At 41.0% G+C, this 71742-nt stretch overlaps 5 protein-coding genes and 1 long non-coding RNA gene across 6 annotated transcripts; 5 read left to right on the top strand and 1 right to left on the bottom strand.

Annotated features, from left to right (window-relative positions):
• Nucleotides 1–3385: 3385 nt before the first annotated feature.
• On the top strand, nucleotides 3386–6507 carry LOC148868414 (aquaporin PIP2-4-like). Its single transcript, XM_088973394.1, has 3 exons — nucleotides 3386–3981; nucleotides 4220–4515; nucleotides 5796–6507. The coding sequence occupies exons 1-3, from the start codon at nucleotides 3675–3677 to the stop codon at nucleotides 6054–6056; spliced, it is 864 nt and encodes a 287-aa protein (XP_088829520.1). The 5' UTR covers nucleotides 3386–3674; the 3' UTR covers nucleotides 6057–6507.
• Nucleotides 6508–16519: 10012 nt separating this feature from the next.
• LOC148868413 (uncharacterized) lies at nucleotides 16520–17180 on the top strand. Its single transcript, XM_088972010.1, has one exon. It carries the CDS (start codon nucleotides 16576–16578, stop codon nucleotides 17008–17010), a length of 435 nt encoding a protein of 144 aa, XP_088828136.1. The 5' UTR covers nucleotides 16520–16575; the 3' UTR covers nucleotides 17011–17180.
• A 5091-nt stretch (nucleotides 17181–22271) lies between these two features.
• Nucleotides 22272–27607, top strand: LOC148868412 (uncharacterized). The gene is made up of 2 exons (XM_088973393.1): nucleotides 22272–22859; nucleotides 27291–27607. Exons 1-2 carry the CDS (start codon nucleotides 22616–22618, stop codon nucleotides 27320–27322), a joined length of 276 nt encoding a protein of 91 aa, XP_088829519.1. The 5' UTR covers nucleotides 22272–22615; the 3' UTR covers nucleotides 27323–27607.
• A 9814-nt stretch (nucleotides 27608–37421) lies between these two features.
• Nucleotides 37422–39086, top strand: LOC148868411 (caffeoylshikimate esterase-like). The gene has a single exon (XM_088973391.1). The coding sequence runs from the start codon at nucleotides 37850–37852 to the stop codon at nucleotides 38867–38869; it is 1020 nt and encodes a 339-aa protein (XP_088829517.1). The 5' UTR covers nucleotides 37422–37849; the 3' UTR covers nucleotides 38870–39086.
• Nucleotides 39087–39151: 65 nt separating this feature from the next.
• On the bottom strand, nucleotides 39152–68344 carry LOC148868410 (zinc finger, C3HC4 type family protein). Its single transcript, XM_088973392.1, has 4 exons — nucleotides 68020–68344; nucleotides 47531–49717; nucleotides 47142–47261; nucleotides 39152–39408 (listed from the first exon to the last, which is right to left on the bottom strand). The coding sequence occupies exons 2-4, from the start codon at nucleotides 47549–47551 to the stop codon at nucleotides 39292–39294; spliced, it is 258 nt and encodes an 85-aa protein (XP_088829518.1). The 5' UTR covers nucleotides 47552–49717; nucleotides 68020–68344; the 3' UTR covers nucleotides 39152–39291.
• LOC148868409 (uncharacterized) lies at nucleotides 47985–68851 on the top strand. The gene is made up of 3 exons (XR_016108049.1): nucleotides 47985–48117; nucleotides 68145–68226; nucleotides 68544–68851. It is a non-coding gene; the product is annotated as an uncharacterized LOC148868409 (long non-coding RNA).
• The last annotated feature ends 2891 nt before the right edge of the window (nucleotides 68852–71742 follow it).

Below are 71742 nucleotides of genomic sequence, written 5' to 3'. Positions count from 1 at the left end.
TGGTAATGGGTTGTGGGCTTTAGTAACAATTTATCAGAAAATGCCATGTGTCTAGCTTTCTAAAAAAATGAGAAGAAATCTATGTATCTGAATGGTGGGGAAGTGTAATTTGATAGTGGATTGTGGGTTTTACCAGGAATTTTTCAAAAATTGTTACATGTTTAACTTTATAGAAAATGAGAAGGCCATTTGTCTGAATGATGGTAGTTGACTGTTTGCTGTAACAATAACTTCTCAGAAAATATCATGTGTCTAAATTTGAAAAAATCACATTTCTGAAGGGTGGGAACTATAACCTAAAAACCTTCATTTAATAAATATATATATTAGATTTGATTAACTAATTGAGTTTGTTTATACATGTAACTATCAAGAAAAGCAATTAAGTCAATACATGTGCAAGGGCGTAATAGAGTAACCGGTGGTGGAGTTCATTAAGAAAGATAAAGCAAAGAAAAGGGGGGAAAAGGAACAATTTAGAGAGAGATGCTTGGCTATATGGAACAGGAGGTCCATGGATTAGTATAGGATTTAATGGGAGGACATACTTGATTTTATTTTTAGCTTGACTTTTATGCCCCTGTTATTATAACATAGTTGTTATTTTTATTTTAGAGTGCGTAAACAGCTAACAACCATCGCGGCCTCATGTGCAGAGATTTTATTGGACAATTGATTGAATGATCCATCATCAAAGGATTCTCTTTGACCTCCCTTTATTAAGCGTACAACTTGTTCAAATCCACAAATCCTGATTACTAAATGATGTTCACGTGTTTCTTTTGGAGGTAACCATTGAATGCTGTTGCTTTTGGAGGTTACCTAGCCCTAAATTCAAGCTGATTAACCAATCGAGAGGTGATTCATTGGTGTATCAGCTGGTTTATTCCAGCAGTAATGACCGAACACACACACAAAAAAAAAAAAAATCTAACTGATTGGATGATTGTAATTGAGTAAATTCATGTATGTATTCCTTTTGAATGGTGGGTCCCGATTGTTTGTTAGACGTATTAGTCGATAGTTTGGGTGGGGCTTCAACTTCAATGATCAGCATGGAGTTTCCTCGATTGGTATTTGTCGATGAAGAAATCCAGTTTCGGTTGATAGGATAGGATTCCTTGAAGCCAGCGAAAGAGAGGAATCTCATTATAGCATTATAACTTGGCAAAGAAGAATAAGTAAAGGGCAGTGCAGTAAATTTACCTTCTGTTAATGTACAACAACAGTGGTCACACTATATTAAAAACATATAAAAAAAAAAAAGAACCTGCGATGTGTAGGTGGGACCCTCGGCCTCCGGTGTTTATGCCTGATACTGTTGTCAGTTGTGAGTTAAGTTATGAGTTATGACATTACATACACAGACATGTAGACGCCATCCAATCCCAAGGCCAAAGACAATCCCTAATCCCTATTTCGTTGTCTTGATGCCAATATTATTGGCGATTGACAGCATTTCTGATTTCGGTTCGGATTCTATACTGCTGCTGATCAAAAGAAATAAAAGAGATTCTATACAAAATTCTTCGGATTCTGGTGCAGAAAATTTTGATACATACAGATTCTGTGCTGCTGCTGCTGCCGCTGCTACCCGATGATGATGAACAAGCGCAGAGGGCGACCCTCAATTCAACTCCTTTTATTCAATGATGTTAGAAAAGAATTCTAATCTAATTGTTTTAAGTAGAAACAATTTAATTCCATCTTTTATAATATTTAATAAATATATTGAACAGCGGAAAAAGTAAATGGAAATCACGTTGAATGTCCAGGCGCATCCTGAAGGTGAACGACATGGATGAGTGGTCCCCACCGACGGTGGCATCATTGCGCCTTGTTCTGACAAAGAATACATGTAGGACCACCTCCCTTTCGATTCCAGACCCTTCCAATTTTTTTCCATACCAAACCGTCAGGAGATCTGCAGCCGTCCGTTTCGGCTACATGTCACGATCTTTTTGTGAGACGTATGATTTCCTAAAGTCGTCAAACATGAGGCCGAGCTTCTTCCACGTGTCCCCCCAGATTCCCCAAAAGTTGTCCTGTCACAGTTTCCTTTCGTTGCTATTTTGTAATAAGCTAAAGCTACTTCAACTCCTTACCCTAAAAAGTGAAAACCGAAAACCCTCACGGTCACAGCTCTTGTTTTAACTTCCTACGGTCGGAACCATCGTTTTCCGGACTGTGGGGCGCGCTCCGTGGGAAGCCCATGCCCATCCGATGAATTTACTACCGACTACCGTGTCTTCTAAGCAAAGTGAAATTCGGACTTTAACTGTCCTTCCGACCCGATGATTCTGTATGCATGTCTCACGATGAAAAATTGAGGTCCTAGTAATCACCAGCTGACTCCTCTGGCCCTACTTGATAGGCTGATTGCTAGATAAGGAGCTAAGCCAGATAGGGACGAAGACGATATCTAAGATTAGAAAGTTTTGGTTGAGTACTGTCTTGTGTAGATAAGCGCACCAGATTTATTATATTAATTAGGAAATGGAATAATAATAATAATAATCATAATAATAATGCAGGGTACCGTAAATCTATGATAAATAGTAAATAAAATAATTCGGTACATTGCATTTTGCATGGAGTCACCGAGTCAAAGCTTTCATTTTTGAGGATCTATTTGGCTTTGACATTTTAGTAGAGATGGTATTGGTTGCCGATTGGACCGTTGCAGATTTATTTTAGCCGTTAATTTTAATGAAAGCGCCTGGCTATGTCATGTCTTATGCAAACATCAGTAGTAAATACTAAATGGTAAAAATACAGGGTTTTCTTAATTCCGAAACTGCCCTCATTGTCTATTCAGTATTCACAAGAATTCAGATTTTAAGGCAAAAGGCACTTCGGTACGACTATGAAGAAAGTTCCATACGACTGAGATTAACGGTTTACAGTAAATTAATTTGAATCAGAATAGAAAAAAGATGGAGGCAAAACAAGGTGGATAGATTTTGATAATTGCGTAAAAAAGACACGTGAAAATTAGATGAACGAGACCTTGTTAGAGAGTTAACCACAGTCCACTTTCAACCCAACGCATTAAGGAGTAAGGACAGCACTACGTCCTTAATTATTAAGTAAATAAACCAATTAGAAGGTGCCAGATGCTTCAATTCTCAGGAGAAAAAAAAAACAGTATATACAGCTGAGCTGAGAGCCTGAGACCTGAGGGGCATGCACGAACTTGCTCAAACAATATAATTATATATAGAAGGTGAGATTAGTCATTATGTCATATATTCATTCACTTTTTAGTTTTTACCAAAGAAAATATATTGATCATTCACATTGTAAAAATGGCAAAAAAAAAAAAAAAAAAAAGAAAGGGGATTTCCGGAATAACTTATTAACACCTCTCTAATCTTATGTATGTGTGTGTGTCTAAAAAAGAGAAGAGAGAAGCGAACAAACAAAAAAGCTGGAGCGAAGAAAAGGGGGCCAATGAAAGCGAAATAAAATCGTAATTAGTGGGACTAGGGCGGCAATATTATAAGTTAATAAACATATTTCTTTTTTGTCAATCTCCCAATATAAATACCCCTCTATCTCTCTCATTTTCCTCCCACTCACAATAAAACACAAAACCACTCAAACAAGGGTCCAAGGCCATCCTCCTCCACATCTCTGTTTTCTTTCCTGTGAAGTCTTGTGTTTCGTGCGGCATGGCCAAGGACGTTGAATCTTCTGAACACAGCCACTTCTCCGCCAAGGACTACCACGACCCCCCTCCGGCGTCGTTGATCGACCCCGATGAATTAAGCAAGTGGTCCTTCTACAGGGCTCTCATCGCGGAGTTCATTGCGACACTTTTGTTTCTTTACATTACTGTGTTGACGGTCATCGGTTACAAACGCCAGACCGATTCGTCTCATAACGGTACTGATTGTGGTGGCGTTGGCCTCCTCGGTATCGCTTGGGCTTTTGGTGGTATGATCTTCATTCTTGTTTACTGCACGGCTGGTATCTCTGGTGAGTTTTTCTATTCTCTCTCTCTCTCTCTCTACACAGATAGGTTTCTCAAAAATAAAAACATAAGTTTTATTTAAAATACTTATATTTCTTATAGTTATTGGTATTTTCTTCTGATTAAAAATTAATTGTTTAACAAAAAAATAAAATGAAAAGGAAGCTGAAAGCTCCTCTGGATCTGCTTGGGCGCACTTGTAGTATTATTCCTCATGCAACTTTATATGATGGTGGTGAACAGGAGGACACATAAACCCAGCTGTGACGTTCGGGCTGTTCTTGGCACGTAAGGTGTCGCTAATCCGAGCCGTGATGTACATAATAGCTCAATGCCTGGGCGCAATCTGCGGGGTCGGGTTGGTCAAGGGTTTTCAGAAGAGTTACTACGTCCGCTACGGTGGTGGGGCGAACGAGCTGGCAGATGGATACAGCAAGGGCGTAGGATTGGCAGCCGAGATCATCGGTACCTTCGTCCTCGTCTACACCGTTTTCTCCGCCACTGACCCCAAGAGAAACGCCAGAGACTCACATGTCCCGGTAAAATCACCTTTGCCGATATATACTCCAATACTGTTTATTTCAAAATTTTCTGGTTGGGTGAAGAGTGAGTGATACACGTAACTAGTCCCTATTCCCTAATATGGACTTTTCAAAGGAGTCAGCCCTTTTGGGCAGGAGACACGACTTGCGGTGGAGCATCGGCGACGGCCGGTGAATTTGGAATTTGCAAAGGAGGAGAAGTGAGGAGTCCCCTCCCCCTCCCCAAAGGCTCAGGTTAGGGTTAGACAGAAACCCGACTCCAGAAACCCAATCCCCATGCCCATGCCCATGCCCATGCCCATGCCACGCTGGAGCCTGGAGTGCCAGCATGTGACACGTGAGATGACAAACCAACCCCGCCAAAGTCAGCAGGAAAATAGTAACCGTTGGTCAATGAAAAATGAAAATAGATAAAAGAGCTACCCCCTCCCCCATTCATAGATAGACCTACTATTACATAACATAGACAGACATGAGGCAGACAGCTTCCAGTACAGTCATTAACCACCACAAGATAATTCCCATCAACATTCAACCCCACCTAAAAATAAAAAGGAAATATACACCACGAGGAAGACGAATACCTGTCAATTGTGACTTGTCACCGCACCCCCGCACCCGCACCGCTTCACTTTTGTTTTTCTGGAAGCATTTATCATTATGCACTCCGTGCGCATGCTAAAGGAACTATGGCCCCAAATCAATATCACATCCATCAACCGGAGGAAAACACAGCCACGTTACCCATGTTATCTTTTCAACTATCTCTATTGATATAAAAATCATTCGTCTCATCTTCTTCCACGGTTTCACCCTTCCACTTCCAAGGCAAATATTCCCCTTGGTCTTGGTTAAGAATTAATCATTCTCCGTTGGGGAAATAAGAACCTTTTATTTATCCATATCAAGCAAATTATCCACTGTTGTATATATTAATTTTTTAATTTTTTATTTACGGCAAATGCTAGTTATTATATATAACCCTTTCTCTGAACTAGCACGCAACGCATCCAAGTTCTATTCAGGCAATTGCGATGCATCACATCAGCCTCGTGAACGTTCATTCAACTGTGAGGCTGACGTGGCATATCGTGATTGGCCCAATATCCTCCCGTTCCAGCAGAGTATTCTATCTTAATAGTCAGTCGCAAATAATAGAATAATTAAAGGTTAGAAACATGTATTGACGTAGGCACATGCATGCAATGCATTAATTACCCACCATAGTAGTTTTGTTATTGAAATCTGAAAGTCTTGATGTGGTTATGTGCGATAAGGTTTTGGCGCCACTCCCCATCGGATTCGCAGTATTCATGGTTCACCTGGCCACCATCCCAATCACCGGAACCGGCATCAACCCGGCTAGGAGTCTTGGAGCCGCTGTCATCTTCAACAAGGACAAGGCTTGGGATGACCACTGGATCTTCTGGGTCGGACCCTTCATTGGAGCTGCCATCGCAGCGTTCTACCATCAATACATCCTCAGAGCAGCAGCTATTAAAGCTTTGGGATCCTTCAGGAGCAACCCCCACGTCTAAATTTCCAAGATTAGTTCTGGTTTTTGTCCTTCGTCAAAGTTCGGGAGACAGATGAAGATGTACTAAGGACAATTGGTGGTTTTTACTTTCCAAGAGCAAGTAGTAATAATGGAGGAGTTGCGAGTCTGTGTGAAGCTCCCCTTGGCTCTTTTTGTCCTTCTTCCCAACTTTCCTTTTCTTTTTCTTTCAAGCACAAAAGAAAGAAAAGAAAAAAAAGATGGGGAGGAGAATGAGAGAGGGTTGAGGACCCAAAGAACTGTAGATAAGATGTCTTTGGGAGGAAGGGGATCTTTAGTGTATCCCTTTTGGTCTTTCTCAGCACTTGCTTCGAATGTATCTAAGTGCTTAGTGTTGGTGTAATTTTTCTTCATCTTTCCTTTCGTGTAGCCATGATGTTTCCAGAATCCAGATGAATGTAGCTAGAAGTAAGTGGTTTGATTGTCTTGGTTTCTGCCTTTCTGGTCCATATATACTTTCTCCTTAATTTTGTGCTTCAACTTTAACTAGCAGTCGTAATTAATTAAGCCATCCTTAATCCTTATGAGGGAAACATACATTAATTGACGACTCGATAAGTCTTCACATCGCTTTCTACAGTACTGGATCTGAGTCATTCATGTTGTTTTTACCCACAAATGATATTAATAATTATCTCATATTGTATGCATCTGGGTCGAACAGAATATTGAATTGAATAGTTGGTTACTTGGTATTTTAATCCTAATTTTTCGACTTGTCATTTTTGCTCGCTTCGAAGTCCAAACTGCAACATACGATTCTTTTTTCCCTCTCTTGGCATTTTCCTTGTGCAAGAAGAAACCTCTCATTTCCCTCTTACAAAAACATCGATCTCTGCTGGAGATGTGAAATGATGGAAGAAGAAAGCAAGAACATAGTGGGAGGGGGGATCAGGGCAACATCAGGATTTCATATCAACGCATTAGTAGAGACTAGAGAGGAAGACCAAGTTGCGGACTGGATCACAAACGAGGGGAATTGAATGCTAGCTACAAGTCTTTCTCTATCTGTTTCATATACCTGGAGCCTAGATTATATTCTGTTATCTGAATTTCTAGGTTGGTTTGAATTTTCTTCCATTGTATTTAAAAAAAGCGAAAAACAAAACCAAGTGCTGAATAATAGCCTACTCTATGTCATAAATTTCCTCGCTTGTTGGCTTATATCAATGCTTTCCTATCGATCATCTCATCCTCATCACACTACTAATAAGGCTTCAAATTTAATATTTTCATGGAAAAAAGTTTTCTTTTTAATTTTAATTTTTTTTTTGCTTCAAAAAGTTCAATTTTATTTTTATGGAAAAGGTTTAATTCTATTACGCAACGGTTAATACTTAATGTTTGCTGATTAAAGAGGATGGGCGGTTTTGTTTGGGTGGGGGGCCTGGGGCCTGGGGCGTGGTGGAATGGTTCCTTGGATTGAAGAAGCAAATTTCAAAAACCAAGCTGAATTTTGGGGTTAATATAATTCTTCCAATCCTATCCAAGATGGGGAAAACCTTAAGATGGTGGCAAAAAGGAAATAAAAAAAGAAAAAGAGGTTAGGTGAGAGGTAGTTCATCATAGATTCGTGTTAATTTATAAATAAATAAATAAATATCTTTTCCTTGTTTTTGATGACTATTGGCTATTTTAAGAACAGAGTGGGTAATACTAAACTGCTCAAAGATTCCTTTTTGCCTTAAATCCAAGGGAACAGTTTGCTGTTGATTGTGTAATTGTGACACTTGACCAGGAGGCCGGGCAAGGGCCAAGGGCCAAGGGGTGGCAATTATTTGTGTGTGTGGTGTGTACTGATCATGCATGCTGTTAAAGGCTCCGTTGGCGAAGAGTGCAAATACAAATATGATTGGTTGTAATGATAAATTTGCATTCTTTCTCAAATAATTTCTAGTTGTGGGTATACATTAAACTTGAATTTTAAGACAACAATCTATCTTCTTTTTTTTACATGGGACCAATTTGGATACAAGAGTTTACATCCAAACGCCTGCATATAGAAATGCATTATTGCTGTCATTTTCAGTTCATAAATAAATTCTTACGTCAAATGGAGCCTAAATGGATATCACCTAGAGGAATGCTGTTACACTTGAATCGAAGCAATTGATTATAAATACCAAGTAAATAATTTGAACTATCCTAAATTAATTCATGAATCAATCGCTATTGTCATGTCAGTACAGTTATAATAGATGTTCGATTCGTGCAATGGCTGTAGGAAAATTCATTTAGGCTAAAGATTGAAGGGATTTTTACTCGAGTCCACTTCAGAATATTCGTCACTTTTTTTTTTTTTTTCTTTTTCTTTTTCCAATGTATTAATGCCTAGCTAGTTGCTCCCATATATACACCGTTCCCTGTGAATTTTACATCTTACCCTCTATAATATTGACCCGAACTTTACGATTGTATTATGAATTCTCAAGTGGAGTGAACAATAAAAAGCCTTAAGATAACAAAGTCATGTTAAAATTGTGGTGATATTAGAGAAGCAATCCTTCCTCCATGTAGAACAATTTACATAACAAAGTCATGTTGAAATTGTAAACGATCCATGTGCGGTATTTTTGTCTACAACACACACACAACACATGTTTCACATAATAAAGCTACTGTTGTTATATGTAAATTTAACAACAATCAAAATGGATGTAACCACATGGCACACTGAAATAGATGTTCACCTTGTTATATATACTGGGGCTTGCTATTAAAGAAATGACTCTGCCTCCATCTAAATCAATTGTCAATTCTTACAGATACATGCACCAAAAATCAAAGACTCCAACAACTCCCTTACAAACTTATGCTTAACTTTGAATGATGTTAAATATTTGTTTATAAATACGATTAAATCAAATTATTTCAAAATAATTCACAAATTTAATCACTATTGTTATGACTTATGTCCAAGTAAAATCAAAATATCTGTGCCATCACAAATTGAGCGAAATGCCTAATAATATGAAAATTTTTAGTTAGTAGCTTCCCCATAGCAGCTTTTGGCTCTGCAGGGTGTACCCCACCCACCCACACAGAAAATAAATCTGGGTGCCGTTTGGCAAGTTTTCTTATGTAAATCCAACAATAGCTTAGATGGCCAAAAGATGTAGGGCTTGTTTGGCGTGTTTTTTTAGTAGTCTTTCGGCTGTTTACAAGTTGGGCAGACCAATTTTTGATCTATTCCCATTTAGTTCACGGAAGGCCTAACTGCGAAAAGTCAGAGCACCGAAAAGATGCGAGAAGCCAATTTTGGACTGATTTCGAGAAGCTCCAAATGAAGTTTTTTGTGCGGAAAGACGTGTATCTGCCAAACTAGTTTTAGGCTGCTTAGATCTTCATGCAAATGCTCAATGTGTCTTTTGACTGTCAGAACTATTAGAAGATCTTCCCAAAAAGACTTGCCCAATGGGCCCGTAATTAATGAGCTTTTTGGGGTCTTATCTTTAATGATTTAGACCATTTGGTAAGTATCATAGTCTACAGTTATCTATATAGTTGTAAAATAAAAGATTTTAGGTGTGAAAAGATAGGAAACTTCATTTAGGCCCAGTTTGGCACATCTTTTTTGTGTGATCTGTCAGCTATTTAAAAGCATGTCAGACTACATTGTGTTCTTTTTCCATTTGGTTCACAAGAGATTTGTTACCAAAAGACATTGTGCCGAAAAGATGCATAAAGCCTGTTATTTTTGGGAAGCTCCAAGTAAAGCTTTTCGCTTTTTTTTTCAACTCATCTTCGCACGAAAGGACACACCTTAACCAAACAGTTTTCGTGCTGTCAATATCTTGATGCAAAAACTCATTATGTCTTTTGATTGTCAGAGATTCCATAAGATCTTTCAAAAAAGACTTACAAACAACCCCTTAAAGTTCGCAGATTTTTTTTGCAATTTTGAGCTTTCATGAGCTTTTTAGAAATAAGTATTTCTAGCTTTTTGTATTTCATTGCCAAACATAGAAAAACTAAATTTCGTCTTCCAAACTTTGAAAAGCCCAAAAGATGACACACACAAAAAGGCAGGCCAAACACCTCCCTAAAAGCCCAAGTTTGTTGTCCTTTCAAAATAGAAAAAGAAAAAAAAAAAAAACACTTTTTTGTAAAGCTTCTTTTAGTGGCTTGACCAAAGCAATTGAGAAAAGCATCTCAACTAGAACTTCAGCCCTCCCAAACAGGCTCATCATAATTCCAACGGCAGATGTTACAATTTGTATAGAACTTGGTTTCTCAATGGCAATTGGACATTGAATTTAGGGGAAAACCTATCGTACCGAAAATAAATAATACCAGAAAAGCTTTGACTATTATATAGTAAGATTTTGCCTCAAAACTGTTATAAAGCCATAAAAATCGTGCCTTAACTAGTTGGGAGGACTGACCTCCATATTGTCTTCATTCTTGCTTTAATTGCCATCGAATAATGGCCGATTACAATATATTATCTATTAATACTCTGTATATTATAGTAATCAAAACCATTGCAACTGATCAGTGGTCAGTGCCTGCAGTGTCCATTTGCCTTCTGTAGTAGCGTGTGTAAATTGAGCTATAAGTTGGTTCAACCTGTGAAGCTGACCCAACTTAATCCGAAAAAATAGGGTTAAGGTCTCATATTTAGTTATCCAAATGTAAAAAATGAATGGATTCGACTAAAAAAAAATTGGGTTGGGTTGGGTCATGGGATTATTTATGCATTATTAAAAGTTTTCACTCTTTAATATTTTTTATTTAGTCTTTATTTTTTATTGTTTATTCTTTAAATTGTTAAATTTCAAGTTTTTTTTTTTATTTTATTTTGAAATTTTAAGGTTAATTCTTTTAATTTTAACATTTTTCATATAAATTTTCTTTCTTTTTTAAATTTCAATTATATTTTGGAATGACCCTAATTGACTCATAGGTCAATCCTAACACAAATATTTAAGGTTTGGGTCTAGCATTTGACAACCCAACCTGAAATTCAATCCGACCTGAAATTAATCCAAAGTACCTTAACCCAATTCATACCCGACCCACCCAACCCAATTGTCAGGTCGTACTTTTCGTCAAACAATTTTCCGTTCAAATTCAAATGCATTCACCAGGCCAAATGGTTTGACCGCATTACAAACTCATGCTTATATTTTAAATGACGTAATAAGTTTGTTTGTTTCAGATATTTCTAATGCTTACCAACTGAGTGGTGGCCAGTTGGTACGTTGGCTGGATACTTCCAACAGATATGAGGATTCGAATCTCTATTACCAGTTAGTTTTTGAGTTGTTAATGTGTTGTGTTGAATAAAAAAAGGGTAAATTTTCTTGTTTGTGAAATTGAGTAATTGTATTTTACTGTTTAATTATTGTCTTGCACCATTTGTTTTACCCTTACTCTTAATACCCTTAATGTTTCGTCAAAATTTATATATTTGGCATCACATGACCTATAAATTCTCTTTAAAACCTAATTTTGCTCATCCCTCTCATTTTCTTTTCCATACAGCGTCTGAGGTCTACGTTATGTGTCTCAGTACAGTTACAATTGGGTTGGGATAAGTTTTGGTTGTTTTGGAATTAGGGGTGTCAAGTGGACTGGATTTGGTCCAATCCGATTTAATCCAATGTGAATCCATTATAAATGGGACAGGTTAAATTCAATCTAATGAATGTTTTGGACTAATTTGGATTGGTCCGATTTAATGTTTGGACCGTCTAATCTGCTCAAATTCATTTTGAAATAGGTTGATTTCAACCCAAATCTGGTCCATTGATACATATATTCGTATCTTATATCAATAGATCAGATATTGGCTTAATCCAACCTAATCCAGTATAAATTTATTACGGATAGACTAAGTTCAATCTAATCTAATAAATATTTTGGACCAAATCGATTCACATCTAATCTGTCTAAATTAATTTTGGACTGGACAAGATCCAATCCAAAACCAGTCCATTGACACCCTTAATTGCAATGGAGCAACCTAACCATGACGCCAAAAGTCCCACCCTTGAGACGAAAAAGGTAAATGCTTTTTAATTGGAACATTATTACCTTTAGAGGTTGTTCTTACTAATAATAGTTTGTCAGAGTAATTGTTGAATGTGCTCTTTCTGTAATTTCCTTATTTCTAAACGGTATAATATAATTTGGTAATCTTCTTTTCGTTTCATAAGATATGATTTGATAATCTTCTTCCATAAGTCATCACATCTTTTGAAATCACATCAATTTGTTTGTGATATTTTAAGTAGGGATTTTTATCGTTAAATCCCCCTAAAAATTTTTTACACGTTCATACACAGTTCGGGTCAGTGTGAAGAGAGCGAAAGATTCATAATTCACGGGGATGGTGTGCATAGGGATTTATTATGGGTAAATACAAGAACACATTTGCTGCGACCCCCGATTCATGACAAACCCAAGAGACACTCAGCGAGTTTTTATCATGCCGGTGCTTTAATCCGACACCGGCTTAATGTGATACTTTGTCTTTTTTTCACCCAACACTGCTATTCAAAAATCACTGGGGGTGGGGTCTTGGGAAATTAAGAGAGGATGATTGTTACTCCATTCACTTATCCTCATTGGGTCTAGCATCTCCTTCGGATACTCTGAGTTGGAAAATTCCGATAAAGAAAATTCCGATATTCTGGTTGAGTGATAAATCAAGGGACTGTGATTTCGATAGTTTGAAAAGAATTTCCCAACCAACCCACAAGAATTGATCAGACGTAGTGCAACTTAGCAAGTGCTGTGTCATCGTTACATCTCCATCTCATCAATTCGGTCCAACAACCGAAGAATGAGAAGCTAACAGTATAATGTTTGAGGATCCGTGGCGGAACAAGGGAAGTGAGAAAGAGAGAGAGAACGAGAGTTAAGGAAACGAGAGGGAAAGAGAGATGGCCATGAGCTCCAATCGCAGAGAGCGGCGTGCTTTCAGGAATGAACTCTGATGGAGGAAATTAAATCAAGACTGTGATTGAAGGGAGAGGGTTCGAGGAATGAACTCTGGCTTTTCAATGTCAGTCTGATAACTGGAACGATAGGTGGCATCGGCCACTGTTCCGAAGTCATGGCATGGCCGAACAAAAGTGAAGTCCTGGAACCCGATCTGTGCATAAAACTTCTGCCTTCTTGCTTGAAGATCTTCTAAAAGAAGAGCCGCTGATCTGGAGTAATGACATGGCCAAACAAAAGTGAAGTCATGGGACCCGTCTGTGCATAAATCTTCGGCCTTAATGCTTGAAGATCTGCTAACAGAGAGCCGCTATTCTGGAGTAACGACATGGCCGAACAAAACTGATGCTTTAAGAAAAATCGAATCAAATCGAAAAACCAACCGAAACCCAACTAAAATTTTGATTAACCAAATCGGTTGGTTTGGTATTTAAAAAAAAAAAAAAACAAAGGTACCGGCTCAGTTTTGGTTAACTAAAATAGAAAACTGGTAGTTAATTGAACTGATCGGTATACATATATTTATATATATTATACGTATATTATATATTTATATATTTTATATTTTCTATACATTATAAATTAATAAATATGTATTATATATAAATATATATTTATAATATATAATATGTTATTTATTATTTAAAATATAATATTTTATATATATTTCTAGTATTATATTATACATTTATATATTTTTCTATAATATATATTGTAAATAATAAAAATTTGAAAAACCGATGAACCAAACTGATATTTAACCGATGGGATTCAGTTTGATTTCGGTAACTGGTTTTCCAAAAACCGATAACCCCGATTCGATTTCAAAAAATAGCCTATAATTTGGTTAACCGAACAATGAGTACCCCTAGTCTAAGGACCCCATATGTGCATAAATCTTTATTCTACAGCACTGAATCCTTGTAGGGCGATTCGATGGAGGAAAAACTACCACTGCTGTGAGTTGCAGCGGGAGATGAAGCAGAGGAGGGCAGACTGACGGAGAAAAAATTCTGAGATGAGATTGCAGCGGTGGGTGGACTGAGGGAGGAAGAATTCTGGGAAGAACAAAGCCGACTGTGTTTAATTACATATTCTAAAAAAAGGCTTTCATATTGGGTATCTGAATTCTAAGAAGATGATAAAGATGAGATTGGAGCTCGTCATCCTCTCAAGGGAACTGTTATGGAAGAGAGAGAGAGAGAGAAGAGTGATCCTATCAATTGGCTTTGGCTGGGCTGGCCGGTTCCACTAACGACACAGGCAGCACTGCCTGCAGGGGGTTTGGGCACATGATGTGGGTTTTCGGTACAGCGGAGATCATTACTTGTAGTGCCGAGTTTGAGGAAATATGGATGGAATTTAATGAAATGGTAAAACCGGTGTTTCATCCTTTCCGTTAAAATTTAATGGCGATAGCAATTGTCAGAAAAAGTAGGAATGGTGCAAGACAATAATTTAGAGAATAGTCAATTAACTAAAACACAGGAGTGGTTTAAGAAATTTGCCTATCTGAGGGAGATTGATGTATTATCTTTGTTTTCTTGGAGATGTGACAAGTTTGTAGAAAACAACAAATTTGTTTCGTGGAAAATCAAAATTCTAAATTTATTAATCCGACAAAGTCTACACACCCTAGTAGTAAAAATTGCCAATTATGGAAAATAAAATTGGCAACAAATTTTGTTAATGTAATGCACACTTGCCTTTTAATCTTTTAAACTTACCCGGTAATCACTAGACCTTGAACTTGAAAACATTTCACTAATACAAGTTCTTGGGAATTTGTCGTCTTTGCGATCATAAACGTTAGTTAGAGAGGGAAATTAGTAGAGGGGGGAGAAACGCAAGGTGTAAATGAGACCACTGGCTACCATAGATCCCAATAAGGTCGGCACAAAAATGTTGCATGGTCACCATCACCAACATATATAGGAATTACCCTATTTTGTTGGCTTAGGAATCAAAATCTGACGGGTGTTTGAGAGTGTCTGACGTGACGTGACGTAGGAGATGAAAAAATAATGACTGTAATCGTTTAAAGAAAAACACTTGGGCACTTTGTCCACAGTCATTATTTTGTTCATCTTGTAATCGTTAAAACTTTAAAGGGTTTTACTTGCCAATTGCCATGATCGAGGTATCCAAAACAGATCGAGTGTCCACATGAGATGGCAAACGGAATTTACAACTCAACTTTTTAGATAGGCGATTCCAACCATTAACTCCATGCGTATTAATAACTTGTTCAGCTGTGAGCTCGGGAGTGGCCGCTAGTCACATGCCGCACGTGTTTACGATCACTGATGACTGATCAGTGATCACCTTCTTTTATTACTCAGAGACTAGTCTTGTGATGTATTGTTGAGGATTGTGATTTCATTTAAAGAAAATTTGATAAATAAATCAACAACATCGATCCATTTGGTTGGTGAGATATGTCGTTGTCATGGTGCATGCGATGCGACTAGGGTGAGAAGTGGGAACGAATCGAACCATAACCATAACGAAGAAAGCGTGACATTTGACATGCCTTAAAATTAATTCTGATGGTGGTGGTGTGGTGTTGGGGGACTGACGAGTGACGACTGAAAGGGCCGGCCGGCGATTTATTCATTTCAGCTTAGCATGCGCTGCTGCTCACTCTCCTTTCTGCAATGATGCCTTGCGCCACAAAAATGGCCGGCCACTATCATTACACCCCCCAAAACTAATATATTGAATGAACAAAAAAGTGCTGTTTTCATATATAAATAATATGGCCTTTGCTGCACCTCCAAGCTACGAAACCATTCCCCCTTTTTTCTAATGGTGTTTGCATTTGTATGTGAGCTCCTAATACTCCCCACAAAGATGACATTGGTATATATATATATATATATCCTATGTACATGCAACAATGACTTAAACAGAGTAGAGTAACAGGGCCCGCAACTTCAATTGTGTGATGGGCGTAGAATGGCAGTCAAAACGGGCCCGTGAAACTTACATTAGTCATAATGGCTAATGCAAGATATGGACAGACACCATGAGTGAGTGGGTGAAGCGCTTCTACATGTATGGGTTCATGGGTCCATGCAATTGACAATGCACTCAAAATGCAGGGTTTAATGGCCCTAAGACTATGTTTGATTTGATAGAGATGAAGAGAAAGTAGTTGAAAAACTAAAAACTTTGTGAAAGAGAAAATTAAATTGTATTTAATGCATTACCTGAGGGGACCATTTTAATTGGCTGGGAAAGGGAAACCAAAAAACACATCTTCAACATCATTCATCAATACTAATACATATTCTTCTCTGATCTCTAATCTCTAATCTCTAGTATCTGATCTCTAGGGGTATATATATATATAAATACATAGGTAATGAAGAACCAAATCAATAATCATATTGTTCCCTCCCTCACAAAAATTCCAAATATGATGACAAATTCAAGTACAAGCAACCCACCACTTCCTCAAACTCTTATAAAAGCCCATTCCCAGTGTGCAGGTGCTCCCATCTTCACTCTAACTCCTAGCTACTTAACTCAAACTCCACGCTGGTATCAGTATGGTCTCAAAGTTGACAACTTTGTTCTTCTTCATCATCTTCTTCTTTCTTACCTTTCCCTTTGTAGCTCGAGCTCAGGGCCGAGCGCCACATGGCCTTGCTTATGAGAGCCCAATGGCCTTCTCTCCGTCAGCTTTCGAGTTCTTCCACCCAACTGCTCACCGCCCCGTTTCATCATGCGCCCAATCCCGCGACTGTGCACCTCTGCCTCTCTCCTTCTCTAGTGTTTCTTCGGCTGTGGCACAATCAACTCAAGCTTATCAAAGCAAGCTATCGAAACCACCAACGAGTTCAAGTGGAATACGTGTGGGTGGCATTGCTGGCATCGTCTTTGGCTTCGTGTTTGCCGTGCTGCTAGCAATGGGTCTCTACCACGTAGTCACCATGCGCCGAGCCAATATCAATCGATCTATTTCTGTCCGCCCAGATGTCTGATACATTCAATTGATTGGCTTGCCCTTTGATCCATTTTGGTGCTCTTCGATCTGTTCCTTTTTCTCTTATCCTAGTTAGTTACAAGATTTGTATCTATAATTTTATTTCTAGTTTTAAATCATATGCCATCTCTGGCTATCTTATCCTATAAACAAGGACTGATTTCTTCACAGACTTGGCTGGTAAGGTAAGATAACAAACCAAGGATAGTAATAAAAGAGAAAATAATAATAATAATAATAATAATAATAATAATAATAATAATAATAGGAAGAGGAAAGAGGTTACATCGATCCCACTTGTAATCCTCTACTTACGCAAGGCTATATACCCGCAGGTGTGAAAAATAGAATTAGAGGATTGAACTTGTAGTAGAGGCTGCTACAAGTTAGGAGAGAAATATTGTGAAAATTATTGTTTCCTTCTTTTTCTTGCAAGCCCCATTTAGAACTATGACATGAGAACCAACTCATGATCCAAGAGGCAGAGAGAGGACACTGGACAGGCTGACTGAGCCTCTATGTTTGCTGGGCTGGGCCTGGCCATACCCCATGTGTTTGCAAACGAGTCTTTGCAGAGACTAGCAGTTAGGAGCACAACTAATGCAAGTGACATTGATCTCAGTTGGGCTTATTTAATTACAATGGAATTAAAGTTTAAAAAGCTGCATTAATTCCATTCCTTGGTCGCTTTTCCAAGTTCCAAACATTAGTAATTCCTTTGGTGGAAACTTAAACAGTCAAAGGAAGTCCCATTTTGTCTAACTCTTCAAAGTCTCTCAGGAGTCGGGACCCTTCATATGGCCCATCCATGGATTATCTCTGTATTGATATGGGGCTTTTACAACTTATGAAACAATAATAATAATGGTGGATAAAATAGGCTCTTTTAAAAAGGGAAAGTCACACTTCAGTCATTTTAAAATTGTATATATAAAAAAAAGCTTAATGTGTTACTCAAAAAGTTGCTTTGTATAATGTCAGAATTCAGGGTATTGTAAACATTTTCTGAATTTCCATTTGAGCTGGAATCCACACATGCACTTTTGAAATTTCAACTTGAGAAAAGAAATTATCATGGGATTAGGAAAGGATCTCTGATCTCCTTAAAAGCTGAGTCCCGTTTTCTATAATTATCAATAATTTCGTTTTTTCGCTCCAGACAGAGTTAGGGGTGATCATGGGCCGGGTTTGGCTGGGCCCGAGCTGGGTTTTTCACTTATGATAAGGGTTATAGTTTAGGCCCGGGCCCAGTCTAGTCCGGTCTAGTGTTCTGGGTCTGAAATATAAGCCCTAGTCCAGGTCTACATAGGCCCCGGCCTTGGCTGGGTTGGTCTGATTTTGGGTCAATGTCTTTCATATATAAAACATTACACAGATTTATAATATTTTATATTAAATGGCATAATATGCATATAAAATTTTATTTTATATATTTTATAATACAAATTGTACATGTCATGTTATAATATTTATATATAAAATATATAATATAATGTAAATAACATGTATATATATGTATACATTATACACAAAATGTGTAAGTTTAAATATATGCCGGTCAAGCTAGGCACGGGCCAGGCTTGAAGTATAAAGCCCAAACCCAACCCTAAAATTTACAGGCCTGATATGAGGCTGGGCCTAAACACAAAACCTAGACCCATGCCCGGAACCAATTATGGTCATTCTAAAAACTGAATTATTTAACAGGTTAAGTATTTAACAGGAAAATTGATACCTTCTCTCTCTCTCTCTCTCATTCGACACACAATATAGGGATGAGGGAAATTGGGGTTGGGCATCATATACAGTAAATTTTATATCCTATCTGACTACTAAAAACCTACATCTGAGTTCGATTGGATTTAAAGACTCAGGATTTGAATTTAAATCCTATTGGACTCGGATCATATTCACATTTAATCTGATTCTTCTATAAATTTTCTAAAATATCAAAAAAATTAGAAATTTATTTATTTTTTAACTTTTATATATAATAAATTAATATAAATATAACATACTAAATTTATATATAGTATTTAGAATATATTTTTATAATTTTAAATATCATTTTATAAAATTTATATATTAAAATTAATAAATATTATAATATAATTCGATTCAGATTTTAATCAGATCGGATGGGGTCAAATCTGAATCTGAATCCAATCATATTATTAATGGAATGTAGATTGTGACATCTGAATTCAATCAAATTACATAAATGCATCTTCCAAATCCAAAATAATTGGATCAGATGTCAGATCGGGCCTTGGATTTTTAGGTATCATTGACATGCCTAGCCTTACCATGAAGAACCTATAGTTCTATAGGTTTGATCCCGTGCCTCCTAACAGGAGGGGATGCCAAGTGGCCAACCCAACTACGAGGTACCTTCTATTGGCTCATATTGACTTCTCCAACCTTGAGAATTTGAAATGGGTGTGCCCTAGTTCTAGATTTAAAAACTAGAAAATAGCTACAATTTTCTCTAAAAAAATATAAAGTAGCTTTTTAATGAACATTAGCTCTTCAAATTATTTTAAAATGCATGCACTTAAGGCTACAATCATATCGAACTCTAATCAAATACTTCATACGGGTGCTAATAGTATTCAAAAATCCGATTTCAAATTTGAGGTTCAACATAATCGAATTAAATTCTGATAATTTAGATATCTAATCAATTAAAATCAGATTTTTTATTCATACCAAATAGTTAATTGGATTCGAATTCGGATATGATCTAATCCGATTCAATAAATATCCAAATTCAACCGATTATTTAATTCTTGTATATAATATATGAAATATTTAAATGTTTTATATAATTTATATATAATAATTAAATTATATAAATAGTTTATCTATTTTATAAACTTTATATCAGTAAAATATTTATTTTATATATTTATTTATTACTTAAAATAATTAATTGGTCGAATTAGAATCAAATCGAATGTTTAATCAAATTAGGATTCTAATATTAATTTTCAATATCCATCAAATATCGTGTCGAATTTGAATATTGTCTGATTAGATTCAAATTCAATCCGTTTACATCCCTAATAGTTCGGGCTCAAGTTCGAACCTTGGGGTAAATTTGATTAGTTATTTGAGCTTGATTTCGACAAACAAAAAGTTTCACTTGAAAGCTTGTGGGCTTGCCTCAATTAACACACACACATACATACATACATACATACATACATTATATATTATAAAATATAATAATATATTTTATAGTATATATTATAAAAGTATATTTCGTGTTCTATATATAATATAAGAATATACTATATATTATAAAAAATGTATCATATACAATATAAAAATATATTCATTTCCGAGCTTTTGAGCTGAACTTGAGCTTATTGAATACTTAATCAAATAGAGTTCAAATCGGAAAATATAGTTCAAGTTGAGCTCAAGTTCGAACTCGATTGGACTTGGTAGCATTTTAGTGAAGCCGAGCCAAGACCGAGTTTGCATCTCCGCCCCACCGCCTATCGCCCCATAAAGGCTCCACACAACATGCGATTGCCACATGTCTAGTCACATGTAGTGGGGCTAATGGGACGGTTGTTAACTCGTCCCATTAGCCCCAAAATGAGCGCAGACTTCTTTTCTCCCATACAGCGTTTTAAAAAATGACCCAGAAACTGAACCATTTTGGCCACCAGTTTTTGGTCCAACAGTCCAATCGTCCAATTCGAACAAATGGCCCATTTTGACAAATAAATTAAAAAAATAAAAAATGACTATGAATCATTGAATGGGTCGACGGTTTGACCGTCTAAGTCAACAGGTTGTTGACTTTTTCAATGATTTTTGGCCAAATACCAGGTTTGGCCAGTAACGGTGAACTAGTTGAAGCGATCGCCGTTGCTAGAAATGGAGTTGGATTCGAGTTCGGGCATAGGGGAGTAGAACGGGGGTCATACACAATTTGAGTGAAGGTTTTCAAATTACTATTGACCCAAACGGTCGGACCATTCGACCCAAGAACTGTCCAGGCAACCGGTTTTCGTTGACCTAGGCCATCAACCCGTCGACTCGCTCGATGGTTTTTGACCATTTTTTATTTTTAATTATTATTTTTATATTTTTAATTTATTTGTCAGAATGGCCCATCCATTCGAACCAGATGATCGGATCGTCAACCCAGAAATTGGTGGCCAAAATGGTTCCGTTTCTAGGTCATTTTTTAAAACATTGATTTGAGGTTGAGGGGCAGGAATATGGGAGAAAGGAGGTTTGGGCTCATTTTGGGGCTAACGAGATGAATGGATGGGCCGTTCTAACAAATAAATTAAAAAAAATACAAAATAGTTAAAAATAAAAAAAAAATGACAAAAAAACCGTTGAACGGGTCGATTTTTCAACTGCCCGGTTCAATGGAACTTATTGCTCAAACAATTCCCGGGCCGAATGGTCCGACCATCGGGTCAACAGAGGTTCAAAAACCTTACCTCAAATTGTGTCTGACCCTGTTGTGCTCCCCTCCCCCTGAGCTCGGATCCAACTCCATTTCCAGCAATGGCGATCGCTTTGACCAGTTTACCGTTACCAAGTAGGCATGGGTCAAATGGGTTCCATTTTACCCCAAACCTGGTATTTTTCCAAAAACTGATGAAAAAGTCAACAATCTATTGACCCAGATGATTGAATTGTCAATTTATTCAATAAAATTTTATTATTTTTTTAATTTATTTGTCAAAACAGGCCATCCGTTCAAATTGAACAATCGGACCATCGAGCCCAAAATCAGTGATCAAAATAGTTCCACTTCCGGATCGTTTTTAAAATGTTGTATGGGAGAAAAAAAGTTTTGAGCTCATTTTGAGGCTAACGGCCGTCCTATTCGCGCTACACATGGGAACACTCCATTGCGTGCGATTGGACACGTGACATTTCCACGTTGTGTGGGGTGTTTGTGGAGCGGAGATGTGAACTCTTATGGACGAAAGCGTCTTGATGCATTATCGTTTTTGGGTATAGTTTCACATCTCCGCCCTACAATACATCTTCGCCGTGTATTCGAAACATCTTCCATGATAATACCAATTTTGATGATGTTAATATCGGGAGGTGTACCCAATACACGTCGGGATGTGCTGTGGGGCGTTTTTGGGTGGAGATATGATCTCTTTTGGGTGTGTTGACCGTGAAAGCCATTGGGTTTAGTTACCATAAATAGCCCTTGTGTGGAGCTAAAATAGGTACCATCACGAATTCTATTACTTCTACTTTCCGTGCATAATATTGTGCAGGACGATGAGATACACATGCGATATTTCGTGTAGAGGTAGGTAGGTAGAATTTGTATGGGCATTCGGGAGCTTCTGATGTGCATGTGAAATCGGTGTGAGATTCTGATGTGCATGTGTGAGATGTGCTCAGTAAGGAGCAAATCTCAATTCCTATTTCGTATAGGCTAGCAACGCAGTGATGATTCCGATTTCAACGTCAGCGGAGCGTATTTAGCGAATAGGCCGTGTCCGTGTTGTCTAACCTTCGTTCGCTTTTACTTTCTCGTCTTCTCACCAAAAAAAAAAAAAGTCCTCGTCTGAATTCCGGAAAAGTAAGAAGGAAGAGAAAAGAAGATGCATCTATGGCCTTCTCTGAGGATTAGGGATTCATTCAAGCTCGCTTACTTGAGGAAACTTGAATGGAATCTCCACAGAATGAATAGTGACGAGGAATCTCAAGAGAACCAGAAATTGCTCGAGAATGAAAAAGATGTTGATGACAAAGGATGTTCTGCTTCTAAGATCCCTGTAGTCGTTGCGCTATGCAAAGAGATGTTGATGATTCTCTCATGTTGCTACTGTTGTTTCTGCTGTGGAGGTAGGTAATATAACATTTTTAAGTTTTATCACTTGGCCCCTCGACCGTCTTTTCATTCTGCCGTTTTCTGGGTACACGTTATTTCTCTTTTTATCCTGCACTTGTTTGATTCGCGATGGTCAGCCGCTTGAAGCTTGATTGCCTCTCTCTCCAGGCTGGCCAAAGCAGCTGTTAATCGCCTCCAGGAGTTCAATCTTCTTCGAGCCAAAATTTTTGCCATCCTTCTATCCTTAGCTTGAATCACAGATTGACAATTTCCTCTTGCAAAACATAGCCTTTTCTTGTTGACTCAGTGAAGCATTCAAGTTAATTCCCACCGTAGCCTGTACTTTCAGAATTCAGATTCCAAGACTCTGCCCCAGTCGGCGGAGCATTCCGTCAGTTCTGAATTTTTACGGTCCATTTTCTCCTCTTTTCTATTTTCTTTTTTCTTTTTTTTTTCTCTTTTATTTAGGAGAGAAAAAGGAGGGTTGGAAGTTAATTCCCACCATTTTGCCCTTACATTTCAACATAAGCTCTGTTTTCGAGCCGCCTTTTAATATGGAACCAGGCACAGGGAGGGCAGAGTCAAGACATGGATGGCCCAGCTGATGGACCGCTTGGACCAGCCTCATCATTCCTCCTTGTGGCAGAATTAGCTCTGTCATGCATGGAAACGCCACACTTGAACTTATTGGAAAACCTTTATATGTTGTCATATTTAAAAACAAGTTTCATAGGAAATCAGAATGATCAGTTTATTCTTAATCATCTGGTTATCAATCAATTCAAAACGTCTATGAATATTTTCTATCTATTGGTTATTATGTATAAAGCTGTTTTTTCCCCTCATTTTGCCACATGACTTTCTATGACTTTCTATGGTAGGACCCATTTAATAGTGCAACCTGATCTCCTGAATATTGACATGTGATATATTATTAGAGCCCATGACCACTTTACATATCATGTTTCCTGTTGCCTCAATTTGACATTACAAGCCAATTAATTATTCATTTATTGAGAAAATAAATTTGTATTAGCTTAATCACATATATTATTTTATAGGTAAATAAATTAAATGAAGTAACTCATTAATTTATACAAAATTTGGAAATATTAGTTTATATAAGGATGTGAGACATCCTCTTCTCCTTTAATGCACACTTGGGCTGGGTTCCGAGGGAACTAAACTCTGAAGCCGCCAGTCTAGCTAAATCTGGTGCTCACAGGGATTACTTATTCAGTGATAGTTTTCTGTCTGTATAACTCTATGAGTGTTTGATCTCTGTGTACATCTCCTCATGTCCCTCTCTTTTTTATGAATAAAGCTACTTTTTTTTTTCAAAAAAAAAAGTTATATATAAAGTTTTTTTCTACTATTTTCTTGAACGCTTTTTGATACTATTGCATCTCTAGGCCCAACTGCTTTACCTTTGCCTCTAGCCTTCTAAAATCTTGATTCCACTCTCGCATACCCTTGTGGATATGGCATTAAACAGAACAGAATGGTGAAATAGGATTCATGTAGCTGACACCATATAGTTGGGATAAGGCTTAGATGATGATGATGATGATCTCACACACCCTTATCAGGGTTAATGAATTCTGCTATTTTGTCTTTAGCATTTATGACTATAGTGTTTCACCAATTGGGATTGGAGAGGGACTTGGAGAATGAGTGAGTTTTTCATGGACCCAATTATCAATCCGAAAATAATTTTTTCTCCATTCTCAATAATCCTTCCTAAACTTTTGGATTAGCTTCTTAGAGTTGAGAATTTCTCTCCAAGTGCATGAAGCTTTCTGGTTGGGAATAGCTTCAAAAACTGAAAGAAGTTGGTATTGCTTAAAGATTTGGTCCATATTGTCTCTACCCACGAGTTATCTTATTGGTGCAAGATGTGCCACCTAATTCCTAGTCCTCTTTCCTCTCTAGGTTCAGCTTGTAGAAAGTTTAGGTCCTCTGTTTCGGCCTTTATTTTCTCATTGCCTTGGCATTTAGGTTTCTGTAATTCTAGAATGGCTTTTTGATAAAATTCAGATGTAGTGTCCATACGATTTCAAATAATGATAAGAAGAAAACTGTTCTAGTCAAACTAGAGAGAAAAGCCCATCTTCTCTAGTCGGCTAGACTTTATTTATACCTTTCTAAACAAACCAGAATTACTCTTATACCCTTACTTAAGTGAGAACCACATCAGCTAACTTAAGATATACTCGTAAGTACAATTAACATATAACTTAACGTAAAAAGCCTATACTACTCTTCTACAGTTGACTCTAACACTCCCCCTCAAGCTGGTGAGTATATGTCATATAGTCCCAGCTTGTTACATATGTAGTCCACTCTTCCTCGACTCAACCCTTTGGGAAACGATCTGCCCATTGATTTCTTGTTTTCACATATGTTGTACTTATCACTCCATTAAGCACCTTCTCACGTACAAAGTGGCAATCAACTTCTATATGCTTTGTTCTTTCATGAAACACTGGATTAGAGGAGATATGAATTGCAGCTTGATTGTCACAATATAGCTTCATAGGAGTGTCAATCGAGTACCCCATTTCCTCTAGGAGATGTTTCAACCACACTAGTTCACATGTTGTGTTAATCGAGTGGCAATCAACTTCTATATGCTTCTCACGTACAAACTGACACGACTCACAATTCAAAGTAGAAAGATGACTCAATGATGAAACAAGTAACTGAAGAGCTTTAAGAGATGGATGACCAAGTCTGCAGTGCCATTGATGGGGAGACTTAGTCAATTTACTAACAGACTTAATCAAGGTAATACAGTCCACCAGCTTCATGCCCTCCACCAATCTTCATCCTCGTCTTAAGATCCTGAAACACACAAGAAGGGTAAAATGTGATAGAGCAATTAAGAGACTTAGTCAATTTACTAACAAACATCAGGTTAAAGGGAAACTTGGGAACATATAAAACTGAGGATAGGGATAATGAGTCTGTGTCAACATTATTAACACGGGCATATTCTGATCTGTTTCAAGTCCATAACATGCTGCTTCACCTAAGTGGCCGTCACATCAATCATAGCCTGGAATATCTTCATCTTTTGAACCCAATGGGTAATACAAACCATGGCTCTAGTTGGACATATACGTGCATATTCTTTTTCTGGCTTCTTTGTAGGTAAAGGCACACTTATGTTTAACTGGACATGTATATCTTCCCCCATTTTCTGATTGGTTTCTACTTTTCTTTCTTTTTTGGCTCAACCTAGGACTTCCAGTAATTGAATCCACTGTGATTCTAGTTTCTTCCTCTAGTGGTACCTTTGGTTTTGCTTCTGAAATTCTGTTACCTTGAGCAGAATTTTGTTCATTACAAAAAAAAAAACCGAAAAAAAAGAGCAGGATTTTGTTTTGCTTTTCATATATAAGATTTTGCAGTTTACTTGTACATCAGTCTGGATTCTCTTGGAAAGGATTTCATATTACTTGGTCACATATTACCCTAGTATTTGTAATATTGAGTTTAATTGCATTGCATTATATTGGGTTCCCCAAATGGATCATATTTTATGTATCAGATTTTCTGAAGAGGGTTCTGTTTTGTACCCCATAGTCATGTTTTGGTTTTCTAAGCTGAGTTGACATACAATTGCACGCTGCACCAGCTAGCCTATGGAAGCAGAGAATCCTCTGTTGAAGGGCCTATTAAGGCTGTGAGGCCATGCTGCATTGAGCCTCCTGTTAGCATTTGGCTAGGATTTTAATGGAAAATTAATTCTAAAGAATTATTAAAAAATGTTTCAAGGCAGATTATAAAGTTTAAGATGGTTTTGGGCTGTTGGGATAATAGCATTGCGGTTGAGAGAATATCAAGTGCATTTTTTGTTGGTACCCACATGCTTCCTACCCATAAAATTCATAATTTCTAATCCCTTCTAGGTCCACTTACCAAAAGAAATCCCTTTTAGTTTTCCTCTGTAGCTCTAGCTAGATCATATCAGAAGAAACACATAGCCAAGTTATGAACTTACATTAAAAACTACCTTAGCTTATTTGCATTGTCCTTCTATTCTCGTTGTACAAAGGACAAGTTATTAATATAATCATACTTTACCTTCTTTAAAAAAAAATTACATTAAAAACTACCTTAGCTTATTTGCATTAAACCAAACTTTATTAGGCATCTAAATATAAACAGGAAAGAGAAACAAAGGTTGTTGTATTGACCTGTGGAACTTCACTTCTCATGTGTTGAGGTGTTTATCTCTTGTCAAATACTCTTTATGCCCATTTTTATATTTAGATTATTTTCTCCACCTAACCATGGGTGTCTCCAAGTTTAAGGTTGCATGAGTCTCCCCTGATAAGAATGACTGATAATCTGGATATAATAATTTGAGTTTGGATACTGTTGAAAATTACTTGAATGAGAAGACTTTGTACGTCCTGATCCTCTTTTCTGTCTTTCAGCATGCCTTGATCAAGAAGAGAACCGATGCTGAGATTAGGGAGGAAACTTATCGTATAAGTGTAAAGAATCTTCAGTAAAGTTGTGTATTCATTTTCCTTTTGTTTACACTTTTTCTCCTATACATTATAGAGTTCACTATCAAAAATGGATCTAGCCTCTTGATGAAATGTTTGGAATGCAATCATCTCAGGTTTTCTAGAAATAAACTCATGTACAGTTGTTCTTAACAACCTGAACCAAATACATTTCAGGTTTTAACCTGTGGGTTCAAAAGCTATGGAAAACTAATATTGGTGGACTCGATTTTTACTTTGTATATTGGCTTTTACCTCCTCCCCCCCACCCCACCCCAAATAAATAAATAAATAAATAAAAATAAAAACCTTTGTATCTGAATTGTGAACAGAGAAAATTATGCTTTGTGGTTATTATATATTTTTACTTTTAAATTTCCTTTTCTTTCTTTTGTTGACTTAATTGTATTCATTGTGTTCAAATGCAATTAGAACCGGGATAAAATAAGTTAATGTATATTGTATTCAATTGTTCATATCTCATTAACCTAGATCACTATTTAGGTCAGCTCAAACCGAATTTGACTAACCCAGTCCAATTGCCAGCCAGTTCGATTGGGTTGTCCACGCTATTGGTCTGGGTTAAGATTGTCAAAAATCAACCTGGTTGCAAAATGGCTTCAAAAAGGGAAAAAGAAATCTGGTTGAAAATGAAGTTGGGTTAGGTTGGACTCAGCAAACTTGATCGGGACAGAATTTGTTGGTGGTATGGCTAAAAAGAGATCTCATAGGGCTCTGCAGTGTCAAGAACTAATAATATACAGCCCTAGGTAGGTTGTGGATATATACAGATTACAGTTAGCAACTAAACTTGGTTACTTGGTCTCCCTCCGAGGCAAGATGATAGACTTATACATAAAACTGGTTTTGTTCGAGATTGTCCCGCTCTAAATCCTTGACAGGTGTTCGGTTGTTTGAAGAAATTCACTCCGTCACCCGCATTGAGTTTCTGTACTCCATAGAATCAAACTTTGGTTACTGACAGACTCGTAATTTGTCATCCATGATCATCCAAGTATTGTCATGTTACTTCATTAAATGCAAAACATGAAATTAAATCCCTTTACCCATTTACCAACTGATGTAGGGTATCTGGCCTATCTGCAGATCTCAACACGTGGTGTCAGCTGGATGCATTCTGGTCATTCTACGGACTTTTGATACATTGTCTGATGCATCCTGACCACCTATAACCAATCACTGCCAACCACCACCATCTACTCCCAACTATTCTGAGAAACCTTCAACTATAAAAAGGGCTCCTACATTCAGGTAAAGGACACATTAGAACTTAAACTTTAAGTCTCCTCTCTTGTTTGGTCCGATCCCTCACAACTCTTATCTAACTTGACCGTCAGGGGCCCCGGGAGGAATCCTAGGGGCAGAGACTCTGGGATACCTCCCGGGGCCTCTGACATCTTCTTTCTCTCAACATGTTGGACCCATAAGCTTCGGATGTTGGAAATTATGTTGTTGCCCTTGGCTCCACATTTGGCAACAACAATTGGCATCATTTATGGGAACGTCTTCAAAGCTTTCCCTTAAGAAAAAACAAACCTAATTTAATTGACTAGTGTCCCTGAAATGGCTGACAAGAAAAACCCCTTCCCTGGCGTTCGAAACTTAGTCACAATCGACCAGTTCGAGTTGGCCTTTAACAGATTGGACAACCTGGCCTAGCAATTGGACAATATAGGGCATCTGGCAGGAAGCCACCTATCGGGTGGCTACTCTGCTGGAAGTCATGGACGACTTAGTGGGCGATCCACCCATACCCCGCTAAGCCAACACTTGGGGAATTCAAAAGGAGCTAACCCCTCGAATTTTGACAACAAGAGTTGACGGGCTAACAAGCCCCACTCCAAGACCCCTCGGCTGGGAAGACGAGGGGGCAAACCTGTAGGGCCCCATGCCAATTGCAAGAATCACAATCATTGACACCATTGCACTACGACCTATCGGGACGACGGTAGGCACCTAGGCTACCATTGTCCTCCTCCAAGGGTAGGAGGCCGATGCCACTCCTCCTCCCTGCCAATTTTTTACCTTTGCGACCTCCTCAATGATCGCCATACTTGCAAGGCTCAAGATGTACCGACATCCGAGCACTCTAGGAATAGGGCCAACCCGTTCTACGTGATAGAGAATCAAGATCATTCCGAAGCAACGATGCCCTACATCGACCAATACTTGGAATATGTTCAAGTGCAAATTGGCGCCCTTCAAGACTAGCTTCGACAGGTAAAGGAAGGCCAAGGTGATGCCTCTACCAGTTGCCCTACCACATCCAACCGAATGGAGGTGTTGAAGGATTCCATTCTCTCTAAGCCCCTTCCGCCAAATTTCAAAGCCCCAACATTGGAGACCTACAATGGGAGTACAAACCCCGAGGACCACCTATAAAGCTTTCGGGCCTTCACACTCCTACACAGGTACACCGGTGGTTTTCCACATTCAAAGAAGCGGCATGCCAATGGTTTTCCGCATTGCCTCCACACTCCATTGGCTCTTGGGAACAGTTTGCAGACCTCTTCCTAGGCCACTTTATGAGAAGTCAACGATGTCAGAAAATCATTATCTATCTGATGTCCGTCAAGCGGAAGCACGGGGAGAGCCTACGGGCATACATGAAGAGGTTCAACTAAGAAGAACTTGAGGTCAAGGACCTCAACCCCTTGGTCTCCATGCACACAATCATTAGTGGCCTCCGACTTAAACCCCTCAGCTGGTCCATTTCCAAGATTCTGTCCAAGACTAAAGTCGAGTTCTTGAAGAAGGTTAAGAAATATATCACCGTCAAAGAGGCTGAAGCCAACAAACGCCTCCAAGAACCGGAAGATGAGGCCAATTAAGGGCCCAATGGCAAGAAGGTGAAGGAAAAAGACGGCCTCGACGGCGGTCCCACCAACAAAGGCGGAGAGAAGAAGCCGCTGACCCCTTCCTTCACTAATTACACGCCACTAAACTCCTCCTGAATGCACATACTGATGCAAGTAAGGAATGGAGAATTCATGAATTGGCCGACTAAGTTGAAGAAGAACCCGAGAAGGGGGAATCTCAAGAAGTATTGCAAGTACCACCACAACACTAGCCATAACACTAAAGACTGCTACGATTTCAAGAACAAGATCAAGTCCCTCATCCATCATGGGCACTTGAAGGGTTTTGTCGAAGGCGATGCCCCAGTTTCATCCTCACAGCAGCCACATGCTGAGCCCCGTAATCATCGCCCCGGAGTCATTGAAGTCATAGTTGGAGGCTCGGCCTCAGGGGGAGCATCCACCTCATCTCGAAAAGCATATGCCCAGCAATACGACATCTAGGGCCAAGCACTAAAGAGGTCAATGTTACAAAACCTCATTTCCTTCTCAAATGATGACCTACGGGGGGTATCTGTGCCCTATGGTGACGCATTGGTGGTGTCAATGACCATTGCCAACTACATTGTGGAAAGGATTTTCATAAACAATGGCTTCTGGAGGGATAAGAGATCCATCATATGGATGGTTGAACCCTGCAGGTAGGTTATGCGAAATTTCAAAAATTTCCTCTCCCCTCATCTGGGAATCACATTCCCTGTTTTAGAAAATCTGTATTTTCAATGATCAATCTTGAAACATAAACCAAACCAGATCTAAAACCAGAAGCATGAGAAGGATATACCTAATACAGAGAAACAATATCTCCCAATGGAGATGTTCACGCCCAAGGTAGGAACCAAAGACTACTTCCACTGAAGATGGCGCAGTGTAGGATGGAGCAGAATCAACAATGTTCTTCCAAAAGAACCGAACCCTTCACAAGAATTTGCTGGTGGAAGTGAGTACACCTTCAAATCAACATTTCTCCAAAGACTGATATCAAGATCCATTCTTGATCACTCCTCTAGAAACAGGAAATCGAACTGGCAGTAATGGCGGCGGCAGGAAAGAGGCAGCAAGGAGAAAATAACTCGGTCTCACTAGGTGTTGTATTCTCTCTTTGAATTTCGAATGTGATTGATCTTATATAGCTGTCGCCCCCTTCTCCTTTTATAACCTTAAAGGGATCAGCTCCTAATCCCATTAAGAGTTGTTGATCCTAATCATATTTGGATCTGAATTCCCCTTAAGAGATAAGGATAGATTCTTATCTTATCTGCAGATTAGATCAGCCATCTCCTAATCCGATTAGGAGGTTTCTAGATCTGAATCTGTATTCAGATTTGGACCCTCTACTAATCTAATCTCAGATTTGCCCCTTCTTTAACTGATCAAATCAGCCCAGTTTGAAATGGGCTTTAGGCCCATTAATAGTATGTGCTCACTTAGCATTCCAAATTGCTACCTAGTTGAGCTTTCTTGTATGACATGATACCCAAGCATTGATCTACACATCAGCCACAAGGGTTCAGTTCAGCCTTTGTTACAAGGCCTATTCGAATTCACTAGAAAGCCTAGTGAACCCCCTAAGCCCATCGCATGGACTCTATGGGCCCAACACTTACATTAAGTGGTCCCTGGGCCAAGCCACCTTGTAACACCCAAGGACTGTGGGCAGATGCAAGATTAGCCCATCAGGTATTACCCTCAATGGCCTTACACTTAACCTCTCAGTATATAATGATCATACACTGTCCGACAAGAGATAACCTCTCCATCGGCTGCAAGGAATAGTGTTGCACTCTCTGCTCACATGGATCCCAGGAATTAAAACCTTTTGAAAATAATTTGAAACAGTAACATATATATATATATATATACTTTTATATCTCATATAAAATATATTTTGCAAAACAAATCTCAACGATTGAAATCGGTTGTCGACAGTCTTGGTTTCCATAAGAGAGAGTGCATCCCTGATCATTACTGATGAGGGTAGATTTGGCCCTCCAGTGAAATTGTGACACGTGGCACCTCGTGACAACTAGGAAAACACCCGACCAACAAACTTACGAAGTTGGTGACCCACCCGGGCACCAGTCTAGCCGGCTTAGCACGCCTGCGCGCGGCACACGCGACCTGTGCGGCGTGCGCGCGTGGCCTGCCCGAACTACGCGCGACCTGCGCGCGCGGCCTGCCCGAACTGCGTGCGACCTGCGCGAACTGCGCACGGCCTGCGCGACCTGTGTGCGGCATGCGGCCTACGCGACCTGGCCGACCTGGACCAGCCTAGCGCATGATCCGGCCAAGCCGCCCATAAGGCGCCCACCGACAAACCTGGCTAGGCACTGACCCGTCGACTGACACAAGCGCCAACTTGACGACCTGGTCTAGACACTAACCCGCCGACTGACACAGGCGCCGACCTGACGACCTGGCCTAGACACTGACCCACCGATTGACGCAAGCGCCCCTCTGACAACCCGGCCCAGGCGCCGACCTGGCTGCCTGACACAAGCGCCAGCCTGACGACCTCGAGGAGTTCACCACCGTACCCCGGTTCTGATAGGATGCGACGAGTCTTACCGTTTGGAGGCTTTTCACCCACCTAACCCGCGAGGACTCCGGTATATAAAGACCTCACCCCCTAAAGGGGAGGGGAATGAAAAAAGGGAAGTAACCCCTGCTCTCTTGCTCTCATATTATCTTCAAAGCTCGCAGGTCCTTCAGCTCCCGCCGCCTACAAAGAGAAGGAAAAAATGGAGTTCTCGCAGGTCTCTCAGCTCCCGCCACCTACAAAGAGGAGGAAAAGATGAAGTTCTCGCAGGTCCCTCAGCTCTTGCAGCCTACAAAGGAAAGAAGACCACCTCATGCTGAGGGCAGTCGGATTGCGCCGCACCAGGGAGCTCCATCATTCTCTAAGTCATCGGCCGCCTAGTAGGCAGTTCGCCACCAGGCAGTTCGCCACCAAGCAGTTCGCCACCAGACAGTTCACCACCGGGCAGTTCGCCACCAGGCAGTTTGCCCCCAGGCAGTTCTCCACCGAGCAGTTCGCCAGTAGGCAGTTCACTACCAAGTAGCTCATCACTAAGGCACGCCACCACCGGGTCAAATAACAAGGTACTTAGCCAAAAAAATTTTACATCAGAAAACATTGGTACGTGACCGAAAACGGTTACATCAATTACCTTTGTCCAACAAAGGGGCTGATCCTGACACTATGATCACCCACTCAGATGAATTCTCGGACTGTCCCAACATACCCAGGTTTTGACCCCCTCTAAGGATCTCACTGATTGGCATATAAAAGACAGTCCAATCCGACACCTAGTGCAGTATCATAATCGAGTCTAGGGGTCAGGTGTAACTTTCCAGTATTACCCACTAATCTCCAAGGTCCAGGGCAATACTAGAAATCCGATCTGGTTCAAGGTTTCAAGTAATCCTACACTATATGTGCTTCGGGTCTCACCTTAGCAGCTGAGACAGGCCACCCCAACCGACTTGGTGGCACCACAGTGTCAGCTTTATCAGGATAGATCACCCTAGACCGACCCACTGGAGGTGAACATTCTAAACTAAAACGAGTCTCATTAAGTGTCCAGTTTAAGGGTATTACATAGAAACATACCAAGGGAACATGAATCAAATATGCAATTTTATTCATTTACAATAAACTCATAAAGTACATCATTCTGATTGAAGCTAAGGGCATACAAAATTATTTAACAACTCTCACTTGCACTTAGGTCCAATCAGGTACAAGCCGGAGTCTCATGCTTTCCACGTGTTTCTCAAACACTTTCTGTGATAGTGGCTTTGTCAATGGGTTTGCTACATTTTCCGCTGACGCTACCTTCTGAATCATGACGTCCCCTCTACCAACAATCTTCCGCAATACGTGGTACTTCCTCTCAATGTGCTTCGACTTCAAGTGGGCTCGTAGCTCTTTAGCCTGAGCAATGGCTCAATTGTTGTCACACAACAATGGGATGGGTGATGTGTTGGACGGAACTACTCCCAACTCGTGAACGAACTTCTTCATCCACATGACTTCTTTGGCAGCCTCACTTGCGGTAATGTACTCAGCCTCGATCGTGGAGTCTACAGTAGACCCCTGTTTGCTACTTTTTCAAGAAACAACACACGGTCCTATCGTGAAAACATATCCAGATGTAGACTTTCTATCATCTGGATCCGACTGAAAATCAACATCTGTATACCCTTGGATCTGTAGTGAGCTACCGTCGAATACTAGACAAAACTCTTTTGTCCTTCGAAGGTACTTAAGTATGTTTTTCACAGCAGTCCAGTGCTCCTACTCTGGGTTGGCCTGAAATCTGCTTACTACACTCACTGTCTGAGCAATGTCAAGACGAGTGCACAACATGGCATACATGATGCTCCCTACGGCAGAGGCATAGGGAACGTCTTTCATGCCATCAATCTCCTCAGAAGTCTTGGGAGACATCTTCTTGGAGAGAGTGATTCCATGCCTGAAAGGAACATTTCCTTTCTTGGAGTTTTTCATGCTGTATCTTTTGACTATTTTGTCAATGTAAGCAGATTGGGATAATCCTATTATCCACATCGATCTATCTCTATAGAGTCGAAGACCCAGTATATAGGAGGCTTCTCCAAGATCTTTCATGGAGATTTGTTGTGAAAGCCATAATTTCACCGTAGTCAACATTTCTACATCATTCCCAATGAGTAGAATGTCATCTACATACAGAACCAGAAACGTAACCTTATCCCCACTGGCGGGTGGTTGAAATGTCCAATCACCATCTTTTTTGTTAGCGAGAGCAAAAGAAGGTAGAACGGGTGCTCATGAGTCAAAGTTTTTTTACGAGCTATCAGAGTTTGGCTTAAATCAAGTTATAATTAGTTTTTATAATTCTTAATTTACATATATTAAATAAAAAATATTTTTTATATGTGATATTTTTATTTTTATAAAATATTTGGTTCATAGTAAAGTTTGAGCTTACGAGCTTTTGACTTGAGCCGAATTTAAGCTCGAGTCTCTATTTTAAATCAAACTCAAACCTCATATTTTATTGGTAAGCCAAGATCAAATAGTTAGATATTTGGCTTGGCTTCACTCGAATCCACCCCTAAGTAGAAGCAATTCCCTTCGTAGAAAAAGTTTAACTGTCAATGTTCGTCCAAATGTGTTGTCATCAAGGTTTTTGAACCGCCATTGATCCGGACGGTCGGACCGTTCTACCCGGGAACCGTCTAGGCAACCGGTTCCGTTTTACCCCAAACCCAATTTTTGGCCAAAAACCATTGAAAAAGTCAATAACCTATTGAGTCGGATGATCAAACCATTAACCCATTCAACGGTTTTGACCATTTTTTATTTATTTTTATTTTTTTAATTTATTTATCAAAACGGGCCATCCATTCAATCCCGACGGTCAGACCATCGGCCCAAGAATCAATGGCAAAAACAGTTATGTTTCCAGGTCGTTTTTTAAAACGTTGGTTGTCATTAGCGCTCTCTCTCCGCCTTCAGCACCCTTTTTTAATGAAGTTAAATATGGGCTAATGTTTCACAACACAAGAGAGAGCCCTACCGGCAATGCAGGACAGCCAAAGTTTTTTATCCCTTAGTGGTAAAGGGCAAGGGGCAACCACTGTCTGTTGTTTTTGTTTCATGGGGCTACACAATGGGGTAGTCCATACCCATAACCTGCCATTCCTGCTGCTTGTTTTTATCAAGTTTTAACTACTACTTTATTGCCCATGACCCAGTAATTGAGATAGTCATTTCGCATCCCTTAGAAAAATGGTCTGACCCTAAGGCTGTGTTTGATTGCAGTAGAAAAATCTCTATGTAAAAGTCAGTCGATAGAAAAATAACTCCATAAACCTGCATAACCATAGGCTATGGTAAGATTAATAGAACTTAAGGTTGTGTGTGATTGCAATGGAAAGATCTCCATGTAAAAGTCGGTTGTTGGAAAAATAAATCCATTGGTTTACAATGAAAAAATCAACTGAAAAAAGTGGCTTGTATTGACTTTTCGATATAAATTTTACATCTCAAACAAACGCTTAAAAAAGTGGACTGGGTGTGAAGTTTTACACTAGAAACAAAGGCGTATAAATGTGAATCAGCGATGGAGTTTTATGATGATTCACATTTACACTGCAATCAAATACTGCCTAATTACATTTGCCACCAGATGTAACAGAGTTTCCAAAAATCAAAACAATGGTAAAAAGTGACTATGAAAATGTTAGAACCAAAAAAGAAAGTGTTTTATTGTATGTATTGAGTATATCGATAATTTAAATCTCAAGTTAATCGGGGCTGCGATAAGGAAAACTAAAAAGACCTCGTTTTTCTTTCCTGTTGGACCTGTTGGTCTTAGGATCTTGTTTTTTTTTCTAAGAAAAGCTGAATTTTTTTGGTGTGTTCTGGATGAATGATACACATTGTATTCTGGAATTAATTTCTTGAGATTTGAGAATAAAAGACGATGTCATGTGATACAAGTAGGTGATAGTATGGCAGTTGAAAAAAACCATAATGGGCATGGCTGAAGGCTTGAATGCTTACACATGCTGATATGATATGAACCACATTTGATACGACACTGTGGTAGCAATGTACTGAAACAACAAAATCAAAAACCTTTGTGATGTGACCCCATTTTAAATTAAATGAACTGACACAACAATAAAATCAAAAGCCTTTATTTTTTGTTTTAACCCTGCGCTACAACTACAATGGTGCCGTAACAAAAGTAAACTCCATATTGGAGGAGTTAAAAGAGTGTGGGTCAACCGGATACAGAAGTCGGCTTAGTGATACGCCCGGGCTAAACAAGTAGGCAAGTAGCAACCAATTAGGCAGTTGACCCAATAAATAACTGGGCTTTACTTTTACGTTCCTGTGTCTGTGTGTCCTCATTCCACTCCAAAAAACACTGACTCACGGTGGGCTTTGCCGCTTTGTTACGTTCATACGTCAGGCGTGCCATAACTTATCCAAGCCCACCCATCAACTACCAAAGCCAATGTCTGTCTTTCCTGTTTATTAGTATTTGTGCAGGAGCAGATGACCCACACCTCTGACCCACCTTTATCTATCGGATTTGAGTTTGGAGACTCTATTTAAAAAAATTTTATAAAAAAAAGAAAACAAATTTTCATTGGGAGAGTAACGGTTCAGTTCAATGTCAGAATTTTTAGGTCTAAAATAAAATTAAGAGAGGTGCCAATTCACGGGCGAACATTCATGCATATGTTTATAACTCTACAATAAAATTCAAAAATTTGCATTAAACCTGTCCGTACTTTCGTTTTTCATTTTGGCCATTCTACGGTGATCTACTGATCTGTACCAAAATATGGCAACCCCTCCCCCTTCACGGAGTGATGGGCCAACGAGTTTTACTAATACTTAATAGAGGAGCGAGAGAGAGAGAGAGAGAGAGAGTAATAATTAGTGACAACTCCCCCACCCACACAGTTGTTATTAGCCATCTATCTGGGAGATTTGTGATCTCTTAACTCTGCAGGACTCCTTCCAGATCCTCAATCTTTCCCACCTCCCTCCTTTTTCTTCTTCTCTATCTTCCCAGCGCATTTTGTCCCGGGAGAGAGATGGTGCACCCAGTAGCAGATGCCAACGATCAAAGCCCCTTCGGATCGCTCTCGCCTTCTGAGTTCTACGCCCGACACTCCGTCTCTCATTCCTCCGACCATATAACCAACTCTAGAGGACTAAAGCTCTTCACCCAATCTTGGACCCCACTCCCCCCTACCAAGGTCATCGGCATCGTCGCCGTCGTCCACGGCTTCACCGGTGAGTCCAGCTGGTTCGTCCAGCTCACTTCCATTCTCTTTGCTAAGTCCGGCTTCGCCACCTGCGCTATCGATCACCAAGGCCACGGCTTCTCCGAGGGTCTCAAGAACCACATCCCTGACGTCAACCCCGTCGTCGACGACTGCCAGACCTACTTCGAGTCCTTCCGAGCGCGATACCCGCCTTCGCTACCGGCCTTCCTCTACGCCGAGTCCCTCGGCGGAGCGATCGCAGTCCTTTTGCACCTCCGACGCGGGCCCCGGCCCTGGCACGGCCTCGTGCTCAACGGCGCCATGTGCGGAATCAGCTCCAAATTCAAGCCTCCTTGGCCGTTGGAGCACTTCTTGTCACTGGTTTCTGCAGTGATACCCACGTGGCAGGTTGTCCCCACCCGCGGTTCGATCGTGGAGAGGTCGTTCAAGGAAGACTGGAAGAGACGGCTGGCGTTAGCGAGTCCGAGGCGTAGCTCGGCCAGGCCCCGCGCTGCGACGGCGCTGGAGCTGCTGAGAGTGTGCAGGGAGGTGCAGGGTAGGTTGAGCGAGGTGGATGCACCGCTGCTGATCGTGCACGGTGCGGACGACGTGATCTGCGACCCGGCTTGCGTGGAGGATCTTTACCAGCGTGCAGCCAGTAAGGATAAGACCATTCGGGTGTACCCCGGGATGTGGCATCAGTTGGTAGGCGAATCCGAGGACAACGTTGAGTTGGTCTTCGGCGAGATTGTGGACTGGCTACGAAGCCGAGCCGAAAGTGCCGGAGCCACCACCGACGACAATGAACAATCCGGTGGTGGTGTTGGTGACGTATCGCAGTATTGATGATATCTATTCCTTTTTAGGGAGGGGAACGTTATTTAATCGTTACTATTTTTATCACTGATAAGTAAGCTCAGTAATTATTATAGAACAATAGGGTAGGGCTTGGTTTGTCTCTGGCGATCAAAAACATTTGGTTCTACTTCTACCTAGACTTTTTATATTTGGATATAATAATATATTATTTGAATAAATAAATAAAGTTCTCATCCTCTGTTTATTCTTGGTCTAAATTGTGCTTGCTCGTGTCATGAATGAAACAGTCTCATTGCAATGCAATCAATATAATGATGAATCAGGGAGGGATTGGCATGCTATTTTCATCATTTAATTTCAGAACAGAAAACTACAAATGGGAGGAATACAATTAAAAAGCAGAGCTAGTAAAAGTCCATGTTTGGTATTTAACTATTCAATGTTCTCATCTACCACCCACGAGAACTCAGAAATGCAATCATAGGCCCCATCGTCTGGTCCACTGCTTTGTTCCACAGATGAGTAAACTCCAACCGATATTTCTTTCCCAATTTCGTCTCCTCCGTCTGAAACAAAGCTCCATTCCATTTTGTCACAAGTTTACACAAGTTACGAGTAACATATCATTTGTTTTGTTCCTACTTACAGAAACCCCCTCCCATAAGAAAAGGGAAAAGAAGAAGATGACGATGATGATGATTTTAACTGATTCAACGTAAATTTGGGATGAACCCCCTCAGAGCACCCCCCACATGCACATCGGGACCATCTCCCGTATTGCCATTGGAAGATGTTCCCAATGGACAGTTGGGATGTGCTGTGAGCGCTCTCTGTGGGGGAGCCAATGCATATTTTCATTGAAGATGGTAAACTTTCTGTCTTGTCAGCTACTCTCTACAAGAGCTCGAGGCATTTCGAATAGAAAAAATCTAGTAATCACAACCCTACTTTGCAATAACCATGTTGATCAAACTTTCAACTACCAACTAATTGTCTTGCAGAAAGTAATCGTAATCAATTACCCACCAACAGTTGACAACCTTTCATTTCAGCAACTTAAAAACTTTCCAACTAACGTAAACAAGAAGCCATCTCTTAGTATTATATGAATAAAAATGTCCAAGCCATTCATGTTATAACAGAAATGACATTTCATACCTCACTGGACAAGCCAAAATAAATAAATGAAATTTACTGTATCCTCTACCTCAATGCAAATCATGTATAATATCTTCAACGGTCAAGGTAAAGGTGGATAACACACTTAACCATAAGCATCTTCAAAAGTCAAACGTAAAAGAAGGGTAACACTTGTAATGTGCTTTGAACAAATCGAAGTGGTTACTTCTCAATATCAATATATCATTAAATCACCATTAAGTGAACAACTGATTCTAGTCTACTGATGCAGCTATGCTGAGTAGATCAACATTTCAACGAAAATCATAGTTTCCGCAAGGTACCAACTGGTTGATTGATAAGGGCCTCCTGTTAGTTGTAGCGGAGCTGCGGAGGCTTGGGATTGAGTCCCGCCTGCATCAGGGTTCGGGGGTCATGGGTTGGGGGATGGGCTACCCCCATTGTGTAGCCCCGTGGAGAAGATCATACTTTCCAAGGCTCCAAGGCAAGGCTAGAGGTAGAGGGTGCCTTGTCACCTATAGGATTTTTTTGAATAAAAAACCTGAATCCTAATGTAATTCCCCAGTTCTGTAGCAAGCAACAACCATCTTTCACTATAAATTATCTATATAATCTTCATAAAAGAATGTATAAAAGCTTCATTTAAAATAGAAAATCAACATATTCATTAAAAATGGAAGAAGAAAAGAAAATTCAGAAAATAAACTAGAGGGGTTGAGCCTCTTTTTTTGTCCTAGGAAAAGAGGAAAGAAAATAAAGGATGAAAGAAGAAGAAGAAGAAGAAGAAGAAGAAGAAGAAAATCAATGTGTTTGAACAAAATTGAGTCTTCTTTCATGCTTTTCAATTCAGGTTTTGAATCTTCGAGGGTTTAAAGCAGTATAGAACTTGATTGAACCCTAAGCAAACAAGAAAAAAATAAACATAAACTACTATTTTAATTCAAGCTGAATAGTTTATTTGAATAATATCTTTTTTTTTTTGATAAATGATATCTATTTTATTATTATAATCTCAGAAAGTTAAGAATATAAAAGTATCCAACAGCACCATGTAAAAAATATATTGGCAATTGAGGCGGCCCTCCATAAGCATCTTATTGCCTAGGTGTCACTCTACATGTTAAGCTATCTTGGTATTACCTAATCCTAGAGGTAGTCTCTACTTTATATGATAGTGGGTTATTGTATTATTTGGTATAGCAATAGCAGACATGCCTTTGCTGTGTTATTTGGCTTTTTATTTGATTGAAAGCATCATTTTTGGATGGTCACAAGAAATTGTTGTGATTATGTGAACTCATGAAAACCAAATCACCCAAGCATACACTCACTGTGTGATTTGGTTTATCCTTTGACTTATAACATGTCTAGGTTTTTCTTAGAGGCCACAAGAAAATTTTACGATTATATGAACTCATCGCTTTACATATTAGATTACCTTCACATTTCTTGATATTCCTATTAAGGTAGTGGATCCTAATTTTTTTTTTTTTTTTAAGAAAAGATAACAGATTTCATTAATCAGGGGAGGGATGTACAAAGCCTTGTCAACAAACAATTATCACTATAAGTTTGGCATGTATGTGCACTATACAAAAAGTCCCTTCCCAAACCCAAATTTTGCTAGGACATCTGTCAACTGGTTTAACTCTCTGGGAATCCATCTAAAACTGCACTACAAGTAAGAAGAAATCTCCCAAATTTCTAACAAGAGGTGAGAGAGTTCCCAAGGATCAGGGGTTTGTCCAAGCAAGAGGAAATCTCCCGAATGTCTATGTTTTATTGGAGGATTGCAAAAAAGTGTGGTGACTACATGGACTATCAAATCACCCAGGCATGCACTCACGGTTTTTTTTTTTTTTTTTTTTTTGTAGTCTCTATTTTTTCATATGTTAAGCAGGTTGTTTTTGTATCATTTGGGATAGAAAAGAGGCATGTGCTTACTAGGTGATTTGATTTTCCATTTGATTGTTAGCATTTATATGTTTTATTGTAGTTTTTTTTTTTTTTTTTATAGATATATGCTTTATTGTAGGGTTGCAAGAAACTATTGTGACCATGTGAAATCATCAAAACTAAATCACCCAGGTATGCACTCATCAGGTGGTTTTAGCTTTTCATTTGATTGTTAGCACACTTGTGTTTTATTAGAGAGTTGCATGAAATTATTGTGGTCATTTGAACTAATCACTCAACATTAGGCTACCTTGATATTTCTAAATTGTCATATTAAGGTAGCAAACCCTAGAGGCAACTTCTATTTTTTTATTTGTTAGTGGATTGTTAGTGTATCATTTGGGGTGACAATAGAAGGATGCACTCACTGGATTATTTGGATTTCCTTTGATTGATAGCATGCCTATGTTTTATTAGAAGATCACAAGTGTTGGGACGGTGTGAACACATTGAAACCAAATCACCCAGGCAAACACTCACTGGGTGACTTGGTTTTTCATTTGGTTGATAGCATGTCTTCTTTTATTGGAGGGTCAAAAGAAACTGTTGTGATCATGCAAACTCATTGCTCCACATGTTAAGCTATCTTTGTTTTTCTTGATTGTCAAAGGCAGTGAACCCAAGAGGCATAGCTTTCAAGAGGCTAAGTGATGTTTTTTTTTTTCCTTTTTGAATAAAACCCATTTTTCACTATTAATTGTCACCCAGTCACCTAGGTTAGGTTCCATAACAAGCAGTAACCATCTTTCACTAATAATTGTTTATAATCTTCATAAAAAAAGTATAATCTTCATTTAAAACATAAAAAAATCAACATATTCATGAAAAAATTGAAGAAAGAAAAGAAAATTCAGAAAAATAGAGGGGTTAAGCCTCTATTTTTTACTTAGGAAAAGAAAGGGTGAACAAAGAAGATGATGATGATGATGGTGATGATGAAAATAATCAATATGCTTATCAGTTCAAGTTTTGAAGTCTTCGAGAACTCAAGGCAGTATACATGTTGATTGAACCCTAACAAATGAGAAAAATAATAAAAAACTAGTACCTTAACTTAAACTGAATAATTTATTTTAATAATGTTTATTTTATTATTACAATCTCAAAAGGTTAAAAATATAAAATTATCCCAGAGCACCATGTAAAAAATATATCATGGCGATTAAGCGAGGCAATCCAGACCCTTCATGAGCGCTGCATTGCCTAGGCACCTGCCTAGGTGTTGCCTTGACAACTATGACCAAGACATCAAACATGAAATCTCATGGAAGTTCTTTGGGCAATTCCAGTTTAGCAGGGATGAATTTATTTAATGGAAAAAGAAAAGATGGATGTGGTATTTTCAGTTTTTTGTGATCGTAGAAGATGATTTCAATAAACCAAAAGGCATTCATTGCTATCAGATCTTTGCAATTACAAAAAAAAGAAAGGAAATATATATATTTTTTTGATAAATAAAAGAAAGGAAAAATATATTTAGAACCCCTTTTAGTTGAAAGTGATTCAAGCAACATCTTTTTTTTTTATGAATATGATTCAAGCAACATCTTTAGATTAGACAAAAGAGAAGACATTAGGCCATATGGAGGATAGCTCATGGCATCAGGGATATACAGTTGTTAGTGGGGAATTTTCTCTCTCTGAGATGGATCCTAACCATCCTTTGGCTAGATATTCTATGACAGACTCAAGTAGCAGTCATACACTCTTGTTAGGGACATCGAAGTTCCTTAACAATGTAACAATGGATCACCTAAAGCATGGAAATATTGACCACAATTTCTTTGGTCTTCTGAACTCAATTAAGCCTTAATACCAACTATTTGGTCAGCTACACTATCCCATATTTATGCTTTATCAAGAACCATTTTTATCTTTTTATAACTAATAAAATTTTCAGTTACCTATAAAAAAATCAAGAACAATTTTCTGTCTGAACTTAAGTCCTCGAATAATATTTTACCATTTCACATCTTCTTTGGCTCTTTTAAAGCCATTTATTTGCACCAATTCATGCCTCACCAATGCAGCCATTAGTTGTCTATGCACATGACTAAACCATCTCAGTTGACTTTCCCTCATCTTATCACTAATTGGAGCCACTCCTAAATGCTCTCTAATGCACTTGTCTCTGAATCCATCCTTTCCAGGCTTGCCACTGACCCAGCACTCTAGCCTATATAGCAATGCTGGTCTCTTATAAAGTTTTTTTATTTGATCAGCAGTCTCTTATTTTGTTTTCCATTTAGCCTCATTGGTATATGCTAAGCACACAAGACACCAGATGCACCTCACCGCTTCAACCACCTTGCTCTAATTATATGGGCAACACCCTCTTTAATTTCCCCCTTGTTATGGATGATTGATCCAAGGTACCAGAAGTCGTAATCATCTACTGATCATCAATCTTAATTGTATTGTATCAAATAACAAAAGGGACAAATATCATTCAACTCACTGGGTCATATTGTTCAAACCAATTTCCCAACCACAAGAAAGTAATGCACACCAATTAATATGCGCATGTATATTGCTGGTATGATTCCATCATATTCATCAGAGATTTGATGTCTCTAATCAATTGGTGTGACTCCATAGTATTCCAAGGAGAGACGCTGAAGACTGTAGATCAAAACTTAATGACTCAGCCCACTTGTTGATTTTTTTTTTTTTGCTATTCCATGAATATCAATATTTCCATTTTCTTTTCCTCTTACAACTAGCAATGGCCACTATTTCCATCTAATTACCTCTAAGCACACTATATCACCACTTTTTTTCCTGAACAAATCTAGAATTATGTGAAAAATAAAAGGAAATGATACCACTGCACTGAATTCATGGCCAACTAGAATTGAACCATTAAGCAAATAATAAACAATATAATTAAAGCAATGGTATAATTTGGAAGGATGGGAAAAAAATAACTAATTCTAATAATAAGGCCACTCAAAAAAGTTGAGACACTCCTCAGTCATCTACTTTACTTACTTTGCATTTCACCATTTGATAGTACCTAATGAAGCTTATCTCTTTGGCATTGCTGTGAAAGCACTGTAGCACATAAGCCTGTACTTCCAGAGAGACCCATGGAGTTTCCACAAACACAGAAAGCATGAGATCCAGGGGCTTAGTTTTTCAGATGTGAGTTCCAGATGTTGGAGTATTTCATTTTCTCAGGAAACCCAAACGTTGAGGCATAGTATATAGTGACAGAGAATGTTTAACCAACCCTAACCCAGCTAAAAGTGGATCCCTTACCTCCGTGCTTCTCAAAAAGACTTCCCAGTTCCACTTTCTTCCACATCCACGAGCCATGTTAACCAAAAATTCTGATCCTAGGGCATTTATGTCCATAACCCACTACAGTTGATCCTTACATAAATTTCCTCAATGTTCAACTAGGCACCAAAGTGATGTTTCTGAAATGATGGCTTGGTTAGAATCTTGATAAATAGAGGTAAGCTATATATATTTTGATGTTTTTGAATCCCTCGAGAATAAGATCGATTTTTTGGTTGAACTGAAAGCTAATCATGAATTATTAACCTGAACGATCATCATTAACCAATTCTTCAGAGCTTGACTTTATGAATTCCCCAGACAATCTATAAGATGCAAAATCTTTTACCTGGGGATGGTGTTTCATAGGGAAAACGTGTGAGATAAAACACTAGGACTTCTTTAAGTAAAGAAGCAATTGAACAGATTAAAAAAGAAAAGAAAAAACAAGATAAACCTGATTGATTTCTCTAATCATTCTACAAGAACCTTGCTTTTGATTGATTCATGAAGCAAGGTCCAAACAACTGGTACTTTGGGGCATCAACCACAAAGTTGAGCCTTCGCCCAAGACAAGCGACATTTAAAACATAATTCAGAAAGTCACTGCCCTAATCCAAATAACTTTGCCAAGAAAAAATATGCACTATTTGTAAACCAACCAAGCAAAACACACATACCAAAGAACCACAATCACATAGAGAACACAACTTTTAATGCAGTTCAGCAATGGGTCTATTTCAATGTATGAATCCCAGAGAAATTCCATTAGATTTGCAACTAAAGTTACAAAACCCCGAAAAATTCCACTACATTTGCAACTGAAGTTACAAAACCTAGTTTCTTGTTCTAAGACCTGAAGAACAGGGTTTAACAGGGTTTTTCTCCATTTTATTCTTGGTTTTGGATGTATTAACAGACTAGCACAACAAGATCAAATAAGAAAGTCATGCATTTCCCTCTTCTGTTGGCAAGGCAATGTTGATGCATTGGATTATATCAGAAGAACATACAGAAAAGTACTATGTTACACCAATCCATCATCATAAAAATAAGCAGTTCCCATCCTTGTTTCTGCTAGCCCACTGACCACATCATTTACATTTCTATTGATTCAGCTGAACCAAAAGGGATGAGCAAAGCTCCCATTATCTTTGGGGAAGTAGTGATCTAAACTAGAGATGTAAACTCTACCAATACTCCATCTAATTGCATTTACTGAATCTCCTTATATTATAAAACGAGAAAGCTGCAGACGATGGCTAGTTTTAGCCCAGTTAAGAAAGAAGACAGCTCATCCTAATGAAGCTAGCATATCCCAATTTCCCAAATGATATTTCCATCCAAATTACCATTCAGGATGGCTTTAGAAATACCAAGTCGCATATTCCTTTTGCTTCCGTTGTTTACTGTCTGGGATGACTAGGAAATACAACTGAAATGGGAGGAATTCTTCAGAACTAATTAGGGCAACCTATTAGGCGGGATTAGCCGAACCAAAGGAAAAGGGAAAAAGAAATAAGAGTCAACCTAGAGAGGAAAAAAGAAAACAGATAAAATAAAACTCTTATGCCTATATTAAAAATCACGCACACAATGTGCTGCATTTTACTCGAGGTGTTAACTTTTCATGTAGTATGGATAGATAGATAACCAGAAAATTGTATTAGACAAGTTTCATTAACTTCCAAGTTCCAACAAGCCAAAGAGTTTGTAAGGGATAAAGAATGTTTGATGAGATAGGATTTGAAAATATGCTCCTTCATTGTTCATACAAGTGCACAGGTTTAGATAAATCAACGTGTATTTCTCATAGTCTATCGCACAATAAAATGTATAGATGGGTGAGATTGCGCAGAAATACAAGACCAATCCTGGGTATCTAATAATAAGAGAGCAAGAGAGCCAAAATAGAAATTACCTGAGATTGAGGTTTGGGTTGGAATTGGTTCTCTGAAATCGAGCTATAGATGCTCCTGCGTTGTTCGAAAACAACGACTCCGGTGAAAATGCTGCCCAAGGCTGCGCCAAGAAGACGCTCCTACGTAACCCAACAACAATTAACACGTTCTACCCATTAAAAACAAATGATAAAAGATCTCTTTTTATTCCTCCTTTTAAAATTGAACGAAATGCAAGTGAAAAAGGGAATAAAAAGGAAAATTAATAGATTTATATGGTTGGGAAATACAAATGGAAGCGGACAAAATGCGACATGGGGTAAGAGGTAAAGAGATAATAGCGTTGGCTAAAATATGAGAGAGAGAGAGAGAGAGAGAGAGAGAGAGAGAGAGAGAGAGAGACGCTCACCTGAGCAAGAACGCTGATCATGGTGGCCTTCGTTTCTCCTTTTTCTCTAGGACTAGGTAGACCGAAAGAACAAGGTTCTGAACTTTCTTTTGACAAAATTCACAAAACAACCATCCAGTCTTTTGTTTATAGAGGGTAATGACAGTCTATAAGCAGCTTCAGATGTCAGATGCACGCTTTTGGTCTATATGTTAGCCTGTATTTTGTATATAGATGGTGCTACTCCTTTTCCTTATTTTGGGCCGCTCATCTGATGATCACATTTTATATCTAAGTTTTGAAAAGATAGATCTTCCTGGTCGTTCCAGATTTTTGGTCAGCCACGTCTTCTGGTTTCTCACTTTCTCCAGAAAGAGGACACATGGTAGAGGGTCTACTCATCAAACGGCTTACATGTGCCTATTTCTATCGTACCACATGATGATTCCAAAGAAATTATATGGGAATGTCCATTCTTACTCCTAACTGACGACGAGATGCAGATAACTGAATTTCAAATGAATGAGAAGAAATAGAGAGAACTGGAGAAAGAGATTTCAGTTTTGATTGCGAAAAGCCAAGCCGGTTTCAACTAATTCTTAGAAAAGGTCATTTTATAATGGGGGAAAAAGATTGCATTAACCTTTCATTCATCAATTTTCCTGCAATATTTTAGTAATTAATGTCCTCTCATATTCATTTTTATCTGCATGTGTTGATTAGGATTTCTATTGACTTGAAGGATTTATGACCTCACTTCCTGAAACCGTTCGGTTTTTGAGGTTTCGTTTACTGGTTCTTTTTGCTTTGATGAATTCTTCTGTTTGTTTGGACTGTGGGGAGTTCTAGTCTATCTATTTATGAGTATATTTTTATTGACTCTTTGTGGGATTAATTATTCTTCTTCTTTGATGAACTATTTTGATGCTTGGAGTGGCGAAGGTGCGGATGCATCCGTTTTCTTATTTTCCTTGAATTTGTTTACCATTTCCTTGATTATTAGGCAGGTCTCTTGTAAGTAGGAATAGATAATTCTGTGGTCTTCTGCAAGCACAAGCAGTGCTTATATTCTTAGATATTATAGTTGGTAAAACGTGGAAAATGGATGAGTTTTTTGATGGCCTGAGTTGCATGTCTAGGGTTTCTGGGAATGGTGGCTGATTCAATTATGATTGGGATAGTAAACTATCGAAGAATCACTTGAGAAAGTATGCTCTAACAAAAAGAGATATAGAGAGCTTGAATGATATACATACCAAGGTTCTGCATATTAGCAGTGATGCAACTGCAGTGGTGTTCAAAGTTTATGCAGGAAGATACTGATAGGTATGTGGTTGCGAGCAGCAATGAACAAGAAAAACTTGTGACAAGCTTAATAGAATTAAGAGGTAACGGCTGGTGGAAACTGAGATTGCTATTCTGGAGAAGGATAGAGAATTAACCAAGAGATTTGGAAAATGAATTGACTTTGGAATTGGAAGATATGCAATTATGTAGTTTGCATTCTAACCTCAAGCCTGAAAGAACAATTAGTTGCAGGAACTCATTCTCAGCAATTGGGTCAACGGGTCGATGGAGATGTAAATTTTTTGAATTAAAGAACTCTGCAAATCAACAGTTCTGGAATATTAGACAAAAACTTGAGAGTGGAAGAGAATGAGGACAATGAGCAACAGCACTTCCAATAATGCAGATTGTGGATCTGATTCAGAAGTAGTGGAGAAGGAAATAAAAATGAATCTGAATTATATGATAGCGATAAAGGTTGTAAATCTGATACTCCAAATTGTTCCAAAAATAAAAAGAATAGCAATCTCAGGATTCAGGATTCAAGATGGATTGACATATAGATATTCCAAAAGAAACATTTTATCTTGCTTTCGAAATGGACAATGATATTTCCTTGTGCAAGGTGGGCAATCAAGAAAGACAAAATTGCAATAATGCTACAGGGTATCCTGAGGGATATTCAAGAGAATTCTGAAGTGGAAAGGAGAAAGGGGAAAAAAGCTGGGCAAGAGTTGGATTACAATCTTGCATAATGAACTTGAGCTGTTGGTTAGTTGATGCATGATGTAGATCAAACTTGTCAAAGCTGCTGCCTTTCCATCTGAATTCTCAAATAAATACAAAACTTCATACTGTTCCTATAAATTTGAATTCCCCAAGAGGGAACCCAATCGCTGAAGGTGATCACATTCCCATTCCCTGTGAATTACAAAAAAAAAAGTCAAAAGTCTAACCATGCCTTATCAGAAGGTTGAAATACTAGTAAGTCTAGAATACCCAAAAGAGAAACATAAAAGAGGACCCAGCAAGGCAGGTAAGCCACTTTCTTTACAAGGTGATAAGGAATCATGAATCCATGATAAAGAAAAGAAGTGAAGAGCTGAATTGGCTGAAGGGATAAAATCTTCGAGAAAATAGTTCATCCTTAAGAAAAGATAAAGACCCTGACAGCCTGAAGCAAAGAATCCTGGATGTTTTCATTAGACTGGATGATATTATTAAATTGGATGACAAGGTGAGTACCTTTTAATGATTGTTGAAGTTTTCGTAAAAACAAGATTTCTCCAAGAAAAAGTTTATCAAGGTCGAAGTTGGAAAACAACAAAATTGTGGCTATTCATGCTTTGCTTAAGATTAAATTTGAAATGCATGATAATAAAGAGATTCAAGTAAATATTTTTAGAGGGTTGGTAAAGGAACTGCTCCTTGAATTATATAATTATGACACAGAGATCCTAATAAGGAAAAATGCATGTGATTCAAGGAAATGGTTGAGGAATGGAATAAGGACATAGGAAACTGTAACATTGAAAGCCACAACAGAAAGGATGTATTAAATTGTTTTTTGCGAAGCAGTGAAAGATTTTGATAGAAATCATGGTTCAACATCAGAGGAATGTCAGGATATCGAGAACAAAGGGAGCATTTCCAAGGGCTCCTCATCTAAACACAAACTGTTTATAAATTATGAGGACCTCATAAGGGATGATGTCAAGAGCCACAACACAGATTCATTATATTGTCTTTAAGCAATCTGATTTTTTTCTTCCCTTTTTTTTTTGGGGGGGGGGGGGGACTCAGAGTTTTACCTTAATTCAGAGGGCCTTAATAAGGGAGGATGTACATACAAATTTCCTATGTGAAATGGCTATTGGCTAAGGAATGGGACGAGGCCATAGAAACTTATAACATTGGCAACCTCATCAGAGAAGATATATATCAGCCTGTGTCCAGTGAAGCCATAATGGACATTGACTGCACTCATGGTTCAATGTAACAGAAGGTATATATCAGCCCTCTTGTTCCCTTCCATAGGCCAATAGTAGCAGTACTAAATATTATGACCTAGAATGCCACTGAATGATAATTTATGCCAGAGTGGTGAAAATTATACCTTTAACCACATCTAAGTAGAAAGAGATGAAAGAACGGAGCAGTATTTTCCAAAAGCAAAAAGATAAAAATAGATCATTGAATGATATATGGTTGCTTGAACCATTCTGTGCTTGAGTTAATGTCACATTTCTGTTTGTAATTTTGTATGATAAAAAGACTAGAAGATGGCTAGATGCATAAACACAAAAGAACAAGATACTGCATGTCATAGCAGGACTAGAGGTATGGAGAGAGAAAGAGAGAGGAATTACAACATCAAAAGTCTTCTCAGATGCAGAGCACTTGATCAACAAGATAAGAGGAGTATACACTCATAGTATATGGATAGAACAGCTACAGCGAAGTCATATTTTGGACTCAGTACTTTTGATCTTGTAAATTTTACACATCTGAAACATGCTGATAGCTATGTAGCCCATCAGTTAGCATATTATGCATGTAAATATAAATTAACCCTCCCCCTGGATAACCATGGACGTCTCTATGTAATATTGTCATAACATAAGAAAACCAGTCCAACAATATCTGGATTGTAAAACAAGAAAATAAAGAAGAAATAATGAAGAAGAAGCTGTTCAGGAGAAAAAGAAGTGGATAAAAAGGGGAGGAGAAGAGATCTGAATCATCTCTCTCTCTCTCTCTCCCCTTTAATCACTTTATATAAATAAATAGGATAAAATTACATGGATGCCCCTAGTTAGGTGGCTGATCCAAGGAACATAAGAAATAAAAGTATTTAAGGCCCATAAAGGCAGCCCACTACAGCAGAAATAAAGAAAGAAAATAACTGAACAAAACTAAGGCCCATTTGGCCCAACCTCTCTACATTCCCCCTCAAGGTGAGCATAGATGTCAATCATGCCCAGCTTGCTTACATAGCGTTGGAGCTTCGCCTTAGGAACTCCCTTGGTCAAGATATCTACTAGTTGTTCCTCTAAAGAGATGAAAGGGAGACACACTTCCCCTGAGGCCACTCTCTCTCATATGAAGTGCCTATCTACCTCAATGTGTTTGGTTCTGTTATGCTGAACCGGGTTATGAGCAACGTTGATGGCAGCCTAATTATCACATTACAACATCAACAACCTATCATAATAAATTCCCATCTCTTCTATGAGTGATCTTAGCCATAACAACTCTGAAACCCCATGGGCCATAGTCCTATACTCTGCCTTAGCTGGAGATCGAGCAACAACAAACTTCTTCTTACTCCTCCAGGAGACGATATTTCCAACCACCATGGCACAATAACCTGACATGGATCTTTTGTCAACTATACTACTTGCCCAGTCAACATCTGTATATGCCTCTAACTTCATATGACCATGCTTAGCATCAAAGAGTATACCCTTCCTGGGAGTTCCCTTAAGATATGACAACACCCTTTCTGCAGCAGCAATATGTGTATCTATAGGAGCATGCATAAACTGGCTAATCACACTCACAGCATTGGAAATGTTTGGTCATGTCATACACAGGTATAGAAGCTTCCCCAACAATCTCTGGAAAACTCCCTTGTTGGCCAAGCTTCCCAGTCTTAGTGAGAAGGTCCAGCACATATTTTCGCTAGGAGATGAAAATCCCCTCTTTAGATTTGGCAACCTCAATGCCCAAGAAATACCGCAACTCCCCCAAATCTTTAATCTCAAACTCAAAGTTAAGGAAGCATTTGAGATCATGAATTTCTTGTGCATCACTACTTGTGACAATAATGTCATTCACATATACAATGAGGAAGATGACATGTGAAGCTTTCCTCTTTACAAATAGAGTATGGTCTAACTGTGTTTGATTATAACCAAATTGAATAAGTACAATCTGAAATCTATCAAACCAAGCACAAAGGGAACTGCTTAAGTCTATAAAGGGATTCTTCAATTTGCACACCTTACTTTGCATATCCTTACCATACATTCCATGGGGAAGGGACATATACACCTTTTTTGTCAATTCACCACTAAAGAAGGCATTTTTGACATCAAACTAATAAAGAGGCGAATCATATCTCACTGCTAAAGGTAACAGAACCTTCATAGATGTCATCTTAGCCACTGGAGAAAAGGTTTCCATATAATCTGATGTAACCGTTTTTGGCCACGTACCAATGTTTTGTGATGTAAAATTTTTTGGCAAAGTACCTCGTTATTCGACCCGGTGGTGGCGTACCTTAGTGACGAGCTACTTGGTGGCAAACTCCCTGGGGGAGAACTGTTTGGTGGCGAACTGCCTTGGTAGCGAACTGCCTGGGGGCGAACTGCCTTGGGGCGAACTGCCTTGGTGGCGAACTGCCTGGTGGCGAACTCCCTGGTGGCGAACTGCCTGGGGGCGAACTGCCTTGGTGGCGAACTGCCTGGGGGCGAACTGCCTGGTGGCGAACCCCCTGGTGGCGAACTGCCTGGGGACGAACTGCCTGGGGGCAAACTGCCTGGCGAACTCCCTACTAGGCGGTCGATGCCTTAGAGAATGTTGGAGCTCCCTGGTGCGGCGCAATCCGACTGCCCTCAGCATGAGGTGGTCTTCTTTCCTTTGTAGGCTGCGGGAGATGAGGGACCTGCGAGAACTTCATCTTTTCCTCCTCTTTGTAGGTGGCAGGAGTTGAGGAACCTCCGAGAACTCCATCTCTTCCTCCTCCTTGTAGGTGGGGGGAGTTGAGGGACTTCCGAGAACTACATCTTTTCCTCCTCTTCGTAGGCGGCGGGAGCTGAAGGACCTACAAGAACTGAATCAGAGGTCCCGGGGGTACTTTCCCGGTGGGGGCTCTCCGATGCTTAAGTTAGCACTCTTATTGTAGAGAGCTTTGAAGATAATATGAGAGAGCTAGAGAGCAGGGTTACTTCCCTTTCTTTTTCCTCCTCTTCCCCTTTGGGGGGTGAGGTCTTTATATACCGGAGTCCTCGCGGGTTAGGTGGGTGAAAAGCCTCCAAACGGTAAGACTCGTCGCATCCTGTCAGAACCGAGGTACGGTGGTGAACTCCTCGAGGTCGTCAGGCTGGCGCTTGTGTCAGGCGGCCAGGTCGGCGCCTGGGCCGGGTTGTCAGAGGGGTGCCTGCGTTAGTCGGCGGGTCAGTGTCTAGGCTAGGTCGTCAGGTCGGCGCCTATGTCAGTCGGCGAGTCAGTGTCTAGATCAGGTCGTCAAGCTGACGCCTTGGCCGGATCATGCGCTAGGCTGGTCCAAGTCGGCCAGGTCGCGCAGGCCGCGCGCTAGGCCGCGCGCAGTTTGCGCAGGCCGCACGCGCGCAGGTCGCGCCAGGCCGGCCAGACTGGTGCTCGGGTGGGCCACCAACTTCGTAAGTTTGTTGGCTGGGTGTTTTCCTAGTTGTCACGAGGTGCCACGTGTCACAATTTTACTGGAGGGCCAAATCTGCCCTCATCATAATCAATCCCATAGACCTGAATATATCCTTTGGAAATAAGGCGGGCTTTATACCTCTCAATCTGTCCATTAGCATGATACTTTATAGTGTAAACCCATTTACAACCAACAGGCTCCTTCCTAGTAGGTAAGTCTACAATATCCCAAGTATTATTCTTACGAAGTGCTTCAATCTCGGTTCTCATAGCATCCCTCCATTATGGATTAGACAAGGCTTCTGATACATTCTTAGGAACAGGTTGGGCTGAAATGAAAGCTAAGAAGGAATTATAGGAAGGAGACAACAAACTGTAAGAGAGGTGTTTGGAAATGCAGTGAACAGTACATTTTTGTTTACCTTTTCCTATGGCAACAGGTAGGTCAAGGTCTGGGAATGAGGGTACCGGTGATGGTTATATAGGACCTGTCCTCTCTTTAGTGATTGGAAGTGTTAGAGGCTCACTTGGAGATGGGGGAACAAGCTGTCCATGCCTTAGCTTTTGCTGTTTAAGAGAAAGAAGAAGAAAGTGGAAGAAAAGGGGAGGAGAAGAGAGCTGAATCGTGTCTCTCTCTCTATCCCCTAATCACTTTATATATGCTGAAATAAATAAAATAGAAAATTACATGGGTGCCCCTATTTAGGCGGTTGATGCAAGGAACATAAGAAATAAAAGTATTTAAGGCCCATAAAGGCAGCCTACTACAGCAGAAATAGAGAAAGAAAATAACTGAACAAAACTAAGGCCCATTCGGCCTAATCTCTCTACAATAACTTGTAAGAAATTAGTGAATAGTGATTATCTTCTTTTGTTTTGCTAAAAAAATAACAAAACACTACATATCCTTATGCATCATCATCATCTAAGCCTTGCCCCAACTATATGGGGTCGGCTACTTGAATCCTATTCCGCCATTCCATTTGTGCCATATCCATTGTTAACTTATGGGTGCTTAAATCATTTCTTATTGCCTCCACGCAAGTCCTTTTTGCCCTGCTCCTATCTCTTCTAGTCCATGTTACTATGCATCATAGTATTATTTTTGCTTACACTCACTGAATCTATAACTAGCAAATAGTAATCCAATTCATGGCCTAAGATTGGAAATAAATCTTTATTGTATGTCCTGGACTTGGTTCGACCATAAGAAGTGGAAGTTTTCTATAATGACAAGGAAGATTATTCTCATGTCTTTTTCTGCCCTCAATATTTATTGAACATCTTTTTAATGGAAACTGTGAACATAGGCATGGGAACACCATTTCCTGCCTTGAACATTAATGTATGTTAACTGAGCCCTGAGAATATCATTCCATGTAAACATGGATCTTTGCTTTTGAGAGGCTTTTACAGATAGACCAGTGGGCTAAATTTTGTATTTTGTTAATTTGGACCAAAGTGTTTTCAATTATTTAAGCACTTATCCTGGACTACCAAATCTAATAATTTTACACCTCAAGGTTTCTGGCTCACTTTGCTGCACCACAGGAGGGACAATCAATGGTATGAAGTTTGTTTTGTTGTTCACTGCGGTCTTAAATGGAACTTCAACAGGTGAACAACTTGTTCAGGTGGGTATGGAGATCATCAAAGGATCTAGCTGACACTGTTGCTAGAGAAACAGGGTAGAGGTGGAAGTTATTTTCTTGTATGGGGGGGAGGGGGGTGCTGGGAGGGATCCTAGGCCTAGGGTTTCAATCAAATAGCCAATTATATATAATATATTTCTATCTATTTCTGCTCTGTCTCTTTCTAATGTTTTTTGATATTAGCCTGTATAGCACCCAGATAATACTACAAAAGATCATATGTAATCAGTTAGTTAAATTTCAAAGAAATTTTACGTGCGGTAAGAGCAAGGAACAAAAGAAAATTAATTGGATTAGTTGGGACAGGATGTATAACAGTAAATTTTTTGGGGTCTTGTCTTTAAAGATCCTCAACCCTTCAATCTAATCTTACTAGCAAAGTTGGCGTGGAATTCAGCACTAACAGAAATAGTCTGTGGGCCCAAATCATCTCTTACAAGTATTTGATAAATAAGAGTTTCTGGTCTGCAAGGGCTCCTTCAAACCCCTCCTGGGGTTTCAAAAGCCTGCTAGCAGGAAGAGGTATTCTAAAGTTCGGGGCTTGCTGGAAGATTTCTGATGGTGAGAATTTAGATATCTGGGAGGTTCCTTGGGTCCCAAACTTGCCAGAATTCAAACCTATAAGACCTAGAATCAACTCTCTCTCCCTTTCAAAAGTGAATGACCTTATTGACTCTCAAAATATTACTTGGGACATTGGTAAAATTCAGGAAAATTTTAATTCGTTTATTGCTAGCAAAATTAGTGGTCTGGATCTTCCTAGACTAGGTGTCTCAGACAAGCTAATGTGGACTCCAGATGCAAAAGGTAATTTTTCAGTTAGATCTGTGTATCCTTTAGCTTTCCATCAGGTCAAAAAGCAATCCTTCTCAGAACCCTACAGTAGTATGGAATCCAAGCTTTGGAAAAAAAAAACTTGGTCCTTAAAAACCCCCCCAAAAATCAAATTATTTATTGGGAGCGTTGCTTGAACAGCATCGCTGTTAAAGATGTATTAGCCCATCGAGGGATGCCAATTGATTCTCAATGTGTTCTTTGTGAGAAGGAATCTGAGTCTGTCACTCATGCATTGCTATCATGTGATCATGCAAGGGCCTCTTGGTTCGGGTGTAACTGATTAAGGAAGATTTGGCCCGACCTCTCTATTACGTGACACGTGGCAGAAACAACAGCTCGGCAAAAGGGGCCAAGCCTAGGCGGGAACAAGGGGACACGAGCGGACTGAACAACCTACCGGGGGCCCGAACTCACCCTTTGTAACAGCTCGGGATACACTTCGCCGAACTGACCCACTTTGTAACAGCTCGGGATACACTTCGCCGAACTGACCCACTTTGTAACAGCTCGGGATACACTTCGCCGAACTGACCCACCTTGTAACAGCTCGGGATACACTTCGCCGAACTGACCCACTTTGTAACAGCTTGGGATACACCTCGCCGAACTGACCCACTTTGTAACAGCTTGGGATACACCTCGCTGAACTGACCCACCTTGTAACAGCTCGGGATACACTTCGCCGAACTGACCCACCTTGTAACAGCTCGGGATACACTCCGCCGAACTGACCCACCTTGTAACAGCTCGGGATACACTTCGCCGAACTGACCCACTTTGTAACAGCTCGGGATACACCTCGCCGAACTGACCTGCCCTATAGATACCTCCGAGCTCAAGACCACCTCGCTCAGCACTTCGCATCACCTGGCACCAAAACCAAACAAGTCGTACCATGCCTGACACTAAGGAAGTTCGTGCCCGAGGGCGCCGCGCCTGACTGACTTGGGATCTGACGTTTGGCGGCAGCACTCTAAACGGCCACCTGCCACCGCCACTGACACCGCCATCTCCAGTTAGATAGACGGTTAGGCAGTGACGGTTTTGTCTCAGCAGAAAGGACGACGACCGAATTGACAAGCACAAGGGTAATCATACCTGACCTGACAAGGGCCTCGGGACGAGTGCACGAAGTGATTATAAGAGCCCCCTGCCCCCTAACAACAGAGGTATGCAAACTTTGCGCTATCTGGTATTACCTTGCTTTTGAAGGATTCTAACTTGAGCTTCGGAGCCTCTACACCGGGTTCCCCCCGGAGCTTCCCCATCTCCTCCGTTTCAGGTTCCCTGCTACCCCGTTCGGAAGCAAGGCCGCGGACAGCTAAGACCGGCCGGATCGCGCTCCATCAATTGGCGTCGTTTGTGGGAACACGCTTCAAAAATCCTCCCTCCAAACTTCGATAACCCCTTTTCTTCAAAAAAACCCAACACTCATGGCCTACTCCAGCAATACCGGACGTGGCACGGAGACAAACGCCACCAGGGAACAACTTCAAGTCCCCGTGGCGTGCGTTGGACAGTTCACCATCCCCCTTTCGGCGGATGGGATCCCCAGCTTGAACGCGCCACAAGCAGTGGCACCCGTAAACCCTCCTACCACAAGCATCCCCTTTCCTCTCCCCATTGAGACAACCTTCACTGAACCGACTGCCGTCCCCCTAGAAGCCAGCCAAAACCGGTTGGAGGACCTGATGCAGTGCATGCGGGCAATGCAAGCCCAAATGCAACAGTTCCAGCAGCACCAACACCAAGTACTGCACAACATCTCCCAGTATCACTATTAACAGCAGTTCCCCCAATTGCCACTCAACCAACCACTACTTCCACCTCGCCACCCCGCTCCGAGGTCGGTCAAGGCCTCCCCGCAGGATGGACGCCCCCACCAGGCGAAGGCCTCCCGGCCCCAGAACCACCCTAACAGCCAGGCCTCGTCCCCAGGCCGAAGGGAGAAAAGTGTCATCCCCGACTCGCAACCCGCAGGCGGGTCGGGAACCTCGCCCGCGAGGTCGGCACCCCGGCGCTCCAAGCCCGAGCTCCCGCTCACTGAAAACCGATTCGGCGCCCTGGCGGCAGACTACCAGCATTCTGGGCCCATCGAGCTCGGTAACACGGAGGCCAGCAGCGCCAGTACAAGGCCCGCTCAACAGCGAAGGCGCCGGCGAAGTCGCCGAACCGCCACCCGTGCCTTGTCGGAATTCAGAGGCAAAGACACGAGCTCAGACGAGGTAGGGGCTGCCCCGGTTCTCTTAGTTCCTTCCCCCCTCGCATCGGAACTCCTGGCGGTCCCCTTACCCAGAGACTTCAAGCTCCCACCTCTGGACAAGTACGACGGGTCCTTCGACCCCAACGACCACGTTGACGCCTTTCAGTCCCAAATGCACCTCGCCAGGGCCAGCGAATCGTGCATGTGCGTGGTCTTTACCACCACCCTCAGGGGGGTAGCCCGCACTTGGTACAGGAACCTGGCCCCCGGGTCGATAAAGTGTTGGGCCCAGTTCGTGCAGGTCTTCACCACACACTTCGTCACCAACCAACAGTGCCCCAAAACAGAGGAAAGCATCTTCGGAGTAGTCCAAAGAGAATGAGAATCCATTCGGGGCTACATCAAGCGATTCAACGAAGCATGCTTGCAGATACCGCGGTTGGACCCCGCAGTGCAGCTCGCGGCGGCCAAAAGAGGGGTGACGCACAAAGAATTCAAATGGCACATGGTGGCCAACCAGCCCGCAACCGTGGCCGAATTCCTCAAACTCGCGGATAAGTTCATGAGGACAGAGGAAGAAATCAACCAACGAATCGAAGGCGAGAACGAGAAAAGAAAGAGAGAAGGCGAGCTCTCCAACCCAGTGAATAGAAAAAATCCGACCCGGGAGACGAAGCCGAACCAGTCGTTCTGGGCCCCCCTAGCAGTTCGGACGGACTACACGCCGTTAAACATGAGGCGGACGGAGATCTTAATGACGATCAAAGATGCCCCGTACGTTAAGTGGCCACCTCGCCTAAAGGGAAATCCGAACGAGAGAAATAAGAATTTGTATTGTAGTTTCCATAGAGACCATGGTCATAGCACCGAACAGTGTAATAACCTCCGGGACGAGATAGAGGGGCTCATCCGTCGCGGATACTTGAGAAACCTTGTACAGCACAACAATAATAACAATAAGGCAGGTCGGCAAGGGGAGCACGAAAAGGATGCCCCCGAGTCTACCAACAGACCTGTCGAACCGTTGCAGAAGCAGCCTCCGGAAGAGAGGCCAGTTCAGGGAACCATCCATCCATGTAATAGTGGGAGGTTCGGTGGTAGCGGGGTGTACCTCGGCAGCAGCCCGGACTTCAGTTCGCGAAGCGTCCCTCGAAGAACGGAAAATCCCAAAGAGACCAAAGACCGAAGAACCAATCTTCTTCACGGAGGACGACGCGCGAGGGGTCCACTACCCCCATGATGACGCGCATGTCATTAAACTAAGGATCAACGACTTCGAGGTCAGGCGCGTACTCGTAGATTCGGGCAGCTCAGCGGACATCCTCTTCAAATCAGCATTTGACCAGCTGCAGTTACAGAGGAGCGAGCTGAAGCCCGCGAACACTCCCCTGGTGGGTTTCAGCGGAGAGGAAGTCAGGCCCCTCGGAAAAGTAACCGTCCCTGTGGAAGTTGGCACATGACCTTGTACAATCAGACTCAACCATGATTTCCTGGTAGTCGCGACCCCCTCCCCATACAATGCCATAATAGGGCAGCCGATCACGCATATCCTACGGGCGGCGGTCTCCACCTACTATTTGGCCATGAAGTTCCATACGGACTTCGGTGTAGGGGTAGCGCGGGGCGACCAGCTCGAGTCCTGCAAGTGTTATGTTGCCGCCCTGAAGGGAAAAACCAATGCGGCCGACGACCTCGAACTGGAGCGACCTGCGAAGCAAGGTGAGGAACGAGCTTCGTCCACGAAGGAAACTGTCGCAATCCCGACTTCAGCTACGGACCCAGCTCGCACACTAAGCATCGGAGCTTCCATCGAGGATCCCCTACGAACCGAACTGGTGAGTTTTTTACTTCAAAATTTAGATATTTTTGCCTGGTTTGCGGCCGACATGCCCGGCATTAGCCCCGGACTGATAACTCACAAACTTAATACTGACCCTGTAGTCAGACCCGTTAGACAGAAGAAACGCAACTTAGCCCCAGAACGCTGGAGAGAGGTCGACGAGGAGGTCGAGAAGCTCCTCGCAACAAACTTCATAAGGGAAGTCCATTACCCGAGCTGGGTGGCCAACCCGGTGTTGGTAAAAAAGGCAAGCGGCAAGTGGCGCATGTGCGTCGACTATACCGACCTGAACCGAGCTTGCCCGAAAGATTGCTTCCCCCTCCCCAGAATTGACCGCCTAGTGGACGCAACCTCGGGAAACGAGTTGCTAAGCTTCCTGGACGCCTACTCGGGCTACAACCAAGTTAGGATGGACCCATCCGATGAGGAAAAAACCAGCTTTATAACCGAGTTCGGCCTGTATTGCTACAAGGTCATGCCCTTCGGCCCCTAATTGGTACGAAGAAGTGCTATGTAGACGACATGGTCGTTAAGACTCAGTTTTCACAAGAATTAATACAAGACTTAGATTCTGTTTTCCAAATCCTGCGTCAGTTTAGCATGAAGTTGAACCCCAACAAATGTGTCTTCGGCGTCACCTCGGGCAAGTTCCTAGGGTACATTGTCAATTGGCACGGTATTGAGGCCAACCCGGACAAAATAAAAGCCATTCTAGATATGAGACCACCTCGGAAAGTAAAAGAGGTTCAGAGGCTAAACGGCTGCATAGCCGCTCTAAGCCGCTTCTTGTCCAAATCAGCAGACCGCTGCCTACCCTTCTTCAAGGCAATCCAAGGCAAAGGGTTCGAGTGGACCCAGGACTGCCAGATCGCGTTCGACGAACTAAAAGGTTACCTCGCTAGTGTGCCAACCTTAGCCCGGCCCGAGGTGGGCGAGGTCTTAGAACTGTACCTCTCGACAAGCGACGAGGTGGTCAGTTCGGTACTAATAAAAGAAACAGACCGGGTCCAGCGACCCATCTATTATGTTAGTAAAATTTTGCAGGGAGCAGAGGCAAGGTACCCGGAGATAGAAAAACTAGCATACGCCCTAGTAATAGCAGCTCGGAAACTCCGCCCATACTTCCAGGCTCACACCGTCATCGTCCTGACTGACAAACCTCTTAGACAAGTTTTACTCAAACCCGAGGTTTCCGGTCGACTGGCGAAATGGGCCATCGAACTCAGCGAGTACAACCTCCAGTACAAACCGAGAACCGCTATTAAGGCCCAAGCTTTGACAGATTTTATCGTCGAGTGCACTTTCAGCCATGAAGCCCCACAGGTCGAGCCCGAGGCCCCTAGTTCGGGCGGACCCGGAGATCCCGAGCCCATAGAGTCCGAACCCCGTGAAGTAGCAGCCAGTGTGGCATCTCTCCTGGTCAGGCGAAGCGCAAACTGGGATGAGGAGCCCTGGATCCTTCACGTGGATGGTTCCTCGAACTGGCAAGGCAGCAGAGCTGGAATAGTCTTGTGCGGCCCGGGCGGCACAAAATTAGAATACGCACTACGCTTTGAGTTCGCGGCATCCAACAACGAGGCAGAGTACGAAGCACTGATCGCCGGGCTGGACCTAGCGCGAAAGGTAAAGGCAAAACACTTGGTCATCTGCAGCGATTCTCAGCTCGTGGTGAACCAAGTTACCGGCGAGTACGAAGCACGCGATCTCTCTATGATCGCATATTTGGCCAAAGTAAAAGAAGCCCTGCTCAACTTCCAGCCACACATCATTAGGCAAATCCCGAGGTCAAAAAACGCCGAGGCCGACGCCCTGTCCCGGTTAGCCAGTACAAGTCACAACAATATGAGAACTGTATACATAGAGGACTTACCTCGGCCTAGTATTCTCGAGGGGACAGAGGAGGTCGCTCCCGTCTTGGAGGCAGAGCCGAGCTGGATCGACCCACTTGCGAGCTTCTTGATAGACGGAACCCTCCCTGTAGAACGCAATGCGGCCAAGAGGGTGCAGCGCCAGGAAGCCAAATACGTCATAATAGATGAACGGTTATACCGACGGTCGTACACGCTCCCCTACTTGCGTTGCCTGCGACCTGCCGAAGCCGAGTTCGTACTCCGCGACACTCATGAAGGCCTGTGCGGCGGACACTTGGGGGGCAGAGCACTCGCCCAAAAAGCACTTCGACAAGGATACTACTGGCCAACGATGAAGGCAGAAGCTGTCGAGCTCGTCAGAAAATGCGACAAGTGTCAGAAGCACGCCAATATCCACCATCAACCTGCCTCCGACCTCAAATACCTCGCCAGCACGTGGCCCTTTGCACAATGGGGCATCGACCTCCTGGGGCCATTCCCACTAGCAACAGGTGGAAGAAAATTCCTAGTTGTTGCAGTAGATTACTTTACGAAGTGGATAGAAGCCGAACCTCTGGCAATTGTTACGGCTCGAAACATACAGAACTTCTTTTGGAAGAACATAGTATGTCAGTTCGGGTTACCTCGGGTACTAATCTCCGACAACGGAAAACAGTTCGAGGATATCAAGTTCCAAGAGTGGTGCCAGAACATGGGGATTCGGCAAAATTTCACGTCAGTCGCGCACCCCCAGGCAAATGGTCAGACGGAAGTAATGAACAGAGCCATCCTACGCGGACTGAAAGCACGTATGGATCGAGCTAAGGGATTGTGGGCCGAAGAGCTACCAAGTGTCTTATGGGCTCACCGAACTACCGAAAAAAAAGCCACGGGAGAAACCCCCTTCAACCTCACCTACGGCACTGAAGCAGTGATCCCGACGGAAATCGAAATACCAACATTGCGATTAGAAACATACGACGAACGGAGACGAGTTACGTACCAACCTTGACCTACTGGACGAGGTAAGGGATCTCGCGCACATCCGAACAGCGGCATACCAGCAGTAGGTAGCTCGCTACTACAATAGCAGAGTAAAGCAACGAAGCTTCCGAGTCGGCGACCTGGTCCTTCGTAAGATTATGGTGCCCGAACCCGGCGTGGGCAAGCTTGGACCTAATTGGGAAGGGCCCTATAAAGTAAAAAGAGCGCTCAGGGGGGCATACGAACTCGAAACCTTGGAAGGCAAACGAGTACCTCGAGCATGGAACATCGTGAACTTAAGGCGATACTACCTATAAACCACCGAGCGAAGTGGATGAAATCAGGTCCTATGTGCCACGATGCAAGCCAAGAGGAACTTCGGCGTAGACAAGCAAAGAAGAGCATATTATCAGCTCGGCAAAAAACCAGTTCGCGGCAGAACAGACCACGGAAATTTAATAACCCGGACAAAGTGGCAGACAAAGAATCAGTTCGGGGAAGAAGAACACGGGGAAAAAGACATATATATTCCATTGCAAGAAACAGTACATTGGCCATCAGAAAGGACTAAAAGAACAGAGCAAGCAAGAAAACCGCATAGCTAGAAACCTACCCGAACTCAGGCCGGCTGCAATAAGCTTGGCCTCCGTTAAGTAGTGGTGGCACTTTAAACCTTGTCGTGCCCATTGCCGGAGGCCCTTCACCGTCTCTTTATCGAGAGTCATGCCTAAATCGGGAGTGGCCTCACCCCACCCGGTCTGAAAGGGCCATCCTTGTGCACTTCGCACGCCGAAGTAGTCCCGCTTCTACGCCGGGACCTTATTAGGAAGATCGTGCAGAAGCTTAAAACCCTGGCGAGGAGAAAGGTAATATGCCCGTCTCCCCCCAGGAAGAGAACCCGCCTGTCTCTTGAGCATCAAGATAGAGGAGAATATCTCTAAGTCCAAGGGGAAGTTATGCTCGCAAAAAAGGGAAACTGTCCCCACCAGGTTCCAAATAGAGTTCGGATGAAGCTGGCCAATGGTGACACCGAAGTGGTTTATGACTTCGACGAGAAGGGGATGGAAAGGAAGTCGCAACCCCGCAGCGAGCTGCTCTCGAAAAATCACGATCTCGTCAGGACCGTGTTCCCAAGGAAAGCTACCCAAAGGAATAAAATATGTGTACCCCCCAGGAAGATTGTAAGACATAAGTATGGATTGAAGCCCCTCAGGCGTCATGGTCGAAGGACCAAACCTGTCTAGCATCCGACCTCGGCGGGAGGTAGACGCCAAACTGCCCGAAGCGACTCGGCCTACTGGTTCATAGTCCTCAAGCTCCACCTCAGGATCACTGAGGCAGTCGGGGGACACGGCTCGGTTGGTGGAACCTACGTCGGCCCTACTCGAAGAATTGTCTGAGCTATCAAAGCTAGACATTGGGGAAAAGATGGATTCAGGAAAGTACTCACCAGAAAGTTTGAAGAACAAGCCAAAGAACTGTGAAGACTGTATAACCAGCCTTGACGCGAGCTGGAAAAGACTTGGACGCGAGCTGAAAGGTTGGACGCGAACTCAGTAGACAAACCGCAGAAGTGACAAACCGACCGGGGTCCCCCACTATTTATAGCTACAGTAACCAAGAATCGACCGTGCAGACCGAAGACGATCCGACGACCCACGTTCTTACTGACCGCACAACCCTTAAGGTCGAGACATGATTGGCGCACGTCTTTCCGAAAAAAGCGAAACATCAGCGCACGTCTTTTTGAAACCGACGTCGCTTCGACACGCGTCTTTCCGAAACTGACGCGCCACACGTCTCCCTGACAGTCACCCGCGCACGTACAGCAGTGGCGTGCCTTTTCGAAATGACCCGCTGTCACGTCCTAGCGGCACGAATTGGTTTGAAATTTAAAACGCGCGCTGTCACAACCACCAGCGTTCTTGAGTAAGCACGTTTCCAGCCTTCTCGGAAACCGAAAGAACCCTAGCAAAAGCAACTCGCGCAGTGAAGGTTCGAAGGACGGGACAAATCCACCTGCTACCTCGCAAAACTCCCCGCACCATGGCAAGACCCCCGGCGCAAGGAGTGGGGGGCAATTGATGAAGGAAGATTTGGCCCGACCTCTCTATTACGTGACACGTGGCAGAAACAACAACTCGGCAAAAGGGGCCAAGCCTAGGCGGGAACAAGGGGACACGAGCGGACTGAACAACCTACCGGGGGCCCAAACTCACCCTTTGTAACAGCTCGGGATACACTTCGCCGAACTGACCCACTTTGTAACAGCTCGGGATACACTTCGCCGAACTGACCCACTTTGTAACAGCTCGGGATACACTTCGCCGAACTGACCCACTTTGTAACAACTCGGGATACACTTCGCCGAACTGACCCACCTTATAACAGCTCGGGATACACTTTGCCGAACTGACCCACCTTGTAACAGCTCGGGATACACTTCGCCGAACTGACCCACTTTGTAACAGCTCGGGATACACTTCGCCGAACTGACCCACCTTGTAACAGCTCGGGATACACTTCGCCGAACTGACCCACCTTGTAACAGCTCGGGATACACTTCGCCGAACTGACCCACTTTGTAACAGCTCGGGATACACCTCGCCGAACTGACCCACCTTGTAACAGCTCGAGATACACTTCACCGAACTAACCCACCTTGTAACAGCTCGGGATACACTTCGCCGAACTGACCCACCTTGTAACAGCTCGGGATACACTTCGCCGAACTGACCCACCTTGTAACAGCTCGGGATACACTTCGCCGAACTGACCCACTTTGTAACAGCTCGGGATACACCTCGCCGAACTGACCTGCCCTATAGATACCTCCGAGCTCAAGACCGCCTCGCTCAGCACTTCGCATCACCTGGCACCAAAACCAAACAAGTCGTACCATGCCTGACACTAAGGAAGTTCGTGCCCGAGGGCGCCGCGCCTAACTGACTTGGGATCTGACGTTTGGCGGCAGCACTCTAAACGGCCACCTGCCACCGCCACTGACACCGCCATCTCCAGTTAGATAGACGGTTAGGCAGTGATGGTTTTGTCTCAGCAGAAAGGACGACGACCGAATTGACAAGCACAAGGGTAATCATACCTGACCTGACAAAGGCCTCGGGACGAGTGCACGAAGTGATTATAAGAGCCCCCTGCCCCCCGACAACAGAGGTATGCAAACTTTGCGCTATCTGGTATTACCTTGCTTTTGAAGGATTCTAACTTGAGCTTCGGAGCCTCTACACCGGGTTCCCCCCGGAGCTTCCCCATCTCCTCCGTTTCAGGTTCCCTGCTACCCCGTTCGGAAGCAAGGCCGCGGACAGCTAAGACCGGCCGGATCGCGCTCCATCACTAACCTCACCATATCCTTTTTAAATTCTCCATCATCCGGTGTGCTCGCAATTGGTGGAAATGGTTGTTAGAGCAATGTGATCATGGTTCGGATTTTGTCCGATGATAATGCCAATAACTCTCTCAGCTATCTGATTTGGTGCATACGGAAAGCTGGAATTACTATATTTTCAATGATATTACTCCTAATCCTTATGTAACTATCTTGCCTTCAAACAGGATGATGAAGGAAGTGAAGAAAGTTTCCCTACAAGGCTCAACAGGATTGTCTCCTTCTACGGATGATGTTTCTCCTCTGTTTTTGTGGAATCCTCCGAAGCCAAGCTTGGTCAAAGTGAACACTGATGGAAGCTTTGTTAGGATTAGATTAGGTGGTTATGGCTTTGTTATCAGATCTAACAATGACTCCTTTTTGGTTGGGAAAATGGGTCCTTTTAAAGCTTCCTCTCCCCTGTATGTTGAATGTTATGCAATCCGTCAATGTTGTTTTTTGTTGACTGACCTGGGTCTTTTCAAATGTGATAATTGAAAGTGATTCCAGTACTGCTATTAACACTCTCATTGCTGGCTGTTTTGATTGCCCTCCTGCTGTGTGGTCTATCCCAGAAGACATTTATAGGTTGTGCGGAAGCTCTGTTTCTCTTCAGTTTGTTAGAAGGGATGCAAATGTGCCTGCCCACCTCTTGTCCTCTTCGGGTTTGAATGGCCAGGATACTCTTTATTGGGCTCCCCCAGAGTGCATCCAGTATGCTTTAAATTTTGATTTGTCTGCTGGCTGTTAAAATCCCCCGTAGGGTAGCTTTCCTTTTCTATGTTTGTTTGTCTGTCCTCTCTTCTTTGCTGTTGTGCTGTTCGTTTCCTTTCTCTTGAATGAATATTTTTTTCTCACCAAAAAATAAAAAGATAATACTACAAAACATCTGTATATGTTGGAAACTTAATCACATTTGACAAGATATAAGCTGTGAGAAATGAAACTTGTCTTCAAAAACAAGATATAAAAGCATGATGTGCACATACCAATATATACTTGCATCCATCTCTAAAATTTTAGGAAATGTAGATAATATACCTTTCTACCCTACCCATATCCATACCAGTATCTGTATTCGGGTACCATAGAGCTCTTGACGGTTGCACAAGAGTCGGGTTCTTTCTTTCACTCAATTTCATTATTAACAAAAATGACTTGATCATGTGTTACTGGTAAAGAAAATCACAGGGGTTGGAGAATTCAGACGAATGGGACATATCTGGTCAAAGGAAGAGATGAAAAACGTTCCATGCACTGCCTGGGTTAAGAGGTTAGCTTTCCAGACCAAGACCACTAGCTTGTAGCTTCCTTAGAAATTTAAGCAAAATTCTCTCAAAATGTGCTTCAGATTTCAGAAGACCATGCAGATCAGAAAAATGTATCTAGATGCTTTCCCCACTTCGAAGTATACCCTTGTTATATAGAATTTTGGACTAAATAAGAGACTGTGATTAGTCTGAAGATTATTAATTAAACCTCAGAAGAAGCATCAGCACTCATTTTGCAATTTCACACCATCTCTGCAATTATATGCTTGCTGTTTGGAGGTTTATGTTGGTTTCAGTTGTAATGTATGCCCTCAGACAGGTCATGGATATATTGAAATTGATCAAGAAAGGAATTAAGGAATCGAGTGGAGTTACTACAGGACACCTCACTGGACATAAAGACGTGTAGTTATAAAGATACTGTACGCTCTCACCTCAAAAAGTTGAAATTTTATTGGACGATACATGACAAAAAATGCAGAACTACAGAAGGAGATGATCCCAAGATGATTCTGAGAACACTGACATTATGAAACATGTCGCCTTCATGGATTAACCTTTGAGCCCTTAATTCGTCATTATTTTCATTTCAACTTTCAAGGGTAATATTAGATTATTCAGATTTCAGAATACGTCCTACATTGTGATGAATTTGTCTTCCCTGTAGTATGATTCATGCTGAGATCTTTCTTGCAACTACTTAAGATGAGGTGGCAAAGTCGTAAATAATGGCGGAATCTCTTGTTACATCATCAGACCAGGACTGACTGAAGAGTGTAGTTTTGGCAGATATGGCAGATACAGCAGTTGCAGTCTTATCTGGACATGGGTCACAAGGCTACTCTTCTAAATTGTAATGGTTTTATTGGATAACTAGTAAATTAACATAATGCATTATCATTATTGTTTTTATTAAGTAATTAGTATATTTCTGAATGTGCTTGTCAACCTAAAAAGTTTCGGGTGAAATTGAAAAGTGTATTTGCTTGGACACAGCAAGGTGTCTCTGTTCTCAGGAAAGGATCAAAATCAACACAGAATGCTCTCCAAAACGATGAACTTGTGTATACTGATAATTTGAAGGCGACAGAGAAGGCGCAGAATATTTCTTTACATGACCTTTTTTTGGGCTCATGAGCCTATTGATTCCGATTCAATTTTTCATGAGTATCCAGTGATTAATCAGCAAGAAAGTTGGATCAGTTTTTAATCCACATTCAGTTGCTGAACTTGCAAATCCCTCTTAAACATTTGAACATGGGAATGGAAGCAAAATATGACCCATCAATCACGATGGTGTGTCATGTGGAGTTGCCGTGGGGAGTGGGGAGTCCCTCGTTGAGAAAGATGTCATTATTGGGTAACTAGGTTCTTTTTAGCTCTGTTTTTGGTTTTGAAAGGCAAGAATAAGTTGATTTGATTTCAGAAAGCAATAATTGTTTTAAGCAATGTTCAAAATATCAACACAGGCCGCAGGCCAGCATATCAGCTTGTATCTTTGGTTTTTCCTTTTTTTTTTTTCTGAAACTGGTTGAAAGAAGTCGGTTTAAGACTGATTTACCCCTCGAAAGTTGAAATTCTCCCTGTAAGGGCATATCGGAAAGCCCTTGATATGATATATATCAATCGATACTTTGCAATTTTTTATAACGCCCCCTTAAGGTTCTTAGTTTATCGATATATGAGATGAAGATGAAATACTCCCTTTTACATATTCATTGTTCACTTGGAGAGGCAAATGAAGTTTGATTCTTTGGTACAATTGAAGGGCCTTTTTTTTTCTTAGGGGTGTGAGGGTTAAGAAAATATTCATTAGCACAAGCACACCAAGGAAATAGAACACAAACAAAGAGAAAGACAAACTAAATAACACACTGCAGCCTCCAACCTAAAGCATTTATACCGAAAGAAGAATAAAACCTAAAGCATTGCTGGTAGAAAAGTCAGCACTATGCTGGTCTACAAAATGTGTATTTTTCAGTCTAAAAAAGATAAAAGGGGTGCAACAGTAATTCCATAGTCTTCACCCATCCTAGACTAACTAGTGTAAAAGGCACGTGCAAGTAAATTAGGGTCAAAATATAAGTTGAAGTTTATAAAATCAATTTTAGCTTTTTTGACTTGCACCAAAACCAAGCTAAATCCGCTTTATAATATCAAACGACAAATTGAATAGATGAAAGTATAAAAGAGGTTAAAGCATTTGTCAGAAAATACAAGGGTAGTATAACTAATTTACTTATATAGGTTTGTAGAAAGTGCTCGATGTATTTGTAATTATGTATTGGAGCAATGATTGAGATGGTGTTTGGTTTCATTATTGTTTATTTAAAAATTGGCATAAATTTGGTGCCACACAAGTGTTTTTTTCATTGGAGTTTGAAATGTTATTTGGTTAAACCATTTATCAAAAACATTTTTCCTAGGTTGTGTGAGATATCTATTGGGAGATTATCTTTTTGATGCTTTCCCCAATGGTTTTTACTATTTAGCTTATGTGACGCCTAATGGTAAAGTAGTAATTGAATAGTTCAAGCTTAAGTTCGATTAAGCTTAATTAGTTTTTCGAGCTTGTGCTCGACCAATAAAAAGCTTGGCTAACATACATACATATATTCGATCTTTCAAGCCGGCGGCTTTTCTAGCTTATCAATAAAGATGTCATATAAAACATTTATTAAAGGGTATATTACAGTGGGGTAGTGATATATAGGTATCCAGAACTTTCAATTGCAACACTTGAGTACCCTGAACTTTCAAAAATAGACACTTAGGTCCATCCATTAGTATTCCGTCAGTTAAACATTACATAATGCCAAAAATACCCTTTGTGTATTGCTGAGATCATTTTTAGATAACCAAACATCTCCCCACGATGACATTTTCACATGTAAATTCAAATTTTCCGATGATGGCATTCTCTAGTGATGATTTTACTCCACAAAATGATCTAAAAAATACACGAAAATGGTATTTTTGATATTATATAATGTTTAACTGATGAAATACTAATGGATGAACCTAAGTGTTTGTTTTTGAGAGCTCAAGATACTGAGTGTTGCAATTTAAACTTTGGGATACCTATTTGTCACTATCCCAAGGTACAGGGTACATATCTATAATTTACCCTTAAATAAATGGAAATATTATTAAACACCCATTGAATCACCTATCGGTGTGTTACTCATGGCCAATCGTAACCATGTAGCATATCAATACTGGTTATATGGAAATATGCTGCACCTAGGGGCGGAGCCAGGAAATTGTTATAAGGGGGGCCAAAACATAAATGAAATATGGATGGGCCCGGGGGAGGGGGGGAATCATTGAGAAAGAGGGTAGGGGGAAAATTCACATGGAAAGTTGTATTACATTGGGGATTTTCTAAACCATAGGGGAGGCCATGGGTGGAGGAAGCATGATTTCTCAAGGCAAATAATAGTCATTATTTTGGCTATGTCGAACTACAAATGATAACTAAAATATTTCATGTCCAAACAATCCTTACAATCCCCAAG

This window comes from Nelumbo lutea, chromosome 2, assembly GCF_056320005.1.
Source record: "Nelumbo lutea isolate HS-2025 chromosome 2, American lotus-T2T, whole genome shotgun sequence".
Taxonomy (NCBI): domain Eukaryota; kingdom Viridiplantae; phylum Streptophyta; class Magnoliopsida; order Proteales; family Nelumbonaceae; genus Nelumbo; species Nelumbo lutea.
The sequence above is the reverse complement of the archived record's forward strand: the minus strand, read 5'-3'. Positions and strand labels throughout refer to the sequence as shown.

What these genes read in the sequence shown, in the direction of transcription:
- LOC148868410 (XM_088973392.1), bottom strand. Translation starts at nt 47,551, where the DNA reads ATGATCAGCGTTCTTGCTCAG. An exon ending in TGATCAGCGTTCTTGCTCAG is followed by an intron (nt 47,262 to 47,530) that starts GTGAGCGTCTCT and finishes TGGGTTACGTAG; the next exon opens with GAGCGTCTTCTTGGCGCAGC. An exon ending in AACCCAAACCTCAATCTCAG is followed by an intron (nt 39,409 to 47,141) that starts GTAATTTCTATT and finishes GCTTTGTTTCAG; the next exon opens with ACGGAGGAGACGAAATTGGG.
- LOC148868411 (XM_088973391.1), top strand. Translation starts at nt 37,850, where the DNA reads ATGGTGCACCCAGTAGCAGATGCCAACGATCAAAGCCCCTTCGGATCG.
- LOC148868414 (XM_088973394.1), top strand. Translation starts at nt 3,675, where the DNA reads ATGGCCAAGGACGTTGAATCTTCTGAACACAGCCACTTCTCCGCCAAG. An exon ending in CTGCACGGCTGGTATCTCTG is followed by an intron (nt 3,982 to 4,219) that starts GTGAGTTTTTCT and finishes GGTGGTGAACAG; the next exon opens with GAGGACACATAAACCCAGCT. An exon ending in CCAGAGACTCACATGTCCCG is followed by an intron (nt 4,516 to 5,795) that starts GTAAAATCACCT and finishes ATGTGCGATAAG; the next exon opens with GTTTTGGCGCCACTCCCCAT.
- LOC148868413 (XM_088972010.1), top strand. Translation starts at nt 16,576, where the DNA reads ATGGTCTCAAAGTTGACAACTTTGTTCTTCTTCATCATCTTCTTCTTT.
- LOC148868412 (XM_088973393.1), top strand. Translation starts at nt 22,616, where the DNA reads ATGCATCTATGGCCTTCTCTGAGGATTAGGGATTCATTCAAGCTCGCT. An exon ending in CTGTTGTTTCTGCTGTGGAG is followed by an intron (nt 22,860 to 27,290) that starts GTAGGTAATATA and finishes TCTGTCTTTCAG; the next exon opens with CATGCCTTGATCAAGAAGAG.